Source organism: Erinaceus europaeus, chromosome 14, assembly GCF_950295315.1.
Source record: "Erinaceus europaeus chromosome 14, mEriEur2.1, whole genome shotgun sequence".
Classification (NCBI taxonomy): domain Eukaryota; kingdom Metazoa; phylum Chordata; class Mammalia; order Eulipotyphla; family Erinaceidae; genus Erinaceus; species Erinaceus europaeus.
The window spans coordinates 29084844-29156932 of record NC_080175.1 but is presented as its reverse complement, the minus strand read 5'-3'; the positions used below and the strand labels follow the sequence as shown (position 1 = coordinate 29156932).

Below are 72089 nucleotides of genomic sequence, written 5' to 3'. Positions count from 1 at the left end.
TACTCCCAAAGGGATAAAGAATAGGAAAGCTATCAGGGGAGGGGACGGGTACGGAGATCTGGTGGTGGGAATTGTGTGGAGTTGTATCCCTCTTATCCTATGGTTTTTGTCAATGTTTCCTTTTTATAAATAAAAAAATGAAATAAAGAAAAACAATGAGAAAATTAAAAAAAGAAATACATTTCAGGAAATTTGAATAAATGCGAAGCTCTCAATTCAATATAGAGAAATCCATGGTCTCAAAGACTCATTTTTTGGGAAAATGGGAGACATGAAAACAGTTACGGAGTGTGACAGACACTTTAAATGCATTCCAGTCTCAAGCAGCAGCTCAAGGAAGTAGGCCCAACCCTGCAGGAGAGAGAACATGAGGAACAGAAAGCATGAAAAGCACACTGACCTTTAAGTAGAAGGAGCAAAATAAGTTTAGTGAAGCAATTCTCTAAGAGATGGGATCCATTAGAAAGGCAAATATCACCATTTTAGTGGTCTCAAGAGGAGAGGAAAGAAGGAAGGGAGGAGACACTGTATTCAAAGAAATAATGGTGGAAATTTCTCCAAATCTGGGAGATGTTCAGGGTGTCGATTTCATGAAGCAGAGACAACGCCCACATTTCTAGACTCAAACAGGCCCACACCAAGATGTAGTATTGTGAATTTATCAAGAGGAATCACATCATTGCAAGACTGGCCAGCTCCTCATGGGGCGCGAGCGCTTCCACACTACGATCATCATCTCTGGCATTATGCTATTCTACTGCAGAATACTGTGCCCCAGTATGGTTCCGCAGCCCCCATGTCCACTTGGTCGATTCCAAATTATATTCCTCCATGAGGATCATTTCTGGAACCATCCGTTCCACCCTGGTTCCATGGCTGCCAGTTCTTAGCAACATCGCCCCGCCAGATATTCGTCGGGATGCGGCATCATCTAAGTTCATTTCCCACGTCTACGCTCGACTGGACCTGCCAATATACGCAGATATCTTCGCCCACCCTGTCCAACGCTTGACGTCTTGTCACCCAATCTGGTCCCCTACACCTACACTGAACTTCTCTGTTCCAGACTCTTGGAAACAGAGTTGGCAGTCAGCTGAGGTAAAGAACAAACACCTCATCACAGACCCCTGCAAGCGTCAACCCGGCTTTGACCTAGCACGTTATGATTGGGCCCTCCTCAATCGGTATCGAACAGGCCATGGCTGGTGCGCCACTATGTTCCATCGCTGGGGAGCCAGAGACGACCCGAACTGCCCCTGTGGCTACAGACAGACTATGACCCACATAGTCAACGACTGCCACCTCTCCAGATTCAAAGGAGGTCTAGAAACTTTACATCAGGCTCAACCTGACGCTGTTGACTGGCTACGGAAGAAGGGCAAACGCTAGAAGAAGAAATCAAAAGTCAAAGACAATGAAAAAAATTTGCAAGCTGCCAGGGGAAAGTAGAAGGTGCCTTACAAAGGCTGTATAGATCAGATTTACATTAGACTTCTCTGCAGGAACCATGGAGGCTAGGAGACAGTAGTATGGTATATTTAAGGTTTTAAAACACAACCTTCTGCCATACACACTTTACCCTGCAAAACTACCATCCAAATAGCAAGGAACTATCAAAACAGTAGCAGATACAAAAGCTAGAGAAGTTTGCTATCACCAGACCTGTCTTGCAAGACTTACTGAAAGGAGTGTCACTGAGAAAGAAACGAGAAACACTGAACTCTCAACAAGGTGATACACAGTAAAAACAGACCCAGAAACATAACACATAGAAATATGAGACAACTGGTGACCGGGTGGTAGCCTACCTGTTTGAGCGCACATGTTACAGTGCAGAAGGACCCGGGTTGGAGCCCCACCCCCACCTGCAGAAGGAAAGCTTCGCAAGTGGTGAAGCAGGGCTGCAGGTGTCTCTCTTTCTCTCTCCCTCTCTATCTCCCCTACCCTCTCAATTTCTGTCTCTATCCAATAAATAAAGATAATAAAATTTTTTTTAAAAACTTAAAAAAATAAATATGAGACAACTTTAAAGTATGAAAGGGCAGTAAAAAAGATGCTGTTTAAGCAAAGAATGGTGAAACAAGAACAGTTTGAAAAGGACTCTTAGGTGTATTTATATACAATATGCTTATATATAAATTATATATACTACTCTTATAAATAACACACTTGCACGCATACAAACTTTTCTTTCTTTCTTTCTTTCTTTTTCTTTCTTTCTTTCTTTCTTTCTTTGTCTCTAGGGTTATCACTAGGGCTCGGTGCCTGCACTACGAATCCACTGCTCCTGGAAGTTATTTTTTCCCTTTTGTTCCCTTGTTTTATCATTGTTGCGGTTATTGTTGCTGTTGTTACTGCTGTCGTTATTGAACAGGACAGAGAGAAATGGAGATGGGGGGAGATGAGAGAGGGAGAGAAGGACATCTGCAGACATGCTTCACCACCTGTGAAGTGACTCCCCTGCAGGTGCGGAGTGGGGGCTCGAACCCAGATCCTTACGCAGGTCCTTGTTCCTTGCACCATGTGCGCTTAACCCGCTGCGCTACCACCTAAGCCCCCAACCTCTGTCTTTTTAAATGATTTAATTTTATCCCTAGTACTTTTTAATCTTTCCTACATCTTTTTTCTCTGCTTATTTTTTTCATTCTCCTTATCATAACCTGAGTTTCACTAAACTGATGTTTATTTCTGAGATTATTGTGTTTTCTCTTTCTCTTGTTATTCCTTCATAGAGTTCTACCAGTACCAGTTCATATTTGCCCCTTCATTTTGACTAGAAAGCACCTCCAGATATCTGCTTGTCTCTTCCTTTAGCATACATCTTTTTGTCATGTCTTCTCTTACATGAGTTAAAATTTATTTTGCTATATTGTATGTTGTATTTCATCTACTTTCCAATGACTTTTTTCTAGTTTATTTTGGTCACATATGGGGGCAACTGCTAGTTTTCTTATAATAAATACATACTATCATGCTTAAGCGTTAGGTATTCAACTCTTGTATTATTTACATTTGAATGAAATGGTTTTTTAAGGTACAAAATATTGTTTTCTTTTTTTTTTTTACTTTTAAAAAATATTTATTTATTTATTCCCTTTTGGTGCCCTTGTTGTAGTTATTATTGTTGTTATAGATGTCGTCGTTGTTGGATAGGACACAGAGAGAAATGGAGAGAGGAGGGGAAGACAGAGGGGGAGAGAAAGATAGACACCTGCAGACCTACTTCACCGCTTGTGAAGCGACCCCCCTGCAGTTGGGGAGTGAGGGCTCGAACCGGTATCCTTCCACCGGTCCTTGAGCTTTGCGCTACGGGCGCTTAAGCCGCTTCGCTACCACCCAACTCCCCAAGATATTGTTAAGAATGACCTGGGGTGGTGGTGGTGGGGAGACAGTTTACTCAGTACAGCACTTTTTTTTTTTCTTTTCTTTTTTTTTTTTTTTTTTATTGTTGTAGTCATTGTTGGATAGGACAGAGAGAAATGGAGAGAGGAGAGGAAGACAGAGAGGGGAAGAGAAAGATAGACACCTGCAGACCTGATTCACCATCTGTAAAGGGACTCCCCTGCAGGTGGGGAGCCTCGACCAGGATCCTTATGCCGGACCTTGTGCTTTGCGCTACGAGCGCTTAATCGGCTGCGCTACCGCCGGATTCCCCACTACAGCACTTTTTTTTTTTTTTTACCATGTGTGAAGGCCTAGGTTTGAGCCCTGACACTACATGGGAACACCAAGGAAGACACCAGGGGAGCTCCATGGATGGCAGAACAGTGTAGAGTTAGCTCTGCTGTCTGTCCCACCCCTACCTTCACCTTCAATCACTAAATTTTAAAAAAAAGAAAGAAAAAACTGAGTTCATGAGGAAGCTTACTTGTATCTGTAGGAGGCCTTGAGTTCATCCCTTAACCTTTTTCTCTCTCTCCTCGACAGAGCTATTTTTAGCTCTGGGTTATGGTACTGCCTGGGATTGAACCTGAAATCCTGGAGTCTCAAGCATGAAAGTCATTTGGACATTTAATGTGCTACCTCCCACCTCCTGGTTCTGTATTTTAAAATAGACCAATAATAGAACTCATCAAATAGACCAATATTAATTTTTCTATTTGTAAAAACTACATCAAGTCAGTGTATTCCCAAAGCCACAGGAAGAGTGAAGGCCCCACTGTTTTCTGGGAAAAGGCCTTCTGTGGATCTGGTCTTGCTTCAGCTGGAGCACGGCTTACAAAATACAGCAGGTCTTTGTTTTCCCATCTTGAAAATGAATCAGACTCCCCAAAAAGGAATGTTGGCTCTTACAGAGTTTAAAGTTCAAGGATGAAATTATAGGAATTTGGTTTCTTCAATCATATTCTCAGAGCATAGGCCCTAGGAGGGCAGTGCTTATTTTACTCAAGAATATGCCATTTTCCTGTGGTCCGGGAGGTGGCGCAGTGATAAAGCTTCGGTGAGGTCCAGAGTTAGATCCCCAGCAGCACATGAGCCAGAGTGATGTCTTGTTCTTTCTCTCGCCTATCTTTCTCATTAATAAATAAATAAAATCTTTTAAAAAGAGAAAGAAAAAAAGAGAGAGAGAGAGAAAGGAAGAAAGGAAGGAAGGAAGGAAGGAAGGAAGGAAGAAAGAAAGAAAGAAAGAAAGAAAGAAAGAAAGAAAGAGCGGGCCATTTTCCACTCCTAAAAAATGCATAGGGGAGCTGATGGATCTGATGGGAGATGCTCCCAGTGCAATGAGGATTTAAGATCCCCTCTCCAGCTGCTTTGTCAGGAAGCATAGCATAAGCATTTGTCAGATCCTACCACACAGGCCCTCTCCTCTCCTGCACATGAGAACAAAGCTATTAAGGCAGGAGGCTGAAGACGTAACAGACAAATATAAGAAAATTACCCAAAGCATCATTACAAAAATAGATTTATAGTTTGGGCACAATTTATTACTTTTTTGGAAATCAATTATAACCTATATAAAATAAAACTTCAGAAATGTAATGAAAAAAGTTATCTTTAATAAAAGAAGGGTAAAATATTTTGGAGTAAACTAAGTAATAAGCACTTTACAAGGGACTGGAGGGGTAGGTAGGTGTGTGCCTTGCCATGTGTGTGCTCCAGGTTTAAGCCCTGGCATCACATGAGGTACCGTGGCATCAGGGGCATCTCTGATGTTGTGCTCCCTCTCTCTTTGAATGAAAAAAAAAATGCATATGTGAGGACCCAGCTGCACACATACACAGAAAAGAATGGGGCCGGGGCAGATAGCATAATGGTTATACAAAGAGACTCTCATGCCTGAGGCTCCAAACCCCAGATTCAAACCCTCCTTGCCCCCACCACCACTATAAACCAGAGCTGAGTAGTGCTCTGGTAAAAATAAAATAAAATAAAATAAAAATTCTTTAGCGTATTCATTTATTTATTAAGATTTTATATGAGAAAGATAGGAAGAGATTGTGCTACGGGGTATTGAACTTAGGACCTCATGCTTGAGAGTCCAATGCTTTATCCACTGAGCCACCTCCCGGACCACTAGAGTATTGATGACTGTTTTGATGATCTTAGCACTAAACTATAAGCTCCATTAAGTGAAGGACTACTTTCTAATTAATAATTTACTATTTACTTACTAACTAATAATTTACTATTTACTAATTAAAAAGTAAATTTATTCAGTAAATTTTGTATACCTATTTATTGCATACCTATACTACTCTAGATATTTTGGTGATTGCTAGCAATACAAAGAGTGGAAAATCACCACTGCCCCCAGTAAAAGTAAATTAAACAAATATTTCCTTAAACTGTGGTGTCTGCTATGAGATGCTATAGCAGGGTATTATCCGATTCTTCACTTAAACTCTTTACCAGACATCATATCTACATAGTTGGTGCTAAATAAAAACTTTGAATGATCATGTTAATAACTATGCTTGCTTTACTTTTCTCTTTCCCACACAAAAATCTGGTCCTCTGAATCAAAACCGAAGTTTTTGATTTTTGAAGTTTTCAAAAATTAAAGAGAGAGACCAGAAGACACCTGCAGCATTGCTTCACCGCTCGTGAAGCTTTCCCCCTGCAGGCGGGGACCAGGGGCTTGAACCTTCATCCTTGTCCACTGTAACATGAGCGCTTACCCAGGAGCACCACCGCCTGGCCCCATCTTCTTGTTTTTCTACTGATGTGGTTGTACATAGTCATGCTGGCTCTGAGTGCTCAGTGGCATTTTAAGGATGGCATTTAAGTGTGACTATTCGTTATTCAATATATTTAATACCGCCCATAGTTAAGAGGTAGTGTATTTGCTTTGGGATCCTCTATCCATCACCAATTTCAAATAAGAAAATCACTTCTCTGGGAAAAAAACTGTTTTTTACAATGCATCGGTCAGTGGCGTGCTATCTGGAAAACTTTATACAAAAAATGACTATGGGAAGTTCAGCAGTAGCGCAGTGGGTTAAGTGCACGTGGCGCGAAGCAAGGACCCGCATAAAGATCCCAGTTCGAGGCCCCAGCTCACTACCTACAGGGGCGTCGCTTCACAAGCAGTGAAACAAGTCTGCAGGTGTCTTTCTCTCCCCCTCTCTGTCTTCCCCTCCTCTCTTCATTTCTCTCTGTCCTATCCAACAATGACTATATCGAGAACAACAACTATAGAAAAAAAAAAAAAAAGGGCAACAAAAGGGAAAATAAATGTTAAAATTTTTTAATAACTATGTATGTGCAAATAGTGTGTAGGGGAAATGTATGTATGTTTCATCCATCCTGGGACATACAAATACATGTTCATACACATGTGTTTATCATACATGAAATGTATGTGTTACATGTATGTATGAGATCAAAATATACTCTATAATGTCATATATGCCTATATACATGTATGTATAAAGTGGCTCATCTTTCCTTTGTGTTGGGGACACTTAAATTCTAGTGTTCATGGTCAGTGAATTAGTTCACTTAGATAGTGTGTTGCTTTGTCATGTGTGCAACCCTGGTTTGAGTCCAGTCACTGAAAGAAGTTGCAGTCCTTTGGACTCCTTTACACACAGCTCTCTGTCTCTGTCTAAAATAAGTAAGTACATGCTAATGTCCAAGTGTAGGGAAGTAAATAGAAATACAAAGGAAAGGGCATTGTGAACTTTTTTTGGTTTTCTGTTATTAATAACAAAATTGTATCCCAATGCCATATTATGTCAAAGTAGCAAGAATTACCTTCATGGTGTGATTATGCTTTCATACAGATGCATCGAGTCTCATAAAATATTACATTGGGGAAAGCATCATGTACAATACCTGCTCCATCTTGCAGAGGAAGCAATTGATGTAGTCTTGAGGGCTACTATAATTCAGGGACTCAATGCACTTTCACTTTTTGTAGATTAAAATGTTTGCTAGTGTGATGCCTTTCTGAAAAATGCACTGGGCTCTCCAGGGAGATGCCTTATGAGTTTTGGCCATAGACTATAAACCAAAGATATGGAGAAAGACATATTCAGTTTGTGAAAAGACCAGAAATTCTGGGTGGAATGCTTAACAGTTCATGTGACCTGGCCAGGCACCCTTCTTCCAGCTCCTAGCCAGTGGAGAAAGGAGAATTATCATCACAGACAATAGGCAGAGGTCCCTTCCCATCTCATTGCTTATCCCACTTCTAGTCAAACCTGGAGTCATATAGGAGAAGGCATACCTAAAAGGCAGCTGGGAATGTCCTACATCTACTGTGAGAAAACCCACAGAGCCAAGCAGAGGGCAACCTTTCACAGATACTAGATAAGTGGCACAGTAGTCAGTCTCTCAGCACACATGGAAGGAAGCTAACAGCATTCAGGGAGGCGCCTAGCTCTTGGAGTAGGTCAGGAAGGAATATGTAGCCTTCCCCCTGGCTGTAGGCTGTCAGTGGGCCAAAGAGATTGACCTTGAATTCAGGTATAACCTTGGCCTTACCTGGTTCCAGGGAGAATTGACTCGCCTAATGTTTTCAGTTAACAAACTCATCAGGAAGAGAAACGTCTCATTCTTATACTAGAAATGCTCATTAAAGATGATGGGGCAGGTGACTCTGCAGGGCACATGGGTGAAGATGAAGGAAGGGTCAGAGGGCTGAGCTGATTTGAGAAAAGAACAGCTCTAACACTTAGATTGTCATTGGCCTGTTAAGATTTCCAGACCAAGGGAGTCGGGCTGTAGTGCAGCGGGTTAAGCGCAGGTGGCGCAAAGCACAAGGACCGGCATAAGGATCCCGGTTCGAACCCCGGCTCCCCACCTGCAGGGGAGTCGCTTCACAGGCGGTGAAGCAGGTCTGCAGGTGTCTATCTTTCTCTCCCCCTCTCTGTCTTCCCCTCCCTCTCTCCATTTCTCTCTGTCCTATCCAACAACAACAACAACAATAATAACTACAACAATAAAACAACAAGGGCAACAAAAGGGAATAAATAAACAAAATAAATATATATATATTTAAAAAAAAGATTTCCAGACCAGGATCTCCCTCCTGCTAGGATCAACACATAGAATTCATTTCCTCTATTCTCCCCACACCCCACAAATTAGTGTATGAAAATCATGGAATAATGTTGATACTATATTTTATTCAGTATTATACTAAGCTATAATAATATATATTATTCGGTTCAAGCCCCCAGCTCCCCACCTTCAGGGGAGTCGCTTCACAAGTGGTGAAGCAGGTCTGCAAGTATCTTTCCCTCCCTCTCTCTGTCTTACCCTCTTCTCTCCATTTCTCTCTGTCCTATCTAACAGTGACAACATCAATAACAACAACAATAATAACTACAACAACGATAAAAAACAATGGCAACAAAAGGGAAAATAAATTTAAAAATAGGTAAAAAAATAATATATATTATTTTACTGCATGAACACTGCAACAACAATAATAAGTAATATCAAGTAGGATTTACTACATGCTGGATACTATGTATCATTTTACCTTCATGCTGAGGTCTGAATTTTATAGCCCATTTTCAGATGAAGAAATGTGAAGAAGTAATGTGTCCGAATTACATACCCAGTAATTACTGGAGGTGGGCTATTAATAGAGACAAATCAATGTGGGAATACTAAGTAGTAGCTTTGGACCATTTTCTTCCCATTCCCCTTTTTTTAGCCAGCTCACCAGACCATAAAGAGATCCACCAACAGAGGAACTTAGATTACAGCCTGGATGTGTGGGAAGTCCCCTTGCCCTCAAAGGGGTGGTGAGAGGAACTCACCCGTGGTGTTTCTGAGCTCCTCCACAAGGCACTGGGCCTCCTGAGTTCTCCTCCACGCTTCTCTTCCCCATTCTGAAATTCCTCAGGGTCATGAGAAACTTCCACCTCTCTCCATGACTGAAAAGGATTCCTAGGAGTAATACAAAAAGCACTAAAGAATTGTTATCATGGAGTCAGATTCTCCCTGAAGCAGATCTCTGAACCTCTAGTCTTAGTCTGCACTGTTCCCAGTGCGCCTTATCAGGGACTCAGCAAGGAGTGATTTTAAAGCATCACCTATTCTGTGGTTTAGGGGAAATATTTGTCCAAAAGAACATAAAACCCAGCACGCCTCCACAGCTAACCTTATCAAAGGAAAGACTGCAAAAAGCAGAATAAGAGCAAGAGACTGGCATACTTTAACGATAGCTCTTCAGTCACTATCAGGCCACCCCATCAGCTGGGGCCCTAGTTGAGGAGTCCTGAGATTCCCAAACAGACATGATGGGCCTAGACCTCAAATAAGTCCCTCTCTTCATTGTTACTGGTCATCTCTATCAAGAACAACACAATAGACCCCTTTGTGGACCCCCACAGGATCTTGCCCTCAACTTGGATCAACAATGGTAGAGAATGTTCCATCCTCTGAAGGGAGGCTGGACAACATACTCAGTGCTACACCTGAGGAAGATGGGTCCTGATATTAGGGCAGCTTATAATGTCTGGGACATATATGGAAGCTGGCATGGCAAGATAGCTCACTAGAATAGGGGGTTTCTTTGGTACAGAAGTGACCCAGATTCAAGCCTGGCCCCCACTACATGACAGGAAGTTTCAGTGCTGTCCTCTCTTGCATTTCCTTCTGTCTGCCTCTCTCACTCTTCCTCTCTCTCTTTCTGAGTGTATTTAAACAGCATATTAGTGGTTATGGACTCCAGAACTAAGCAAACAGTTCAAATCTCAACTTCAACACTTTCTACTTTTGGTCAATAGGACTTCTGCTGCCTTCAAGCATTTATTTTTCTGAGATTTATTTACTTGGGTTTTTTTTTAACTTTTTTTTTTTAAGTTGAAAAACAAGATCAGAAGAGAAAACACAAGTAGAACCTGAACTGGAGTTGGTGTATTGCAACAAAGTAAAAGACTCTGGGGTGGGTGATGGGGAGAGCACAGGCCCTAGAAAAGGATGGCAGAGGACCTAGTGGGGCTTGTGTTGTTATGTGGAAAACTGAGAAATGTTATGCATGTGCAAACTACTGTATTTGCTGTTGACTATAAAACATTAATCCCCCAATAAAGAAATTAAAAAAGAAAGATCAGAAGAGAAAACACTAAGCAGAACTTGGACTGGAGCTGGTGTATTACATCAAAGTAAAAACTCTAGGATGGGGGGGGGTTAGAATACAGGTCCTGGAAAAGGGTAACAGAGGACCTAGTGGGGGTTGTATTGTTTTGTGGAAAACTGAGAAATGCTATACATGTACAAACTATTGTATTTACTGTCAAATATAAAACATTAATCCCCAATAAAGGAGAAAATATTTATCCTTTTTTAAAAACATTTTTTCTTTATTAGGGGATTAATGCTTTACAGTTTACAGCATAAATAAAAAATATTTGTGATTGGATCTATATACAGAGAGAGAAATTGAGAGGGGAGGGGCTAGAGAGAAAAAGGGATGGAGACACTTACAGCCCTGCTTTACCACTTGTGAAGCTTTCCCCCTGCAGGTGGGAACTGGGGGCTTGAACTCAGGGCCTTTCGCACTATACTGTGTGTTTACTTAACCAAGGGAGCCATCACCTGGCCCCTTTATTTATTTTCATAAGAGAGAAAAAAATGAGGTCAAAACACTGCTTAGCTCTGGCATATGACAGAACAAGGTTAAACCCGGGACCTCTGGGGCCTCGGGCATGTGAGTCCTAATATTGAGATATCACTGTGGTTTACATTCAGATTTTTCACCTGTAGAATGAAAATAAAAACTATTTTCCTTTTGAAACCTCTACACGTCTTAGAAGGTGACTGCTGGAGAATGGATTTATAGCAAGAAGTAATTTGTACCTGCTTAGGCCTTTTCCTTTTTTTTTTTTTTTTAATTGCTCCAGTCTCAGTACCTACACAACAACAAATTCAGGGCTCCCAGAGGCCTTTTTTTTTTCTATTTATATTCAATAGGACAGAGCAAAATTGAGAGAAATGGGGAAATAGGGAGAAAGACAGCTGCAGACCTGCTTTACCTGAAGCTCGTGAAGCATTCCCCCTGCAAATGGGGAGCAGGGGCTCAAACTCAGGTCCTTAAGCATGGCGATGTGTGCGTTTGATGGGATGCACCAGTGCCCAACCCCGCCTTGGGTTTCTCCTCTTTCACCTATTTCCAGTGACCTGCAAGCCAAGCCTTTACCAGTTTCCATTACCTAATTAAACAGCCAATTTTAAATACCCCATACTGCCGAAGAGTCTTATTTTTCTGTAGTGAACATTTTTGTTTATAATTTTTCACATCTTGTTATATTTCTCAATAATACAATTAGAAATTACCCAGTTGCTATGAATGTCTTTTTAAAAGATGTTGATTGTTGGGGAAGGGCAGGGGGGGAGATGTTGATTGTTAATGGGGTGGGGGGAGAAACCTGGGCCAATAACTGGAGGGAGACACCATGGAATGAAAGCATGTTCCCAGGAATGAGCTGGAAGAGTTCAATCAGGAAAACAGAGACATTTCTAAATAATTAAAAGAGAGGAAATGTAATCCAGGGAATTGAATATAAGGTAATGGAAATGCTGAGAGGCATGGAGACATGGAAAAGCCTATTAATAATCATCAAAAGCATCAAACTGCTATCAACTCTCAATGAAGCGGGCAAAGGAAGGAGTGGGTATCACTGAAGGCCAGGAGCTGGGGTTACCTGGCCAGAGCTGGAACCCCAGGCAACCTGTTCTGAAGGAACCAGAGTCACAGAAACCTATCTTGTGGGAGAGATGCCATCTGAGACAGTTTGGGGCTTGGGTAGGGGGACCTCTGGCTTCCCCTCTCCTTCCATGCTCTAACCTAGTACGTTCCCCTCTCTCTCTCTCTCTTCATATATATATTATAAAAAGATATAGTAGGAGGGGAGGGGATGTGATATGGAGTCCTGGTGGTGGGAATTGTGTGGAGTTATACCCCTCTTGTCCTATGGTTTTGTCCGTGTTTCCTTCTTATAAATTAAAAAAAAAGAAAGAGCTTAAAGAATGAATAGTTAACTATTATTATAAATATTATATTTAGGAACTGTTTTCTTTTTTTTTTTTTACTCCAATGGTTAGGATTTACCATAATATACTTAACTATGCTTTATAACATTTAAAGATTTCTACTAATAATAGCATCTTAGATACTGACAGTGACAAATGGTTTTGATCTACCTGACCTAAGGTTGTAGGTAACTTGGGATATATATATATATATATATATTTTTTTTTCCCCCCTAAGGGAGAACTAGCCTGTACTTTCATTTGAAGCATACCATATCCTTTTTGACTATCTTCAGAAACTGGGAAAGTTCCTCTGCCAAGGAATTGGTCACCATGATCAATCAGAGCATCCATCACCGCATCATATGGAAGACCACAATAAGCGAGGTTCCTAGGTACTAAATATAAATAGGACTGTACTCCTTGGCTAACTGGAAAGAAACACAAATGGTTGTGTCAATGCTATTGTGAAATCTTTCCATTAGAAACTTCTGTGAATATTAACTAATAATTTACACATGGGTTAGCCTTTGCTCCATCAAGTCTATTTTAGGAATTTAACCTGGGGTATAGCTATGAATTCATTCTTCATTTAATATGCAACCACTGAGCAAATATTTACTGAGCAGCAACACTGTGTCAGATTCCATACAATCCAGGAACTCTTATGATCTCAGTATAGTGGATATGGCAGGGAGCAGACAGTCAAGCAAACTACATTTGCAACACAAATTTAATTATATGAATGCAATAGTATGTTCAATAAAAAATGGAAGAAATTAAGATAAAAAGGTCCAGAATTTTGAGGAGATAAAAGTAAAGATACAAAAGAAAGAGCCAGGATAAGGAGTTGTGTACAAAAAGCAGGTAGATAAAAAGACTGAGGGCTGAGGAGACAGCATAATGGTTATGTAAACGCCTTTCAGGCTTGAGGTTTGAGGTTCCAGGATCAATTCCCAATACCACCAAAGCCAGCATTGCTCTAATCTCTTTCTCTCTCTCTCTCTCTCTCTACATATATATATATATAGATAGATAGATAGATAGATAGATAGATATACCCTTATAACATTTAATCCCAGATCAGAATTTGATCATTTTACAAATCTGAGACACTAAATACTTAGGCTAAAGAAAACATGTATACTCACAGAGCTCTGATCCAGGCAGTTAGAGGACTGGAAATATTAAATCGATTTTTCACCCCTGACATATTGAATCAATAGTATTGATTTATAATATTATTCCTGCCACCAAAGTTCTGTGACCCTCCAGCCTCCACTAAGTATCCACTATAGTTTGCCACAGTCTTGGCTGTGCCTCTTTGTTGTTGTCATTTTCCCATTCCTGCGTTCAATTATCTATATTCCACATATGTGTGAAACCACCTTGTAGTTGTCTTTTACCTCTTACTTCCTCCACTAAGTATAATCATTTTATCCCAAAGGACACAATGTCATCTTTTTGTTGCTGAGTAGTACTCCACTGAGTATATATCCCATAACATTTTTATCCAGTCATACGTTAAGGGACATTTTGGTTGCTTCCATATTTTGGCTATTTTGAATAATGCAGCTATGAACATAGAGGTGAATATATATCCCTTAGAATTAGGGTTCCAGGACTGGGGGGAGTAGAGGCTCTATAGTGGAGATGTGAGGTTCCTGCTGTCTTAGGGTTCAAAAAGACAATCGATAGTTAATGTTATCATCACATTAATTGGTAATTGGGTTAACTTTGAAAAGTCCTTTTGTTAGGGTTTGCTGTACAGTACCCAGTATCTTGTATATAGCTGTGCTATTGGTTGCTTCTGATCTACTTGGTCTAGGCTTTTGAGAGAGTCCGCATTATCAAATACACAGCCTATATATTAAAAAGATTCAGTTTGTGTTTTGAAAAACTTCGAGACATACAATTAATTTTCCCCCTCATATTAATTAACTAGTGATTTATATGACTACATTTTACTAGGAGTGTACATAAACACCATTCCCACCACCAAAAGACTGTGACCCATCCCTCCCACCCACTCCCACCCCCCACTGGCCCAGGAAGCTGCATGTCTACCCCTCACCACAGGGTTTTTACTTTGGTGCCCTACTTACAATTTGGTCAGGTCCTGCTTTTAGTTTCCCTTTCAGATCTTCTTACTCAACTTCTGTTGATGAGTGGGATCATCCCATACTCATCTTTATCTTTCTGACTTAGCTCACTTAACATAATTCCTTCTAGCTCTGTCCAAGATGGATCAGAGAAGGTGGGTCCATTGTTCTTGATAGCTGTATAATATTCCACTGTGTATATATACCACAGCTTTCTCAGCCACTCATCTGTTGTTGGGCACCTGGGTTGCTTCCAGGTTTTAGCTATTATGAATTGTGCTGCTATGAACATAGGAGTACACACCTCTTTTTTTGGGGGGTGTTATGGAGTCCTTGGGGTATAAGCCCAGGAGAGGAATTACTGGATCATATGGAAGGTCCATGTCTAGCCTTCTGAGAGTTTTCCAGACTGCTCTCCTCAGAGGCTGTACCAATTTACATTCCCACCAGCAATGTAAACGGGTTCCTCTGTCCCCACAGCCTCTCCAGCATTTGTTGCTGATATCCTTTTTGATGTATGCCATTCTTACAGGAGGGAGGTGGTGTCTGAGTGTTGTCTTAATTTGGATAGGGCCCACTTTCCCGTATGCCTCTCCCAATCCATATCAAATAATATTGCATCTGCCTATCACAACCTAACCAACACAATGATTGCCACCTCAACATGCTTCACTTCAGACTGTGTCCAGAGACTTCAGGTGTGGAATGACAACTCTTCAGCTTCATTACTCGGGTGAGACCTTTCCTTTCATAGTATACTCTAATTCCATCTCAGGTGGTTCACTTTCTAACGAAGTCCCAAAACCTAGATATACACCAGTTTCTGTGAGAGAGAGCATATGTTCACACGTATCCATAAACTACTGCAAAATATATACCTGAAAGCAGAAGTACACTAGAGTTTGCAGTGAGTGTCCCCCTAACACTTCCTCTCCACTATTCCAAGCTTTGGGTCCATGATTGCTCAACAATTTGTTTGGCTTCATATGTTAACTCTCTTTTCAGTCATCAGGTTCCAGATGTCATCAGGATGCCGACCAGGCTTCCCTGGACTGAAGACCCCACCAATGTGTCCTGGAGCTCAGCTTCCCCAGAGACCCACCCTACTAGGGAAAGAGAGAGGCAGACTGGGAGTATGGACCGACCAGTCAACGCCCATGTTCAGCGGGGAAGCAATTACAGAAGCCAGACCTTCCACCTTCTGCAACCCACTATGACCCTGGGTCCATGCTCCCAGAGGGATAGAGAATGGGAAAGCTATCAGGGGAGGGGGTGGGATATGGAGATTAGGTGGTGGGAATTGTGTGGAGTTGTACCCCTCCTACCCTATGGTTTTGTTAATTAATCCTTTCTTAAATAAAAAAGAAAAAAAAAGGAATTAGGGTTACTATCTCTTTTGTGTACGTGCTTAGGAGTGGAATTGCTTCTCCTTACTGTTCTCCATAGTGGTTGTACCAGCTTGCATTCCCACCAGCAGTGTACTAGAGTTCTTCTCTTTCAAAATCTTCCCCAGTATTTATGCTCCTGTTTCTTTAAGGCCATTCTCACAGGTGTGGGGTACTATCTCACTTAGGCTTTAATTTGCATTTCTCTGGTAATGAGTGTACTGGAGTATTTCCACATATTTCTTTGGGACATCTGTAACTCTTCTTTATTGAACTGTCTATTCATATCTTCTGTCTACTTTTTAGTTGGGTTTTTCTCCCCTTTTCTTGAGCTATCTGATTTCCTTATAGATGGTTGACATCAACTACTTGTCTGAAGTGTAGTGTTCAAACATTTTCTGCCAGTTGTTATGTTTCCTGATTATTCCTATGGAATTTATTTTTGATGGATAGAGGCTTTTTAATTTCATATACTCCCATTTCTTCAACTTTGGTTTTGTTTCCCTTTCCCATAGGGTGAAGTCTCCAAATAAATCTTTTGATGTTAATATTAAAAAAAAGATATAGTAGGAAGAGATGTTCCATATGCTTCTACTGTCGTATGTATTCACTATGTACAAATGTACAGTTGCCCATTTTGGGCACTGAATTCTATTTCCTTCCAACTACTATGATGTGACATTACTCTTTTATAATTTTATTTTACTACTTTATTTTCTGAGAGATAAATACAGAGAGAAAGACTAAAACACTGCTCATCTCTGGCTTAGGGTGGTATGGGAGATTGAACCTGGGGCCTGGGAGCCTCAGGTATAAGAGCTGTTTACATAGCCATTATGCTGTTTCCCCCACCCATGACATGTCATTACTCTTAGGAGCAAAATTAACCAGAATCACCTCAGTTCTTTTACTAGTCCTTGGCAACCAGCATTCAACTCTCTACTTCTATAACTGATGCTTTTAGATTCCATATATGAACTTTGTCCAGTATTTGTATTTCTGTATCTGGCTAAATGTCTTTCAGGCTCATCCATTTCATTCTAAGTCACAGGACTATTTTCTTTTTGTTTTAAGGTTAAGTATAATCCAGTGAGTGTGTGTGTGTGTGTGTGTGTGTGTGTGTGTGTGTGTGTGTGTGTGTGTGTGACAGAGGTGCTATATTATCATAATTTCTTTATCCATTGATGAACATTTATTCTAGAGAATTCTTTTCCTCTGGGGGTCTGGTGGTGGTGCACGTGGTTAAGCTCACACATTATAGTGCTCAAGAACCCAGATTCAATAAAATTGCTTATCTTCCCCCTCCCCCATAATAGGTGTCTCCAAGACACTCTCACCCCTACCTCAGCCCTCCATCATTCATTATAGGCTGCTTTTTCACTCAGACAGAACTCAAGATGACAGCACCAGAGCTGCTCCTCATGCCAGAGTACCTCCTGAGGCACTGGACTTAAATGCTGGGTTGCACCTATGGCAAAATACCCATTCCACCCAAAGAGCTACTCTTTGCCTTATAGTCTGCCTTTTATTCTTTTAAGATTTATTAGAGAGACGGAGTGAGAATCAAAAGCATCACTTTGAAACATGATTATATGATGCCGGGGATCCGACACAGGACCTCATGCTTGAGAGTCCAACACTTTATCCACTGTACCACCTCTGGGCCAGCCATAGCCTGCCTTCAGCTGTGAGGTCTGGAGCCACAGGCAATGAATGATGAGCTTGTTCAGGGAGAACCCAGGCAAAGATAATCAGTTTGGGGACCTCATAGGCATCTGTTTATTCCTTCTAGCATCTTCTGTGGAACCAATATTCACTGGTCCCTCATGTACTGGTGATTGTTTGAAAGTGCTCATTTGCAGACATTTCATAGTGATAGAAAGTTTTAAAAAATACTTTATGGGGCCAGGTGGTGGCGCACCTGGTTGAGTGCATGTTATAATGCGCAAGGACCTAGGTTCAAGCCCCTAGTCCCCACCTGCAGAGGGAAAGCTTCACAAGTGGTGAAGCAGTGCTGCAGGTGTGTCTCTCTGTCTCTCACCCTCTCTATCCCTCCCTTCCCTCTCGATTTCTGTCTCTATCCAATCAATAAAGATAATAAAATAAATTTTTTAATACTTTAAAATATTTTTGTTTTAATGAGAGACATAAAGAGATAAACAGAAAGCAGAGCACTGCCTAGCTGTCTTATTGTAGTATTAAACCTAGGACTTTGGAGTCTCAGGCATCAGTCTTTTTGTATTACCAGTATGCTATCTCTTCTGTCCTATTTATTTATGAGATAGAGAACAGAGGCCTGAACACTGCATTCAGGGCCGAGGATCAAACCTGGGACCTCACACATGCAAATTATACACTCTGTCTTCTAAGCCACTTCTCAGGTCATAGGAGAATTACTGACTTTGCAATGCTTGAAAAGTTCAACTTTGATGTTGTTATGAATGTTGAAGCCACGAGAACAGAGTGGACATGTTGGAAACAGGCAAGTTTTATAACAACCTAAGCGTATCCTACTGCTTAAAAATCTAGGTTTGTTCATTTGTTTTTGCATCTATCTGTCACTGGGGACTGGTGCACGAGTGATTTCACACAAACAACTTTCTCGGACAGAGAGGTGGGCAAGGCACCATAGCATATAGACACTATAGTGCTGCCATGCAGTGCTGGGGCTCAAATCTGAATGGGCAGGCACCTTCCTATCAGGGGAGCAAAGCTGTCAGTCCCTGAGTCTTTTCCTTCCTTCCTTCCTCTTACTATCTTTATTTATTGGATAGACAGTCAGCAATCTAGAGGGAAGGGGGAGAGAGCGAGGAAGAGAGACAGAGAGATACCGGCAGCACTGCTTTACCACTAGCAAAGCTCTCCCCATATGTTGGGCTAGTGTGCGGGGTGCTTCTTCCCCGGGTGTGAGCTCTCTGGGTTGGAGAGAACTCAACCGGACTCAGTCTGGGCTGCTACTCATTCAGCAATGTGGGAGACAGATGACTCAGGAACTCATGGCAGCGTAGTAATGCAAAAAGGATCTATTGATCAGAGAGCCAATGCTTTTATAGGATAAAACCAGAAGTGGCAAGTCAGAAACGGAAATGGCTAGGAAAGGAGGTGGAGAAAGGCAAAAGCATGCTGGGAAGGTAGAAGCTTCCTTAGCAACTGTTGAGAAGGTTTTAACTTGTGGGATTAATGTTACCCTGCAGGCAGGGTGGGTCTCCAGGTAGAAAGAAGATAGATCAATGGGATGGGTGGGGATCTTTCAAGCAAAACAATGATTCAGCAATGCAGGATGGAGCAGGGGGGCTGGCTTAATGCCCGACACCCATACAGGTTGGGGCCGGGAGCTTGAACCCAGGTCCTTGCACATTTTAACATGTGCATTCAACCAGGTGTGCCACCACCTGGCATCAAGTCTTTTCTTTAGTCGTGTCTTTTATGTAGCATTGAGAAAGAAATGGTGAGCAGCCTCCCCACCAATTGCTCTTTGTGTGGTTTTGATTGGCCATGTATTTCTCTGTTGACAATGAACATCTTTCATGTTTCTATTGTGTATCATCTTCAGAGAAATGTCTATTGATTCTTTAGCCATTTAAAATAAAATTTTTATTACCTTTATTTGTTGGATAGAGACTGTCAGAAATCTAGAGGAAAGGGGGGGATAGAGAGGGAGAGACAGACACCTTCCAACACTGCTTCACCACTCATAAAGCTTTCCCCCTGCAGGTAGGGACTGGGAGGTTGAACCCAGGTCCTTGCGCATTGTTACATGTGCGCTCAACCAGGTGTGCCACCACCTGGTCCCGACTCTTCAGCCATTTTTAAATTGGGCCGTCTGATTACTGTAATCCTCTCATCTTGAACGAATTTAGCCCTTTTTCATCTTTTAAGATTTATTTTGGATAGACAGAAAAATTAAGAGTAAAGGGAAGAGAGAGGGAGAGAGACATCGTAGCACTGCTTCACCACTTGTGAAGCCTTGCCCCCTGCAGGTGGGGACCAGGGACTTGAACCTGGTTTCTATTGTAACATGTGCTCTCAATCAGGTGCACCACCACACAGGTCCTTCACTTTCTCTCTTTCCCCTATGCCCTTCTTCCTCTTCTTTAAAACACTCTTAATTATATAGTTTGATCAGTCAGAATCCTTTCATTAACATGTCTTCCCAAGGGGGGGGCCAGGTGGTGGCACACCTGGTTAAGCACACACATTTCAGCACACAAACACCCAGGTTCAAGCCCTTGGTCCCCCACCTGCAGGGGGGAACGGCTGCAGGTGTCTGCCTCCCTATTTCCCTCTTCCCTCTCAATTTGTCTCTAATAAAAGATAAAAATCTATCTTCCCAAGAGAAGAGACTCTATGCATCTTAGCTGTTGATCACGGTTTCATACTACACATTTTAGGCTTCCTGGCATGTATCAGGCATTAAAGAAAGATTTTTTTGTTTGAACCGTATGTAACTTGTTCAAATTGCCTCCAGTTGTGTCAGAGTTGCTGCTTTGTTAGCTTTTCTTTTTTGGGGGGGGGGGATCATTTCTCCAACATTTGTGCTCCTGCCTCCCTGTCTGAGGTCTGTTCCCAAGGATATTCTTGTAGAGTATCTGAGTTGAGAACATGTGCAGAATGACTCCCACAGAGAGAAATTCTGCAGTGCTAGGATGGATGGTCTGCATGTGAGGCATTGTTGGAAGCAAAAGCCAGGGAAATGATTTAAAACACAAAACAAAAAAACCACCTCTACACTGTTGGTGGGATTGTAAATTGGTTCAATACCGTGTGGAAAATAGTCAGGAGATTCTTCAGAACACTAGGAGGAATGGACCAACTGTAATTCAGCAGTTCCTCTCCTAGGGATCTATCAAAAATAAACAAAACAAAAACACCTATCCAAGGAGATCAATATACACCTATGTTCATAGGAGCACTGTCTGTAATAGTGCAAACCTGGAGGCAACCCAGCTGCCTGATCAATGAGTAGACCAGGAAACGGCAACATATATGCACAATGGAATACTACTCAGCTATTAAAGATGAGGAGCTCGTCTCCTTCACCTCATCTTGGATGGAATTGGAAGGAATCATGTTAAGTGAGATAGGCCAGGAAGAAAAGGTTAAGTACGGGAGTCAGGCAGTAGTGCAGTGGGTTAAGCACACGTAGTGCAAAGCACAAGGTCCAGGGTAACTATCCCAGTTCACGTGGCGCAAGGTGCAAGGACTGGAGTAAGGATCCCAGTTCGAGCCCCCGGCTCCCCTCCTGCAGGGGAGTTGCTCCACAGGCGGTGAAGCAGGTCTGCAGGTGTCTATCTTTCACTCCCTCTCTCTTCCCCTCCTCTCTCCATCTCTCTGTCCTATCCAACAATGACATCAGTAACAATAATAACAACTACAACAATAAAACAAGGGCAACAATAGGGAGTATTTAAAAAAGGGTAAATACTGGATGATCCCACTTAAACGTGGAACTTAAGAAACAAGGACAGAAAGAAAAACACAAAGTGAAACTCAGACTAAGTGTGGTATATTGCAGCCAAGCACAGGACCTTGGGGAAGGAGGGGAAGGGCGGGAAGGGCAGGGGTGGATAGGGAATTGAGGTCCTGGTGTATGACACCAGGAAAGGATGCAAATCAGGGGTGACAGACTTCGCAGACACCTATCACAAGGAGTTGAGAAATGTATTCCTGTGTCAACGAATGTGCTGTAAACCACTGTCTCCAATAAAACAACTATGTTCTTCTGCTGAACCTCCTCCCCAGGTCCAGAAACCATTTAATTCTAAATCATTCCATTTCACACATATATATATCCAACAATGACAACAACAATAATAACTACAACAATAAAACAATAAAACAACAAGGGCAACAAAAGGGAATAAATAAAATAAATAAAAAATAAAAACAAACATACAATTGCTGACATGAGTACAATTTCTTATCTCCCCATGGTATGTTGTCTGATAAATACTCTCACTCTCAATCTTTTTTCCCTCCAGGGCTATTGCTGGGGCTCAGTGCCTGCACCATGAATCCACTGCTCCTGGAGGACATTTTTCCCCCTTTTGTTGCCCTTGTTGTGGCTATTATTGTTATTGTTGATGTTGTTCATTGTTGGACAGGACAGAGAGAAATGGAGAGAGGAGGGGAAGACAGAGAGGGGAGAGAAAGACACCTGCAGACCTGCTTCACCGCTTGTGAAGCAAGTCCCCTGCAAGTGGGGAGCCGGGGGCTTGAACCGGGATCCTTACGCCAGTCCTTGAGCTTTGCGCTGTGTGCTTAACCTGCTGTACTACTGTCCAACCCCCAATCTAGGTTATTTTTATAAGCCTTTTAAAGAACAGGACGAGAGGGTAAGTTGACTCTTCTTCAGTCTTGTGAAAAGGAATCAGTGATGAATTCTGAAATGTGCTTCTATTCATCTAAGTTCTTGTCTGGCCTTATTTGTAGGTCTAGTTGCAATGCAGTTCTTGGAAAACTAATAGTCACCACCAATGTTGGTATAACCATTCCATTTCAATACCTACCTAGTACCTAGAGGATAAGTGGTTCAAATCATAGTAGGGCCCGGGACAGTATTGTTTCACTGTCATTCCATTCAAATGTCCCTGTAAGATGTTAACAGAAACATTCCAGGACTTGCTTTCAGCATACTACTTAGTTTAACACTGTAGGTTTTTTGTTTTTTTTTTTTAGTATTTTATATATTCCTTTTGTTGCCCTTGTTGTTTTATTGTTGTAGTTATTATTGATGTCATCATTGTTGGATAGGACAGAGAGAAATGGAGAGAGGAGGGGAAGACAGAGGTGGCGAGATAGACAAGACACCTGCAGACCTGCTTCACCACTTGTGAAGCCACTCCCCTGCAGGTGGTGAGCTGGGGGCTGGAACTGAGATCCTTACACTGTTCCTTGCGCTTTGCGCCACGCGCGCTTAACCCGCTGCGTTACCACCCGACTCCCTACACTGTAGTTTCTTAGAACCTGTTGACAACAATGCTAATGGGGACTTGACCTAGGTTAGATTTGCCTGGCCTGCATAGCTGGTGTAGGATACTAAGGAGCTGGATCCCAGAGGAGCCTGAGAAAGAAAGAGCTACTTTCTCCTAAATCTTGTTACCAACCCCTGGGGGCCTAACAGCACTATGAAACTATCCTCAGGTTAACATCTAAATTAGTGAAGACAGTTATATATACTGCTGCCGGTTGTGATTTATATTTCCTTCACCTTGGGCTACCAGCCACCTCAGTTCCTTCGTGTATTCCAGTCTTCACGGAGTCCCTCAGAGGCACAACACTCCACCCCAGCTTCCTCTGCTGCTGATCACACACAATCTGCACAGTCACAACGTCCCCTGTTAAATTTCCCAAGTCAGGAAAAGGAGGAAACTCTGATTTTAAAGTTCTTCTATCAGAAAGGCAGTAATCCAGGAAGGGTGTAATGAAAGCCTTTCCAGTCAGTTCATTCTGGTAAATAGACTGATGACTTGGAAGCCTTGAGAGCAGCTCAAAACAACAGAACAGACACGTGGAAAAACACAACACATTACTGATAGCAAAATAATTTTATTTAGTTTCTTTTTTAAAAAAGGCAGCATTTCACATATAAATTTAGACTTGAAGATTACAGTATACATTTGCCAAAAGGAGCATCCCCAAAGGAGGGGCAGGAGTAATCCTTGAGTGAGCACAGGGAAGCACACTCCAGGGAGGGTTTAAGTGGAAGTCCTTTCTTTAAAACTTCACAGGACTATAGTTTTCCCTGTTCCTCAACTTTGCCACCAGGGGTTGTGACTTGTAAGATAACCCACATCCATCACTTTGGGGAACAGCTTTTAACTCATGTGAATAGAAAACATCTCTAAGAATGAAAGCGCAAAGGTCAATGATCCAGACTTTGCACAACAATCATTATTTACCTGCAGCAACAGTATGACAATCAAACAGTTTGAGTTTATCATTCAGAAAATCTCTCTGAAGTTGGGCTAGAGAACACAATTGTTTTTCATAAAGAAAATGTATATAATTAAATGAATAAAGATGAAAAATGATTCTTTCCATATTATAAGTGCCTCTACAGGATAAGGCCCAGGGAAGAGACCCATTCAGACCTGGAGTTTCTTTTCCCACACATAGTTTGGCACAAGGTATCATGAGAGCAACAGGACAGAGTTAGGTAAAAGGTTTCTGGAAGTGGTTCCATGTTTTCTGTCTTGTTTAGACATAGAACACACGAGTGGTATCTTCACTAGATGCACAAACTTAGGCCTAACAATGGAGCACACTCTTCTAGGACAGCTAATCTTAAAGGAAAATAGGAGCCAGACGAAACTGGACTCCCACTGCCACATGCTAACCCTGTCATTCTCTCGTGGAAGACTGAATTCCTGATTTCTGAGGGAAAATGAAAACTGGAAGAAACAGCTTTGATTTCATCATTTCAAGGCCCAGAGGAAAAGAGACAAAGATGATCAAGGATGCTTCCTAAGTTACTCCTTGTTCTACATTATATAGGTGTCTGATAAAAAGTATCAAGGAGAGTCAAGTGTGCCAGTAATCATGGCAGCCCTGGGATTTGGCCTTTAGGCAGAAGTGCTAGGGTAAATGAATGTACCCTAAATCCAGTTTTAAAAATAGAAACATCCTGTAATTACAATGAATACTGTACAAGGAACAGTTAGGAATTGTATGCTCCTAGTTCTGGCTAAAGCTCTGTCCTGCTCTTGGCTAGTCAGAGCTGAGAGTTGACATAAAGTGTTGTCTGCAGCCTCCCCTCACCTAAAAAAAACAAAAAAACAAAAAACCCCAGGCACCTTAGCCAGACATGACCTGGGGCAGTGAGGCAGACAGTCACCCAATAGAGGAGAACACAGAACCCCAGAGCATTAGGTCAAAGTAATGGTTTTTCTATCACCCCAAAATTCAAACACTCTCTCTGAGCCTAATAATGCAATAAACTAGTGATTGGGAATCTCTATGAGGAGTCTCTGGTTAGCTGGAAAAGCGTATGTCCCAATAGCCACCAATCTGATTGTAGGAAAACAAACAGGTGCAAATAATCATGTCAGGTAAATGATGGTTCAGTGGAAGATCACTTCTTGGGGAGCTGCGGTAGACTAGACGTTTGTCATGTGGATGAACCCCGGGGATGGGCCCCAAAGAAAAGAGCCTGGGTCCAGAGACATACTCTTCTTTACACTTACCAGATCCTGGCCCTCTTCTCTCTGACGTCTCTTGAATGGCTGAGCGAGCACACATTTCCCCGGGGACCAATGTAAACATTATTCAATAGATCTCAGCTTAGGAAAGCTCAGCTTATTACATAGTTAGTGTTTAACATTCCAGTGCAGGCAGCATCTTAGCATCAGACTTTCCCTCATTCATGAGTACCAGTTTAGAAAGGAACATATACAGGACACTTGATCGAAACTCTAGCTGAAAAGACCATTAGGGTACCAGGCAGCTGGCTCTCTCCTGAGATCAGCTGATAAACCAGACTGCAACAGGAAAGGCAGAACAGACATGGAGTTCTTTGTAAATCCGAAGAGTCTATAACCATTGTTCCCACTTAACCCCTTGGGCCACATCTTGGTATGGTGGAGCATTTCTACCTCTTGCATCAACCTGTGTTCTCCTTGTTTTGGATGGGACTCTCCCCAGAGGACTCAAGTGTCTCCTTAGAGGGGAGAGAGTTTTTTCCTCCAGTCCTGTGATCTGAATATTTTAAAGCACAAGAGGAGTCCACTAACATGCTAGGTATGTTGTTGCCAAAGTAGATCTTACTGTTGGAAGCAATGGCCTCATACTTTTTGAGCTCCAGATATTCCGGGGTCAATTTGTGCTGTGAGGGGGCAAACAAGAGCAAAGGCATCAGGACACTTCGGTGCAACAGTCAAGTCTCTTTTTTCACATGTATTTTTCTCACTCCTCTCTTGAGTATCCTTACTTAACTCTGAATCATTGGCAACGACCCTCTCAGGCTTTTAACTGCAGTTGTCACATTAGCATCTGCGTTCCCAATTTTAAGTTCTTCCAACAAGCTCCTAATGCAAAATAAACTTTTTTTGTTTTTGTTCATTGTGGGAACTTTACTGCTCTTGGCCAATTTTTTCAGATAGAGAAAGAAAGAGAAGGAATCATACACAGGTTTCCCCTGGTGCTGTGAAGACTGAGCTTGAACCTAGGCTGCACACACGGCAAAGCAGGTATTACCTCACCAGCCTTACTATTCTCTTTTTAATGATAAAATTAAAGGGTTGGGGAGAATAATAACTAACATTTCTATAGTGTCTTGGTTCTATAAAGTCCCTTCATATTAATTTCTCACTTCACCTAGTTAATTCTACCTGGAATTTCTGCTAGTTCTTCTGAGAGCTGAATGGGTCAATAACAAATGAGTATGGAAAAGCTGCAAAAGATGAAGTAGGCTCATAACTTCTTAAAAATACGTAATATATATATGGTTGTTGGAGAAGTCATGCTGCATTTTTGCAAACAGACATCATGACTTTTCTGACAACTCAAAGTCTATTTACGAATTAACGAGAGAGTGAAGCAGAGCACACTCTGGCATATGTGATACCAGGGAAATCTGGAACCTTATGCTTGAGGGGCTAACACTGCAGCCCTCCCAGACTCATAATGAACTCCGTGATTTTTTTTTCCTTCACCCACATTCTAGATATGGGAAATATCTCAAGAAATCACCTGTTCTGGCCTCTACCCAGAAGGGGAACTTCCTAAACTGTTTGGGCTGGATAGATGTCAATCACTAGATAGATGTCAATCACTAGATCTCTCTCCCTGTCATGTAGTATTTTTTTTTTTAATCACGGTGCCAAGATAAAGTCAACCAAAATCTTTCTGGTTCTGATAATTTATTCCACTGCTACTTCTTCCTCGTCTTCATTTGTTTACTTGTTCATTCATTCATTTTGATTTCTTCCTTAATTTATTCATTCATTTATTTTTATAGAGAGAGAGGGAAGGGGAGGGTGGCACAGAAAGAGAGACACCTATAGAAGTGTCCCACTGCTCATGCAGTTTTCCTGAAGGAGGGGAACCCGGGCTTGAACTCAGGTTCTTATATATGTGTGCTCACCTGTGTACACCACTGCCTGCTTTCTCACTCTCTGGGCTGATTAGAACTATAATGTTCCCTCGATGGCATGTAGTTTTTCCAAGGGGCTAAAGCTAACTCGGTCTATTAGAACATCAACTTGCATGCCCGAGGCTCAATGGTTCAATGCCAGGCATCAACTTATGCCAGAGATCATTAATGCTCTGATTCTCTCTTAAAAATAAAAAAAAAATGAACAAATATTCAAATAAAATAAAAAGAAAAGAAAGAAAATTCCCCGTTCAATGTTTCCAAAGCACCTAAGAACTTTCCTTTTTGATGGCTCCTCATCTCCAGTCTTGTTATGTCTTGCTAAATGTAACTTGCCTAACTGAAGCAAAGCGAGTGATGGTAACTATCCTTCCTTGGTGTAGGATAAAAGCCGCTCTTATCACACAAGGATTCCCTTGCTCACCACCCCAACCCCAAGCAAAACCCAAAGTAGCACAGAGAGCAAGTCACCTTATTGGAGGTGGCATATTTGTGTGCAGCGTAATATTCAGCATCTGCTTTTGCCTTCTCTCGGGCCAGGAATGCAGCATCTAGAAAGGGAAACAGAATCAGGATGTCAGAGACAAAGGTAAGTATCCAGTCCACTTCCTTAGCTGAGTAAGAGTTTAGACTTAATGTAAGAGTCCTTTCCACTGTGATAGCATCACTTGCTTTATTTTAAAGATAGATAACATTAGTGGTTTTTAAATCTAGGGGAAACTCTCAGCTTATTTGACTCCAGATATTTTCCACATTGTTTCTCTTTTCCTTTGCCTCTATCATCCAAAGTCTCACATTCTATCAGTGTTCTGGGTTTCAAGTGAAATACTAAGCCCAGACATGTAAATGCTGCTCTACTTACTGTGTTGTCCTCATTTCCTCTACATCTTATCAAGAACCAATTTCATGCAGAATGATAGGAGACATATAAACAAAAGAGGATGCTGAACATTTGGTCTTCAAACTGGAAGTAAGAATACCAACGTCACACAAATCTGAAATCTGAAAATCTCTGTGAAGACTGGGTCCCCCCCACCCCACCCCAGATAATGCTACTTTTTTTTTTTTTTTTTGCTGTGTTTGCTATTTGTTCTTCTTACATTTTGGTTGACAGGTAGAAAAGAACCTGGTGGTAGTGGGGTTTCTTATCTTGTGAATTATTTACTACAGATTATAGGTAGTTGTCATATGCTGTGTGTCTGAGAAGAAAGTGATAATAAGCCCCAATTTAAGGAAGGAAAGGTTCAAGTTATTCAGAATTACAAATTATACAAAGAACTAGGCACTTAGTAGTAATTTAAAATATATATAAAAGCCATCGAGCCAGTTATTACTTCCAGAGCAGATTATTCTTTCTCTAGCCTCCCCACCCACCACAATTATGAGATCAGACAGGCAGTTGAGAAGAGCTGGAGTTTCTCTTCTCCCTGATGTACCTTCAATTTCAGAAATACGTTTTTCAGTTTCTTTCTCCATCACCTTTTGCTGAAATCGAATTTTTGCCACTTGTGCAATCTTCTCTGCTTCTATAGTTATACAAAAGAAGAAGAAATATTTAAACAAAAAAAATCCCATTCTGGACATATTTAGAATCAGCAGCACACACTCTAGCATTTAATTAAATAAAGGTTTTTTTTGTTTGTTTTTGTTTTGCCTCCAGGGTTATTGCTGGGGCTTGTTGCCTGCACTACGAATCCACTGCTCCCAGAGGCTTTTTTTTTCTCCTTTTGTTGCCCTTATTGTCGTTATTATTATTATTGTTGTTGTTATTGCTGTCGTTGTTGAATAGGACAGAGAGAAATCGAGAGGACAGGAAGACACAGAGAGAGAGCAGACCTGCTTCAACGCCTGTGAATCGACCCCCTGCAAGTGGGGTAAATAAAGTTTTATGGGCTGTTTCACTAAGCTTTTTTTAAGAGGATAAATGTTGGAAAGGATGTGGATAGAAAGGAACCCTATTACTCTGCTCATGGGAATGCAAATTAGTACAACCACTATGCAAAGCAGTATGGAGAATCATTAAGCGAATATCTGATTCTCTCTTAAAAATAAAAATGGGGAGTCGGGTTGAGCGGGTTAAGCGCAGGTGGCGCAAAGCACAAGGACCGGCATAAGGATCCCGGTTCGAACCCCGGCTCCCCACCTGCAGGGGAGTTGCTTCACAGTCGGTAAAGCAGGTCTGCAGGTGTCTGTCTTTCTCTCCTCCTCTCTGTCTTCCCCTCCTCTCTCCATTTCTCTCTGTCCTATCCAACAACGACAACAACAATAATAACTACAACAATAAAACAACAAGGGCAACAAAAGGGAATAAATAAATAAAATAAAATAAAATAAAAATGAACAAATATTAAAATAAAAGAAAAAGAAAAGAAAGAAAATTCCATGTTCAGCGTTCCCCAAACACTCTGAGACCTTTCCTTTTTGATGACTCATCACCAGTCTCCTTATGTCTTCCAGGCACATATTTGCCAAAATTTGGAGGCCATCAAAATACCCTTCGGTAGATGACTGGATAAAAAGTTATAGGACATATACTCAATGGAGTACTACTGAGCAATAAAAAAAGATGGTTTTACATCCTTTGGGACAAAATGAATGGAACTCAAGAACATTATGCTTAGTGAAGTAAGCAAAGAGGGAAAGGAAAGTCACAGGATGCTCTCACTCATATGTGGAATTTAGAGAACTGAACACACACACTTAAAATAACCCACCACACACAACACAATCCATATTTAGATTGGAAAAATATAATGGTTACCTGGAGGGAGGGCGAAGGGCTCTTGGTGGTGGGAAAGGGGTGAAATTTCAATCCTATTGATTTATATTCTCACAAATCACTATTAATATGGCATGTTAGGGGGAAATACATTTAATATTTCAAGCTCTCTAACTGCCTAGACCATAGTCCTAAGCACAAGTATTTAACCTAAAAAAAAAAAAATCAACGTATTAGATCTTCAAGATGATCAAACTCTCATAATAGAATTAAATTGTTCAAGCAGCTCTAAAGATGTATCTGCAAATATAAGTCTACTACAACTTTAGGCCGGACAGATCAAGACCATTTGGCCCTGTATCTACAATACAAAGGTTCAGATACCACTTAAAAGGCACAAAGCACAGTGAAGTCAAGTATATTAACAGAGATACCAACCATTAGATTATCATAGAACATACCCCCCCCCCCAACTAACCTGGTTATAATAATAATTAATGACTGTGGAGGGGAAGAGAGGACTAGATCAGCAAGAGAAATGGGGCAACTACGTATAAACATGGACAGCTGTAGAGCTGATGGCTAACCTATGTGGTGGCCTGAAGCTGGGCGAATGAAGATCCAAAACCCTGGTGGAGGGAATGGAGTGGATTTATACCCCGGGTAACATGTGATTTTGTAAATCAGTATTAAATCATTAATAAAGTTATTTAAAAAAAAAATCCAATTTTGGACATAACTAGAATCAACAGCATACAATGTGACATTTAATTAAATAAGGTTTTACAGGCTGTTTCACTAAGCTTTATTTACCTATATTGTAAAAAATGCTATTTAATAAAGAAACATCCTAGTATACACACACACACGTGTAACTATACTCTTTTTTTTTTAATCTTTGTTTATTGGATAGAGACAGCCAGAAATCAAGAGGAAAGGGGGTGATAGAGAGGGAAAGAGACAGAGAGACACCTGCAGCCCTGCTTCGCCACTTCCAAAGCTTTCCCCCTGCAGGTGGGGGGACCTGCAACTCAAACCCAAGTCCTTGAGATTCATAACATGTGCACTCAACCAGGTGTGCTACCACCTGGCCCCCCTTTGGAATCTTACAATTTTTGTAAACAACTGTTAAGTCATTGATAACAAAAATAATCATATAATAAAAAGGGAATTTCCTACCAACTGTTCTATTTTGACTGTGCTAGTTTTGTGGGGAAGGGTATACAAATGATAACAATTCTACTCTTTCATGGGATTAAACAGCAATGACCCACAAGGTAATGGGGGTGGGGGGATGGTTACTTCATGGGTGAGCACAGAACAAAAACAGGTAACATTATGCATGACAAAACAGAGAAATTAGATTTCATGTCACAGGAGGAAGAATACAGAAAAGAAGTTAGACCAAGGAAAACCTTCTGAAAGAAATCTTTACAGAAATGATGAATATGACCCAGGATGTGACAGAAAGTGTAAACAAAGACAAGCTGGTACAGCTAAGCAAGTCACAATGGAAAAGTGGATGGATCAAGAGCCAGCTGAGAAAAGACGACAACAGTAGTAAGAATATAGTAGAATGTGCACCAGAAAACCCCGGCCTAAACTGGCACGCTAAGGAACTTCAGCTTTATTATACTCAAAAGTATAATAAAAAAAGTAATCTTCAAGTAAATGACACAATGAAAACAGTGTCAAAGGAGGAGATAAAAGTGAAAGCAAGGTAATTCGTCTGAGAAGGCGAGAATGAGGGATGGGAGTGAACAAGTTAGCTGTGGAAAGCAAGAAGCGGAAGGAAAAAAAACAGAAAATCAAACGTCCAGCGAGTCTAATCAAAGGACCTCAAGACCAGAAAGTGTGAAGTCTACTAACTACAGTTTAAAATTTAATCGCTACAACAGTTAGAGCATCTTCAGTTCTCCTTTTGAAAAGTGACGATTTTAATTTACCTGTATCTTTGGCCCCTGAAGGAAGTGCCTAATGGGAAGGAAATACCCCAATTTTTTTTTTCCCCTTCCTCACATCCTTCATCAGTTTACTCCAGGGCACACTTTCCTATTTCCCCATCAGAATAAAATCAAGCTCTATCAGACCAATCTAAAGACTACTGTGTTCCACTGGTTAGACATTTAGCAAGCGGCAAAAACTTAGGGCAAAACATAAATAAAATGTGAGGGATCTGGAGTCTGCAGCGGGAAAGCAAAGAATGTTATTCCAACATTGGAGAACGAACTGATGTAGTAATCTCATCTAACACCGCTCTCTGATATGTGAAAATAAACTACTGAAGATCATGATCAGGGCCAGGCAGTGGTGCACCTGGTTAAGCGCATGTGTTGCAGTGTGCAAGGACCTGGGTTCAAACCCTTGCTCCCTGGCAAAAGAAGGAAAGCTATGTTGAGTGGTGAAGCTGGGCTGCGGGTGTCTCTGGCTCACGAGTTCTCTCTCTCTCTCTCTCTCCTCCCCTCTCAATTTATGTCTCTATCCAATAATAAATAAATAAAAATATTTTAAAAAATAATAAAGATCATGGCCAGACTTCTGTGTTCTGATGAGAAAGCTCATGAGAAAACTCATCTAGTAACACTTTAAAGGAACAGTTAAAATGTAATAACTTGAGGCCAAGAGGTAGCTCACTCAGTAGAACATGTGCCTTAAGGCCCTGGCTGTGAGTCCTGCTATCATGTGAGGGTGCCATGGCAGCTGGCCAATTCCATGGATCGTGTTGCAGTGCTGTGATGTATCACTTCCCCTCTTTGCATCAGAACTATAGAGTGGGGGAGCTTTTCTCCAATGCTTAAATTTCAAATTGTAAGACATTCCCAACACTGGAATAAATAATAATATGAAACAAATGTGTTTTAAGACATGGCTGAGAACATGAGAGAATGGGAGGCCTTAAGAGACACAAGCAAAGGGTGAGCCAAGAGCCTAGAAGTAGAAGCAGCGCTAGAGGTAGTTATTAGACAAGTACGGGAGAGGAAGCCTGGTTTACTGACCATGCAAGGGTAGAAAATACACCCTTGAAATGTGGAAACTGAGACTAAATAAAATTGAGACCTCTAAAGGTTGTCATTTAGTCACACTAAAACACGCTACAAACCAGTCCAGTGAAGTGTTTTCTCTACCTATAGTTACATCAGAGTGAAACTGGAGAATACAGACAGAAAAATCTTCAAAGTCAAACAAGAATTAAATAATATTGCAATGTGAACCAGAAAAATAAATATAGTTTGGTTTTGATTTGTAGGTTAAGTTACTGTTCAAGAATGAAGGAAAGCAGGGACCAGGTTGTGGTACATTCATCTGAGCACACATGTCATCTTATTTGAGGACCCAGGTTCAAGGCCCTGGTCCCCACCTGCAGGGGAGAAGTTTCATAAGCAGTGAAATAGTGCTACAGTTACCCCCCCCATTATCTTTGTTTATTGGATAGAGATAGTAAGGCAGAGGGAGATAGTGAGGAAAAAACAGACACACCTGCAGGCCTCCTTCACATTGGCAATATTATTTAATTCTTGTTTGACAATGAAGATTTTTCTATCTATGTGTATTCTCCAGTTTCACTCTGATGTAACTATAGCACTCATGAAGCTTCCCTGCTGCAGATGGGAACTAGGGGCTCGAACCCGGGTCCTTGTGCAGTGTAACACATGTACTCAACCAGGTACGCCACCTGGCCCCCCTTCCCCTTCCATCTTTTTTTTTTTCCCCCTCTCTCCAATCATTGAAGGGGAGGCGGGGAGAAGAAAAAGCATTTCAGACCTAGGAAGATTGGAGTTGCTTTCCACTTCTTAGTCTTCACTGAAAAACACTAGCAGAAAAAAGGAATTGCCAGATACAGTAGAAAAGAAAAAAACTTAAGACATGCAAATCAAAATAAATGTTTAAGACTCAATAATGATAATCAGTGGAGGGATAAAAACAATATGAAGTTAAAATACTAGGATACAATGAGATACAATTAAGGGGTAGTCACAGGGGTGGGGAGACAGCAGAATGGTGATGCAGAAGACTTTCATGGATGAGGCTCTGAGATCCCTGGCATTCTGGCATACCTAGAGTCAGAGCTGGCTGACAAGTGTTCTGGGGGGCCAGGGGGTGGGGAAGAGACAAAAAAGAGAGGGAGAGATGGGAAGAGGAAATGAAGGAAAAGAAAAAAGGCAGTGATAAAAATGAAAGTATTTTAAAGCATTGTTCAAGAATAGAGTGGAAAGAAAATTTTTTAATATATTTATTTATTCCCTTTTGTTGCCCTTGATTGTTGCAGTTATTATTTTTGTTGTTACTGATATTGTCGTTGTTGGATAGGACAGAGAGAAATGGAGAGAGAAGGAGAAGACAGAGAGGGGGAGAGAAAGAGAGACACCTGCAGACCTGCTTCATCACCTGTGAAGCAACTCCCCTGCAGGTGGGGAGCCAGGGGCTCGAACCGGGATCCTTATACCGGTCCTTGCACTTTGCAACTTGTACGCTTAACCCGCTTAACCTGCTGTACTACCGCCCAACTCCCCTGGAGAGAAATTATTAACCTTGGGCTTTGTTGAATCACTTACACTTGTTAATAAGTTACAAATATGGCTAGTTACACATTGTAGAAACAGGATGTAAAACTTCCCATCAAGTAAAAAGAAGAAAGGAATGAAAACAATTCAATCAATTCAGTACCAACCAGAAATAAAAGGAAAAAAGAGGAACAATGCATGGTAAGCAGCACAAAATTAAATGACAGCAAAATCAAATTAATAGAAGCCTCAGAAAAATACAAAAAGACTAAACTCCCAGTTAAAAGACAGATTCTCACACTGGATAACAAAATCCAACTATATGCTATTTATAAGAGACACACCTAAAACACAACAGCATAAAAAAGCTGAAAGTAGGAAAAGATATAGCAAGAAAATAACTAAGAGAAATATGACATAGCTATATGATTATGAGGCAAAATAGGCCTAAAAGTCTATTTAGGAATAACGTATTATTACATAATAGAAGCGATTCTCCTGAACCTGAATGCTCTTAATAATATAACCCCAAAATACATAAAGAAAAAACTCAAGTCAGGGCTGGCATAGCAGCTCACTTGCATAGTGAGCCTGGATTTGTCACATGTGCCCAGGTTCAAGTTTGGCCTACACCACACTGAAGGAAGGAAGCTTCAGTGCTGTGGTTATCTTACCCTCTATGTTTGTCTTCTCTCTCTCTCTCTCCCCATTTATATGTGAAAAAAAAATGAAATAAAGCTACAGGTCAGTAAACCCATGCTCATGGTGGGAGATCTTGATGATTCAAGAAGGCAAAACTTAGAAGAAACAAAAAGATGTGAACAGCACAATTCATTAAATCTGACTCAATGAGTATATAGAGAAACTTTAAAAATATATATTTATTCCCTTTTGTTGCCCTTGTTTTTATTGTAGTTATTATTATTGTCATTGTTGTTGGATAGGACAGAGAAAAATGGAGAGAGGAGGGGAAGACAGAGAGGGGGAGAGAAAGGCAGACACCTGCAGACCTGCTACACTGCCTGTGAAGCGACTCCGCTGCAGGTGGGGAGCTGGGGCTGGAACCGGGATCCTTACTCCAGTCCTTGCACCTTGCGCCACGTGTGTTTAACCTGCTGTGCTACCGCCCAACTCCCGTGAAACTTCTATACAACAGAGAATATTCATTCTTTCCAAGCACACACTGAACATTTTGCATGAGTCAAGAAAAAAAAAAAAAAGAAATGTCCTGGGGGGGAATGGATTTCATCAAAAAAATGAAACTGAAATCAGCAAAGTGTACTTCAAAATCTGTGAGATGTACCAAAAGCAGAAAAATTAGAAAAAATATATAATCTTAACACGCTTCCATTAAAAAGACTGAACAATAAGGGCCAAGTAAACTTCTCAAGTTAGAGCCAGTGAACAAAATGTGACAACGGGTGCAGCGTGCCAGAAACTATCTCACTGAGTACAGTGTGCCTTGGCCTGGGCACAGCACAGATTCAATAACTGCTGCCACGTGCAACTGCCACACCACTGAGGGAAAGTTCTGGCACTGTGCTCTCCTGCTGTATGGACCACACAGTCAGCTTGGTAGCAGAAAGAACATGCATCACAGGACCCTGGCTACCCCTGACCCCAGCCAAGAAAAAAGGAAGAATAAAAGTATATATAAATAATGAAGAAGAAATGAATGACAGAATCAACAAATTAAGATTCAATTATCTGAAAACATGTTTAAAGACAACTCTGGCCAAAAGAAGGCACAAATGGAAAACATTAGGAATAAGATGGCATAAAGATTTGATAGTTTCAAAAAACGTAAGAGAATTCATTAAACTTATATTCACAACATTTGAACTATGAGACAAACTACTATTTTCTTGAAAATATAACTAAAATGGACTTAAAAAATAATAATAAATGTCTGAACCAACATTTTCCCAACAGAACCTAAAATGTTACCACCAATGAAAATAGAAAGAGGAAATACAAGCCACATTAGATCAAGATGGTTCTTACAAACGAAATCTCATCAAACCTATAGAGAATAGACTACAGATTTAAATAGAATATTCTAGAACAAAGGCCAGACGGTGGCTTACCCAGTAGAGTGTACCTATTACCATGCATGAGGACCTGAGTTCAAGTCCCAGGCCCCCACCTGAGGCGGGGGGAGTGGGGGAACTTCGCAATCAGCAGAGCAGATTCAGGTGTCTCTCGTTCTCTTTATCTCTTTGTCAACTCTAACAAAAAAGGAAAAAGAAAAGCAGCGCCAGGAACAGTAGAGATAATCCTGGGACAAAGTGGTAATTCCAGGACAAAGAAAAGGGTGAAACTCTAACTTTGAAGCTAGTATAACCATCATAAAAAAAAAAAGATAAAAGCAATCTAATTTATGAAAATAAGAATTCTCAGAAATTAATGGCAAGTCATAGAACACTGGAATGAACCCCTTTCATCATGGCCAAAGAATTTAGTCCCACAAGCACAAAATATTTTTTTTATTTATTTTTTATTTTTTTTATTAAAGAAAGGATTAATTAACAAAACCATAGGGTAGGAGGGGTACAACTCCACACAATTCCCACCGCCCAATCTCCATATCCCACCCCCTCCCCCGATAGCTTTCCCACTCTCTATCCCTCTGGGAGCATGGACCCAGGGTCACTGAGGGTTGCAGAAGGTAGAAGGTCTGGCTTCTGTAATTGCTTCCTCGCTGAACATGGGCGTTGACTGGTTGGTCCATACTCCCAGTCTGCCTCTCTCTTTCCCTAGTAGGATGGGTCTCTGGGGAAGCTGAGCTCCAGGACACATTGGTGGTGTCTTCAATCCAGGGAAGTCTGGCCGGCATCCTGATGACACCTGGAACCTGGTGACTGAAAAGAGAGTTAACATACAAAGCCAAACAGATTGTTGAGCAATCATGGACCCAAAGCTTGGAAAAGTGGAGAGGAAGTATTAGGGAGGTACTCACTGCAAACTCTAGTATACTTCTGCTTTCTTACTTTGGTGCCATACTCCAAACTCAGTCAATTTCTGCTTTGCGTTTCTACTTCTTTTTTTTTTTTTTTTTTTACATGCATAACATTCCCCAGATTCCCATTTAGCAATACAACCCCCACTATTTCATTCATCATTTTTCATGGACCTGTATTCTCCCCACCCACCCACCCACCCCAGAGTCTTTTACTTTGGTGTAATACTCCAATTCCATTTCAGGTTCGACTTGTGTTTTCTTTTCTAATCTTGTTTTTCAACTTCGGCCTGAGAGTGAGATCATCCCATATTCATCCTTCTGTTTCTGACTTATTTCACTCAATATGATTTTTTCAAGGTCCATCCAAGATCGGCTGAAAACGGTGAAGTCACCATTTTTAACAGCTGAGTAGTATTCCATTGTGTATATATACCACAACTTGCTCAGCCACTCATCTGTTGTTGGACACCTGGGTTGCTTCCAGGTTTTGGCTATTACAAATTGTGCTGCCAAGAACATATGTGTACACAGATCTATTTGGATGGATGTGTTGGGTTCCTTAGGATATATCCCCAGGAGGGGAATTGCAAGGTCATAGGGTAGGTCCATTTCTAGCCTTCTGAGAGTTCTCCAGACTGTTCTCCACAGAGGTTGGACCAATTGACATTCCCACCAGCAGTGCAGGAGGGTTCCTTTGACCCCACACAAGCACAAAATATTTTAACAAAAAAATTAACATGATGGGAGTCGGGCAGTAGCACAGCGGGTTAAGCGCACGTGGCACAAAGCTCAAGGACCGGAGTAAGGATTCCAGATCAAGCCCCCGGCTCCCCACCTGCAGGGGAGTCGCTTCACAGGCGATGAAGCAGTTCTGTAGATGTCTACCTTTCACTCCCCTTCTGTCTTCCCCTCCTCTCTCCATTTCTCTCTGTCCTATCTGACAACGATGACAACAAGAATAACTACAACAATAAAACAACAAGGGCAACAAAAAGGAATAAATAAATATCTAAAAACAAGTTAACATGATTTATCAGATTTTTGAAAGTTATAGGGTTATCTCAACAGATACTGAAAAAAATAAGTTTTAATATCCAATTATGACAAAAACTCTTGGTAGATAAGAAACAAAAGGAAATGTATTAACCTGATTTTGAGTTCAATACAACAAATTTCATTGAGATTATTGACATCAGAAATGAGACAATGGACACTTCTCTTAAATGAAATGTTTTTTAAAAAATATTTTAAAAAGAAAATTAAAAAAATGAAATGTTTTATATATGTCTCAATATCTAATTATTGTAATTCTCTCCAAATTTATGTATAAAAGCAATGTATTTCCAATCAAAAAGGACAACATATTTTCAAGAACTCGAGGAAGTGGTTCTAAAATTTATGCAGAGAAATGACCTAGAACAGTCTGAGATAATTTTAGGAATAGTAACTATCAAGAAAACCAGCCGAGGGTAGGGCGGTAGCGCAGCAGGTTAAGTGCATGTGGTGCAAAGTGCAAGGACCGGCTCAAGGATCCCGGTTCGAGCCCCCAGTTCCCCACTTGCAGGGGAGTCGCTTCACAGGCAGTGAAGCAGGTCTGCAGGTGTCTGCCTTTCTCTCCCCCCTCTATTTTTCTCTGTCCTATCCAACAACGAAAGACATGAACAATAATAATAATAACCACAACGAGGCTACAACAAGGGCAACAAAAGGGGGGGGGGGGAAATGGCCTCCAGGAGCGGTGGATTCATGGTGCAGGCACTGAGCCCCAGGAATAACCCTGGAGGCAAAAAAAAGAAAAAAAAAAAAAATAAGAAAACCAGCCCCACTCTCTCTATATCTATCCCTATCATTAAAATAAAATCTTAAAAAAGAAGAAGAAGAAAAGAAGAGAAAGAAAGCCCCACCTGCAGGAGGGAAGCTTCACAAATGGTGAAGCACGCCTGCAGGTTTCTCTCTGTCTCTCTCCTCTACCTTCCCTCCTGTCTCAGTTTCTCTATCCACTTAAAAAAAAAAAAAGAAAGAAAAATGGCTGCCAGGAACAGTGGATTCATGGTACTGGCACTGAGCTCCAGAGATAATCCTGGAGGCAAAAGGAGAAACTTGCTCTCCCTAATAACAAGATTTAACATAAAGGTCACACTAATTAAAATAAGGCAATACTGGAGTAGAATAGGCCAGGAAATTCAAACAAAATACAGACCACAGGAAAAGGGTCTTGTTATATGACAGATGTAGCATTAGAAATGGGCAGAGGCCCACACATCTATGGACATCTAATTTGTGATAAGGGGAGCCCAAACTAATAAATGGAGAAAGGAGAGTCTCTCCAACAAATGGCTGGGAAAACTGAGTTCAAACTGAACCGCTACATTTCACCACACACAAAAGTAAACTCCAACTGAATCAGGGCTTGGATGTTAGACCAGAAACTATCATTCTTAGAGGAAAACATTGGCAGTACTCTTTTCCATCTAAATTTTATAGACATCTTTAATGACACAAGTCCAATGGCAAGGAAGACAAAAACAAAAATAAACCAATGGGACTACACAAAACTGAAAAGCTTCTGCACAAGAAAAGAAACCACCACCCAAACAGAGACCCCTTATAGAATGGGAGATCTTCACATAACACACACCAAATAAAAGGTTAATATAGGGGGGTCGGGCTTTGGCGCAGTGGGTTAGGCGCATGTGGTGCAGAGTGCAAGGACCAGCATAAGGATCCCGGTTCGAGCCCCCGGCTCCCCACCTGCAGGGGAGTCGCTTCACAAGCGGTGAAGCAGGTCTGCAGGTGTCTATCTTTCTCTCCCCCTCTGTCTTCCTCTCCTCTCTCCATTTCTCTCTGTCCTGTCCAAAAACGAACAGCGTCAACAATGGTAGTGATAATAACCACAACGAGGCTACAACAACAAGGGCAACAAAAGGGGGAAAAATGGCCTCCAGGAGCGGTGGATTTATGGTGCAGGCACTGAGCCCAGCAATAACCCTGGATGAGAAAGAAAAAAAAAAAAAGGTTAATATAGGGGCTAGGAGGTAGCTCAATGGGTTAAGCGCATGTGATGTGAAGCGCAAAGACCAGTGTAAGGATCTCAGGCTCCCCACCTGCAGGGGAGTCGCTTCACAGGTGGTGAAGTAGGTCTGTAGGTGTCTCTTTCTTTCCCCCTCAACAACAATAATAACTACAACAATAAGGGCAACAAAAGGGAAAATAAATAATAAAAAATTAAAAAAAAGGTTAATATAACCAAAATATATAGAGCTCAACAAACTCAGAAACAAAAAGACAAGTGATCCCATCCAAAAATGGAGAGAGGTTATCAACAGAATATTCACCAAGGAAGAAATCCAAAGGCTAGCAGACATGAAAAAAATGCTCCAAGCCACTGATTGTCAGAGAAATTCAAATAAAGAATAAATAAGAATAAATAACACTAAGCAAGCACTTCAGCCCTGTGAGAATGTCATACATCAGAAAGGAGAGTAACAACAAATGTTGGAGAGGTTGTGGGAGCAAAGGCACCCTCTTGCACTGCTGGTGGGAATGTAAACTGGTCAACCCCTGTGGAGAGCAGTCTGGAAAACTCTCAGAAGGCTAGAAATAGACCTACCCTATGACTCTGTAATTCCTCTCTTGGGGATATATCCCATAGAACCAAACACAACCATCCAAAAGATCTGTGTATAGTAACTATGTTCATAGCAGCACAATTTGTAATAGCCAAAACCTGGAAGCAACCTAGGTGTCCAACAATGATGTGTGGCTAATAAAGTTGTATATATACACACAATGGAATACTATTCAGCTTTTAAAAATTATGAATTCACCTTCTTTACCTCATCCTGAATGAAGCTTGAAGGAATCATGTTAACTGACATAAGCCAGAAAGAGAAGAATGAATATGGGATGATCTCACTCATGGACAGAAGAGAAATAAGAACAGGAAGGGGAAAAACAAAGCAGATCTTGGACTGGGTTTGGTGTATTCTACCAGAGAAAGTACTGGGGGGTGGGAGGTGGGGAGTGGGAAGAAGGATGCTTTCAGGTCCTGGTGCATGATGATGGAGGAGGACCTAGGCAGGAGTTAGTGTTTTGCAGAAAACTAAGAAACTTTACAAATGTATCAACAACTATATTTGCTGTAAACCATTACTCTCCCCAATAACAAAATTAAATTAAATTAAATTAAAAGGCAGAGTAAATAATGATTTTTTTCCAGTGAACTCTTTCTTTTTTTAAATTTATTTATTCCCTTTTGTTGCCCTTGTTGTTTTATTGTTGTAGTTATTATTGTTGTTGTCGTTGTTGGATAGGACAGAGAGAAATGGAGAGAGGAGGGGAAGACAGAGAGGAGGAGAGAAAGATAGACACCTGCAGACCTGCTTCACCGCCTGTGAAGCGACTCCCCTGCAGGTGGGGAGCCGGGGTTCGAACCAGGAACCTTAGGCCGGTCCTTGTGCTTTGCGCCACCTGCGCTTAACCCGCTGCGCTACAGCCCGACTCCCCAGTGAACTCTTTCTAAGACAACTAGTTTGCCATTAGGGAAAGATAAACTTGAATTTCTGTCATATTGAACATAAAAATAAATTCTACTAAATGGACTGAAATCTACATATTATGTGAAAAGCAAAACTTTTAGAATACAATGATTACTTGGGATTGGTAAAAGAGTTCTTAAAACAGATAAGAAAAGTAACTTCATCTCAGGTGGTTCACTTACTAACAAAGTCCCAAAACTTAGATATACACCAGTTTCTGTGAGAGAGAGCATATGTTCACACGTATCCATAAACTACTGCAAAATATATACCTGAAAGCAGAAGTACACTAGAGTTTGCAGTGAGTACCTCCCTAATACTTCCTCTCCACTATTCCAAGCTTTGGGTCCATGATTGCTCAACAATTTGTTTGGCTTCGTATGTTAACTCTCTTTTCAGTCACCAGGTTCCAGATGCCATCAGGATGCTGACCAGGCTTCCCTGGATTGAAGACCCCACCAATGTGTCCTGGAGCTCAGCTTCCCCAGAGACCCATCCTACTAGGGAAAGAGAGAGGCAGACTGGGAGTGTGGACCGACCAGTCAACGCCCATGTTCAGAGGGGAAGCAATTACAGAAGCCAGACCTTCTACCTTCTGCAACCCACAATGACCCTGGGTCCATGCTCCCAGAGGGATAGAGAATGGGAAAGCTATCAGGGGAGGGGGCGGGATATGGAGATTAGGTGGTGGGAATTGTGTGGAATTGTACCCCTCCTATCCTATGGTTTTGTTAATTAATCCTTTCTTAAATAAAAAAAAAAAAAAGAAAGAAAAGTTAGAAATTATTAGGAAGATGAATTGGAAATGTAAAGACTGATTAGCGTGATAACATGAAACTGAACATATGTGTGCCAAAGACACCATAAAATTCACAGATACAAGGAAGATGAAGAAGCTTAGCAAGTAGAGTTCATAAAGTTAAAGGATCTGTACAAAAACCAGTTCCCAAACCCTATCTGCTATCCCTGTCTGAGAAAAAAGGCAACAGTGGTAGTCAAGTACATGGCTGGAGATTCAAAGCTTTTCATTAAGTACTGGCCTTACCTATTTCTAATGTCTTTAGGCTGTATGATTATATCAAGAATTTCCCAGAATTCCCCATTCTGTATGATGCAATCGTATTTATTTTGCCATTAGAGTTATCACAGAGACTTGGTGTCTATACAATGACTCCACCATTTTCAGTAGCCCTTTCTTTCTCTCCATCTTCCTCCCCCTCTCTGATAAAAATAGAGAGGTAGAGAGAAAGAGAAATCTGTAGCACTGTTCAATTGTAATGTGAGCACTTAACCAGGTGTGCCATTGCCTGGCCCCCCAACACTGTTCAATTGTTTATGAAGGAGGGGACTAGGGGCCTGGACTCAGGTCCTCCGACATGGTAACATGTACTCTACGAGTGCATCACCTCCCAGCCCCAATGCAACCTTATTGGAGTCCCATCAACATCCAGTATGAGACTGACAGAGAACAGGACAAACTTTGTAACACATGTACTCAGAGGTATCCATTTCAGAAAGAAGTCCAAATACCTATAACAGCTTTTTTCCTCTCTGTCTCAGCTTCTTTCTCCACAACCTTTTGTTTCTGTGCAGCTATAAGAAGTTTTGTCTTCTCAGCTTCCCTGTGGAGCAAAATATTATAAAAATTAGGCATGATTCTCCTGTGTGCAGTCACAAGCAGTAATGATAACTCTATAATACACCAGAGAACCATTTCAACTACAACTTTCTTATTAATGCATTCAAGAGAAGTATTACCCTGTTTTGCTTAAAATGAACCTGAAGTTGAAAGTTGTTCAATGCCACCCAGAGATAAGAATCACACTTGAGTTTTAATCTAACCATTTCCTCTAAGTGGATCACAAAAAGGCCCTGATCTGGAAGTATCCGGAGCATGAACCCTTTGTGGGGAGGCTTCCTGCTGGCCCATACGGCACCACTGTGCTGACTGACAAAAGGATTGAAATCCATCTCTGCTATTACACCAAAGTAAAAGACTCTGGGGTAGAGGGCTGGGGGGGGGGGTATCAAGTCCTGAACATGATGGCAGAGAAGGACCTAGTGGGGGTTGTACTGTTATGTGGAAATGTTACCCATGTACAAATCATTGCATTTTACTGTTGACTGTAAAACATTAATCCCCCAATAAAGAATTTTTTTTTTTTTTAAATCAGTCTCTTGGCAGATTCAGTCACTCTAGCACAGGGCTTGTGGAGCTGGATTTAGCCTCTCCTTGTGTACAGTGACCCTATTTGTTGTATGGAAGATATAACTGGGGGCAATTAAGTAGAGAACTTGAGCTTAATATAAGAAAGAATATTCTAAGATTTTAATTTTCTAATAATGGAAATGGTTGTACTATCATTAAGCATATGGACCACCACATGACAGAGATGGTATTTAAAAATCACTATTAGAAAGTGAGACTGGATAACCTCAAGGTGACTTTTAATTCTGGAGTGCCAGTAGTCTGTGAGATTCCGAATTATCTGAAAAGTAATAATAACAACTTAAGTTCCCCCCAAAGCTCCTCCCTTCCTTTTTTTTTGCCTCCACGGTTATCACAGGAGGCTCAGTGCCTGCACTACAAATCCACTGGTCCTGGAGGCCTTTTTTTCCCCATTTTTGTTGCCCATGTTGTTTCTATTATTGTTGTTGTTGGATAGGACAGAGAGAAATCGAGAGAGGGGAAGACAGAGAGGGGGAGAGAAAAATAAGACACCTGCAGCACTACTGCCCGGCCTCCTCTCCTTCCTCCCTTTAATACTAATAATGACACAAAAGAATATTCTGGGCAGTATAAGCTTTTTGAGGGCAAAGAACACATATTATTCACTTTCCCATCACTAGAAGCCATCGTATTTAAAGACTAAGATATCCCGAGTAGTTTTTGCTCCTACTGTGAAGCATACCAATGTTCTACCAAGCTAGCACTTTATGCCGTAGTATTAAAAAAAAGTTATTTTCAGGGAGTCGGGTGGTAGTGCAGCAGGTTAAGCACACACGGCGCAAAGCGCAAGGACTGGCATAAGGATACCAGTTCGAGCCCCCTAGCTCCCCACCTGCAGGGGCGTCGCTTCACAAGTGGTGAAGCAGGTCTGCATGTGTCTATCTTTCTCTCCCCCTGTCTTCCCCTCCTCTCTCCACTTATCTCTGTCCTCTCCAACAATGACAACATCAATAACTATAACAATAAAAAATTATTTTCTTCAATAGAAAAAGGGAAAGTAAAACTGCATAATAAATTACATAATCAGGAAAACAAAAAGAACTCCAAAGTATATTACTCCATAAAGAAGTATTTTTTATGGGTGGGGGTAGATAGCATAATAGTTATGCAAAAATACTCTTATGATTGAGGCTCCAAAGTCCCAGGTTCAATCTCCAGCCAGAGTTGAACAGTGCTCTGTTAAAAAAAAAAAAAAAAAAAAGGAAAGAAAAAGTATTACTGCTCCTTAAACCCCCAGTGTTTATGTACCTATTGTACTCTCAACTTAGGCAAAGTTATTTCCTCTTAACATCTAATATTTCCTAAAGATTTCTGTTTCATCTCTTTAGCAGCTGTCATATGAAAATAATATTGCTGGGCTGGCAAGATAGCTCACTCGAATGCCATACTGCTTTGCTTTGTGCTCTACTAAGGTTTGAACCTGGTCCCCTTCACATTGAAGGAAACTTCAGTGGGATGTGCTGTGATATCTTTTTATTTTTTAAGGTTTTTAAAATTTTTTTAACTTTATTTATTTGTTATTGGATAGAGACAGAGAGAAATTGAGAGAGGGGAAATAGAGAGGAAGAGAGACAGAGAGACACCTGCAGACCTGCTTCACCACCTGTGAAGCGACTCCCCTGCAGATGGGGAGCCGGGGTCTTCAACCGGGATCCTAACTAGTCCTTGCGCTTTGCGCCATGTGTGCTTAACCTGCTGTGCTACTGCCTGACTCCTGTGCTGTGATATCTATATCTACCTGAAAAAGAAGTTACAGTGGAGTTGGGAGGCCCCAGAAATGACAGAGGAAAAAAAATATATATGTATATATGTATATAGATATTTTAATCCTAAAAGAAATCCTCTAAAAGCATGTAGACACTAATTTCATGCCACATAAGTAATTTCTTCCTGGTCAGCCCTAAATAAATAGAAGAGAAGACTACGAGGAGTCAACTCAGGCAAGGCTTTCCCAGAGGTAAATTATAACAATCTAGGTCTAATTTTAGATACAAAATCCCATACAATAGAGATACAAACTTTATACCAGTACAGTGTCTAATTCTTACCATTACAACACAGTAACAGAATACAGGTACTCTCTTCAACCCTAACAGCTAGGACTCTTTCTTGCCTCTATTAATACATAATTTAAGGTACTATTCATATCCAAATTATTGCTCCTTAGGTTTCCAGCAATAGATCTACAGCAAACTGCATCCTGAGCCACTGAAACTGCTCTTGAAATGTTCATATGTAAAGAGAAAACTATTAAGAATCTAGTGCAAAGTAACATAAGAACATGTTTGATTAGAATAAAAATAATGGAGGACAGACAGCCCACCCCAGAGTGACCTCACATATAAGTTACCTCTAGACTGGTATATCAGTATGTAGATATCCCTAAGTAAAAACATTTGGATCCCATGCATATTACTCACATTAACTCAAAATTTCTTCTTATGGCTTCTGGGATTTTGGGTTTTGTAACACGTACAGCCTAAAAAATGAAAGTGAAAAAAAAAAAGTATATCTGAAAAATAAAATTTCAAACTATATCTACATAGGAGCTCAAATGAAATAACAAAAAGCTATGACACAGCCGACTATTAACGCCTGTGGGATCCTCACTAGAAAAATCTAATTTTTGAAAAATAAGTTATTTCTTGTTTCTTTAAAAAAAAAAAAAAAAAGTGCTTAGCTGTAGGCAAGCACTCTACCCACTAAGGAAATAAATCCAATAAGCTTCTGCAAACCAAAGAAACAGAAGAAACATACAAACTCTTTTAAGATTTAAATTATAGGGGCCAAGTGCCTTACACTGCACCAGGACCCAGATGTAAGGCCTTGATCCCCACCTCCTCCCCAGGGGGAGCTTCCTGAGTGGTGAAGCAGTGCAGAAGTTGTCTTTCTCTCCCTATTACCCCTTCCCTATCAATTTCTGTCTCTATTCAAAATACATACATGCATAAATAGATAAGTATAAATATTTGATGTATAAAGTATGAAATAGGTAAAATACACACACAAGCCCAGCACAAATAATCAGTAAATTAATTTATCAATACTTAAATCTACAATCACTAAGTCTTAGCTATAAATGAACAGTTCAAGCACTAAGGAAAACAAATTCTAATTAGTTTACATTCTTTCCCCCTAGAATCTCCTTTAAAACAAAATTTTGAGCCTGGGAGGTGGTGTAGTAGATAAAGTATCAGACTCTCAAGCATGATATCTTTAGTTTAATTCCTGATACTGTATTGTCAGAGTGATATTCTAATTCTCACTCAAAGGAACAATATTTTAAAAAGAAAATCGTGTTACCTTTGTAGGCACTGTTTATTAGCTGTCCTCACTATAGTATACTTTGACATAACAGAATTATTTACTTTGAAAGCTGACTTCTTATCCATCAATGACCTGATCTCTCAAAAGCTTTTTATCAGTTAAACAACCTCATTTACCAACTACTACCTACACACACACACACACACACACACACCCCTTTGCTGATCTCAAATAAATTTTAATTTCTCTTTTAAAACTGGCTAAACTTGTTCTCAAAAAAGTGTTTAAGGAGGGTTAGGGAGATAGAGCAGAGGCAGTGTACCAGAGTTATGAGGTCCCAGGCATGGTTCAGTCCCTGGCATCACCATATATCAAAGCTTAGCACTATTCTGCTCACTGTCTCTCATGAAATTAGTTTTTTAAAAAATAAAAGTACGTAGGGAGTTGGCGGTAATGCAGCGGGTTAAGCTCAGGTGGTGCAAAGTGCAAGGACCAGCATAAGGATCCCGGTTCGAGTCCCCGGCTCCCCACCTGCAGGGGAGTCGCTTCACAGGCAGTGAAGCAGGTCGGCAGGTGTCTTTCTCTCCCCCTCTCTGTCTTCCTCTCCTCTCTCCATTTCTCTCTGTCCTACCTAACTACGACGACATCAATAATAACAACAACAATAACTACAGCAATAAAACAAGGGCAACAAAAGAGAAAGTAAATAAATATTTAAAAATTAATTAATTAAAAAATAAAAGTATGTAAAGTCTTTTTTAAAGTCTTTACAATTTCATCAGAGAAATGCAAACAAAGACAATAAAAAGATACCACTTAACACCTGTGAGAACGTCATACATTAGAAAGGATAGTAATGCCAAGCGTATTCAAGCCTCCAGCTCCAATACTGGGGTGAGACCTTTCCTAGCTAATAGGACTCCTTAGTTCCATTTTGGGTAGCACACTTCTTAACAAAGTTACAGAACCTAGATATAGACCAGGGCCCATGAGATAGGGCACATGTACACATGTATCCCTAGGTTGAGGGAAAAATATGTATCTTTTTTATTTATTTAATTTTACTTACTTTTTAAATTTTCTTCCCTTTTGTTGCCCTTGTTTATCGTTGTTGTTATTGCTGTCATTGTTGTTGCATAGGACAGACAGAAGTGGAGAGAGGAGGGAAAGACGGGGAGAGAAAGATAAGACACCTGCAGACCTGCTTCGCCGCCTGTGAAGTGACTCCCCTGCAGGTGGGGAGTTGGGGGCTCAAACCAGGATCCTTACACTGGTCCTTGCGCTTTGCACCACGTGTGCTTAGCCCACTGCGCCACCAACTGGCTCCCAGAAAAAATAACTTAAAGTAAAAGTGTACAATACTCCACAGTGACTCAATAAGTGCAGCAAGTAGAAAGACCTAAAAAAGACACTATAAGGTACTTAATAGAATATTTTTCTGGGAGCCGGGCAGTAGTACAGCGGGTTAAGTGCAGGTGGCGCAAAGAGCAAGGACCGGTATAAGGATTCCGGTTCGAGCCCCCGGCTCCCCACCTGCAGGGGAGTCGCTTCACAAGCAGTGAAGCAGATCTTCAGGTGTCTATCTTTCTCTTCCCCCGTCTTCCCCATCTCTCTCCATTTCTCTCTGTCCTAACAATGATGACATCAATTACAACAACAATAATTACAACAACAAAACAACAAGGGCAACAAAAGGGAAGAAGTATTAAAAAAATAAATTAAAAAAAAGAATATTTTTCTACTTAGACCTAGATACTCTCCTCACCTACTCCCTATTTCACTGCCCTCAAACAAAGTCCAACTGTCCCAGTGGGGGTTGTACTGTTATGTGGAAAACTGAGAAATGTTATTCACATACAAACTATTTTATTCACTGGCAACTATAAAACATTAATCCGCCAATAAAGGGGGGGGGGAGTCCAACTGTATTAGATAAAGTAAGGACTACAAAAGCTGGATACAGGCAAGAGACTGGCATACTTTAATGATGGACCTTTTGGTCGCTACCAGGCCACCCCATCACCCAAAGCCCTAGAGTACAGGAATCCTGGGATTCCCATATAGATATCATGGGCCTAGATGTCTAATAGATCCCTCTCTCCATCATCACTGGTCATCTCCAACAGGAAAAACATCATAAACCCTCTTGTGGGCCTCTATAGGGCCTTGCCCTCAGTGTAGAACAACAGTGGTAGAAACTGCCCCACTCTCTGGAGGGAGGCTGGGTCAACATAGTCTGCCACTACAGAAGGCTGGTCCTGAAATGAGTGCAGCCTAGAGTGTTCACACACAAACACTCATACACACCATGTGAAACAGCCATATGAGGGCTTTTGTGGAAAAAAAAAAATCTTATAAAAAAATTACCTGAAGATTTAATAACAAATGTGACAAAGAAAGAGCTTGAAGACCATTTGGATTTTTCAAATGAAACAATACACTGTTTTGTTTTTCCTTTGTCAGAGTAGAATTCTAATACTCTGGTTTTTCTTCACATCATACAAATCTTTTACCTTTTACAGGGTAGAGACATAATAAATAGGGACAGGGAGGGAGAACAAAAAATGAAATATGGACTGTGCATGGTGTGTTACATCAAAGCAAAGGACTCTGGGGAAGGAGAGGGAGGGAGTGAGGGAGGGGTAGATTCTGCCCAGATTATTATGCTACTAGGATACTAGCTCACTTCACATCATCCCAAACTATTTAGTGAATTTTTAATGCTGTTGGATATGTAGGGGTTTTTTTTCAGGGGGTCAATGTTTTACAGTGCAGTCAGTGGCATATGAATACAATTTCATTATGTACCAGGACCCCACAGTTCTCTTCTACCCCTCCCTCCCTCTTTTTTTTTTTAAGCCTGAGGAATTTAGATGACTAAGATTATTGTCTATCTGCAAATTTGCTGAATTAACTGTCTCTAAAAATAGTTATTAGTGATTTAATAATAATGATTTGCAAGATTATAAGATTATAGGGGTATAGTTTCTCACTGAACCTATCACTGAATTTGTCCACCTTCCCCATTCCCCACCTACCTGACCCAAAACAGTTGTCACCAAGACTTAAAATACAGTTTGACTACTTTTTTTGATTTTTTTTTTTTTTTTGCCTCCAGGGTTACTGCTGGGGCCCAGTGCCTACACCATGAATCCACTGCTCCTAGGGGCCTCCCCCTTTTGCTGCCCTTGTCGTTGTAGCCTTGTTGTGGTTATTATTGTTGTTGATGTCATTCATTGTTGGATAGGATAGAGAGAAATGGAGAGAGGAGGGAGACAGAGGGAGAGAGAAAGACACCTGCAGACCTGCTTCACTGCCTGTAAAGCAACTCCCCTGCAGGTGGGGCTTGATACCATATGCTTGACAACATTAAGAAATCTAATTTCAAATATATAAAAATAAAAACATCTGTTATAACAGATACCAGCAAGTTGCATCTAAAAAATTTAATAAAAATAACTTTTTTTTTGCCTCCAGGGTTATTGCTGGGGCTCGGTGCCTGCACTACGAATCCACTGCTCCTGGAGGCTAATTTTTTCCATTTTGTTGCCCTTGTTGTTGTGCTTGTTGTAGTTGTTACTGTTGTCATAGGTGTTGTTGTTGTTGGATAGGACAGAGAGAAATGGAGAGAGGAGGGGAAGACAGAGAGGAGGAGAAAAAGATAGACACCTGCAGACCTGCTTCACCGCTTGTGAAGTGACCTCCTGCAGGTGGAGAGCCGGGGGCTTGAACCGGGATCCTTACGCCAGCCCTGTGCGCTTAACCCGCAGCACTACCACCTGACTCCCAAAAATAACTTTTCTAAAAATAAGGGACAGAACACACAGACACAGAGAAAAGACAAAGTGGTGAGGAAAGTTGTTGGAATTGAACCTGAGTTATAAGCATATACTTTAAAAACCAAATGATGGGAGTCGGGCAGTAGCGCAGCAGGTTAAGCACATGTGGCACAAAGCACAAGGACCCTTATAAGGATCCTGGTTGGAGCCCTGGCTCCCCACCTGCAGGGAGGTCACTTCACAAGCAGGGAAGCAGGTCTGCAGGTGTCTTTCTCTCCCCCTCTCTTCTTCCATTCTTCTCTCCATTTCCCTCTGTCCTATCCAACAATGATGACATCAATAATAACAACAATAATAACTACAACAATAAAAAACAAGGGCAATAAAAGGGAATAAGTATAAAAAATATATATATATATAAACCAACATGATATTCAGTTACATTTCTTAAACTTTTTTCAAACAGAAATGTCTATTTTCACCTATTTTGCTATAATAGTTGCTCAAGAACAAAAAGGGGATATAAATATATGGAAGGGGAAATTTAAAATATTGTTTATTAGAGATCTCGTTTCAATAAATATTTGCTGAATACCTAACTTGTGCAAAATGTTTATTCTAAGCACTGAGGATAAAGAAATGAACAAAGCAAGACTACTTTCATGAAATTAAACATTTTAAAGGTGAAAACAGACAATACCAAAAAGTAGTTTGTAGGAGGCCAGGTGGTGGCACACCAGGTTAAGTGCACATAGTACAAAGTGCAAGGACTCACACGAGGATCCCAGTTTGAGCCCCTGGCTCCCAACCACGGGGTGAGGGTGGGGTCACTTCACAAGTAGTAGAAGCAGGTCTGCAGTTATCTGTCTGTCTCTCTATCTTCTCCTTCCCTCTCAATTCCTCTGTCCTATCAAAAATAATAAATAAATAAATAAATAAATAAATAAATAAAATGGCCACAAGAGCAGTGGATTTGTAGTGCCCAGCACTGAGCCCCAGTGATAACCCTGGAGGCAAGCTTTCTGGTCCTTTTTCCAGCCATGACGTCATCTTCCCAGACAATAACTTGGATCCACCTGCATATCAGATGTCAGGCTCAGAAAAAAAAAAACAAAGAAAAAAAAAAACTAGTATAGTAATGGGCCCTTTGGAATATAAACTAGGCCTACTACTATCTACAAAACAGAGAACCCCCAACCTTCATCTGCAATATTTAGCTTCATAATTAGTCAACAATTTGTTTGGCTTTGTATGTTAACTCTCTTTTCAGCCACCAGGTTCCAGATGCTACCATGATGCCCACCAGACTTCCCTGGGTGGATGATCCCACCAATGTGTCCTGGAGCTCCGCCTCCCCAGAGCCCTGCCCTACTACGGAAAGTGAGAGACAGGCTGGGAGTATGGATCCACCTGTCAACGCTCATGTTCACCGGGGAAGCAATTACAGAAGCCAGACCTTCCACCTTCTGTACCCCACAGTGATCCTGGGTCCATGCTCCCAGAGGGTTAAAGAATAGGAAAGCTATCAGGGGAGAGGATGGGATATGGAGTTCTGGTGGTGGGAATTGTGTGTAATTGTATCCCTCTTATCCTATTGTTTTTGTCAGTTTCTTTTTACAAATAAAATTAAAATTTTTTTTTAAAGTTTGTCACTCTGCAAATTTGCAGATAGACAATAATCTTAGTCATCTGAATTCCTCTGGCTTAAAAAAAAAAAGCCTACATATCCAACAGCATTAAAAATTCACTAAATAGTTTGGGATGAGGCAGTTGTGAAGTAAGCTAGTATCCTAGTAGCAAAATAATCTGGGCAGACTCTACCAATCTGTGACTGTCTCATTTGTTAACTTTAAAATTAAAAGTCCCATTAGTTCAGAAGGCTCAGGGACTAAGCGCAGGTATTACCAAGCCACCTCTACCATGTACTCAAATGATGGTCTGGTTCTTGCTCATAAAAAACCTTTTTTTTTTTTTTGTTCCTTCTTTAAGCTACTCTAGCTACAACAGAATGGTCAAATAATATCTGGAAATATAAAATGAGTTTTTCATTCTGGCAGCTGGCCCTCAGCTTGAATAAGGACAAAGGAAAACTCTCATCATCATTGTAGTCATTTTTTTAAAATTTTTTTTAATTTTATTTATTTATTCCCTTTTGTTGCCCTTGTTGTTTTATTGTTGTAGTTATTATTGTTGTTGTCGTCGTTGTTGGATAGGACAGAGAGAAATGGAGAGAGGAGGGGATAACAGAGAAGGGGAGAGAAAGATAGACACCTGCAGACCTGCTTCACCGCCTGTGAAGCGACTCCCCTGCAGGTGGGGAGCCGGGGTTTGAACCGGGATCCTTATGCCAGTCCTTGTGCTTTGCGCCACCTGCGCTTAACCCGCTGCGCTACAGCCCGACTCCCTGTAGTCGTTTTGAGATCATGATCGCTCAGTGAATGCACACTCTCAGTAGCACAGGAGACACATGGACAGCAAAGAAAGCTTTATCTTTATAGTAATGTTCACTAAAACAATTAATTGATGAACTAAAAACTCTCTGATAATCCAGACTTAGGACCATACTTTTGACATGTTATTCCCCACAAACACATAAGAAAAGCATTTTACACTGACACCTGCTCTGCACCCCTAGGTAAAATAAAATTAAGTTCTAGCTTGGTGGTGGTGTACCTGATAGAGTGTCTGTGTTACAATGTTCATGGATCCAGGCTCAAACCCTTAGTCCCCACCCACCGGGGAAAAACTTCACAAGCAGTGAAGCAGTGCTGCAGACATCTTTCTTTCTCTCCCATATCTCTCAATTTCACTGTCTCTATTCTGTAAATATATATTTTTTAATATTAAAGGAAAAAGGGGGCCAGGTGGTGGTGCACCTGGTTGAGCACACTTGTTACAATGCACAAGGACCAAGGTTTGAGCCCCCAGTCCCCACCTGCAGGGGGAAACCTTCATAAGTAGTGAAGCAATACAGCTGCTATTGTTTTTCTCTCTCTTTCTTTCTCACTCCCTCTCCCTCCATCCCTCCCCTTCCCTCTTCACTTTTGGCTGTCTCTATCCAATAAATAAATAGGGGGCCAGACGGCGGCGCACCTGGTTAAGCACACACACTGTGGTGCACAAGGCCTCAGGTTCAAGCCCCTGGTCCCTATCTGCAGGGGGAAGGCTTCATGAGTGGTGAAGCAGGGCTGCAGATGTCTCTCTGTCTCTCTCCCTCTCTATATCTCTCTCCCCTCTCAATGTCTCTCTGTCTCTCTATCCAATAATAAATAAAAAAGTATTTAAAAAAAACTTCCAATAAATAAATAAGGATAATTCAAAATTAAAAAGAAAAAAAGTTTAAGTTCTGCAGAATGATACCTATACTTACTACATGCCCTGTACTCTAACTTCTTATTCAACTCCATTTCATGTAAATGGTGGTCATGACTCACGAAAATTGGTTTTAGAACCCACTGATAGAATTCAACCCAATCTGAAAATACTATAACCCCCAGAAGCAGGCTACAACCTTCGACCATTCTGTCTTCCAAAGTCACTATTACCACAAGCACCAAATGCATCTGCTACCTTGCTTTTACTCAGGCCATCCCACCCACACCTTCTTTATTCCTTCCTCCATATCAATGCCATTCGTTCTTCCAGACCTCCCTAAAATTCTAATTCAATCGGTTATTTCCAGAAAGGCCCCACAGGCACATGCTCTAAAAATAGCTTCAGCAAAAATCATTCAGTTAATTCATTTGCCAAGCATTATCTTGTGATGTTTATTTTTCTTAGAGTGATTATTCAAGTTTGAAACTGAAGAGTCTTTCTAAATTTTACTGAGGGCAAAAACTACCCTTACACTGACTGATAACATTACTGCATCTTAATAATCCCTGAAACATGTCAGGTATGGATTGTACTTCCTCGTAGGAGCCACAGCTTATCTGTACCCAAGGGTTCACAAGAAAACACCACCCATGATAAACTATAAAAGTACTTTATTTTGGCAGAGAATTAATGGCAGACCTAGAAAAGTATTCTATAAATCACCACAGCAATCCAAATAAATAACTGCTGAACAAACAGTTCAGTGAAAGGATGATGAATTCAAAGCTCTCACAATTCCCTGAGAATGGTCGCTGGAGGTGGCACAAGGGGTAGAGTGCTGGATTTGCATATACCAGGTCTTCTCGCCAATCTTCAGAGCCACATAAGCCAGAGTGTTGCTCTGGTTCTCTCCAAACTCCCCTGTTTTCATTTTAACAATTTTTTTTTTCTTTTTTAAATTCTGAGTCAGGAAAATATCATGAAAAAGACTTTCATGCCTATGGGTCTCAGATTCAGGTTCAATCCCTGGCACCACCAGCTGATCAGTGCTCTGATTTAAAAAAATAACAATAATAAGGGCTGGGGAGACAGCATAATGGTAATGCAAAAGCCTTTCAAGCCTGCGACTCTGCGGTCCTAGGTTCAATCCCCGGCACAATCATAAGCCAAAACTGAGCAGCGTTCTGGTCTCTCATTAAAATAAAATAAAAATAAAATAACAATAATAATTTCAGGACCAGAGAGTGGCGCACCTGGTTAAGCATTCACATCACAGTGCGCAAGGATGCTGGTTCAAGCCCCTGGTCCCCACCTGCATGAGGAAAGCTTCACGAGTGGTGAAACAGGGCTGCAGGTGTGTCTCCCTGACTCCCTCTCTATCCCTCCTTCTCTCTCAATTTCTCTCTCTGTCTATCCAATAATAAATAAAACATTTAAAAAAAGATTAAAAACCTCTCCAGGAACTTTCCAAAGGGGCTGGCTTACCTGGATAGTGAGGCCTGGGGCCATAATGTTTAGATCTTTTTGCAGAGCTTGCTTCAGGTTTTCATCTATTTGATCTGTATTTAAAGCCAAAACAACAATTCAAGATACTTGAAAATGTTTTTACATTGTACTAATCTTGAAACAAAGCCAATTATTAGACCAAGTTTTCACAACACTATTCTTTTCTAGAATTTAAACCATGCCAACATACTTATATTACATATATATATACATATATATATACAGATATATATACGTGCATATATACATATATGTGTGTGTGTGTCCTGATTCACATAAGAATATTTCTATCTTTAGTTAAGCTTTACCTGAATTTCCACTAAATTTCACTTGTGTGAGCCATAGATCATTTTGGATTTTATTTATTTATTTACTTATTAATTTATTGCCTTCAGGGTTACTGCTGGGGCTCGGTGTCTGCACTAGTAATTCACTGCTCCTGAAAGCCAGTTTTTCCCATATTGTTGCCCTAGTTGTTTACCTTGTTGTTGTTGTTGTTGGATAGAACAGACAGAAAGCGAGAGAGATGAGGAAGACAGATAGGGAGAAAGACAGACCTGTTTCACTGCTTGCAAAGCAACCCCACTGCGGGTGGGGAGCCGGGGGCTTGGACCACACGCTTTGCGACATGTGGGTTTAACCCACTGCACTACCGCCCCAGCCCCCTTATTTTGGATTTTAAAAAATGGATTAATATAAGCTCTTTGAAGCACATACAGACGAAAAATAAAGATGCCGCTTTATTTAGCCTTACAAAAGGTCCCCTGCAGGGAAAAGGCATATTGCTTTGAGGAATAAACCCCCATTATCATAGTATACAATAAAGCTTTCGCCCTCAACTCAAAAGACTGTAGTGTACAAAGTGGCTTCTGTGTAGAAAAGGACTGTTTTTGTCTCATATTTTATCATACATTATCCTAGTAGTTGCCAATCTTTAAAGAGGAATCAAATTGGTAGATCTGTGATTAGCCATCTCTATCCCAGCCTATTCACTAAGATTAAAGGAGGGAGAAATGAGAACCCAAATATTAACAATCCAATGCTTGGCCAGAGTTCTCACTATCACAAATGAAAACTAATTTGTGCAGAAGAAAATTAGCATGCAGGCATGAAACTGCAATGTTTAGAAAGGCCAATCTGTAAACTTGGATTTGGAGGATTACCACTTTCCTTAGAATAAAAAAGAGACACTATCACTGAGCTCTTTGAAGCACAAACAATTCGGTTTCCTTGAGGGGGTCTACAATTTTGGTATGTGCTAGGCAGAGGGTGCGCGCCCTATGTGCTCAGGACCCAATAAAAACTCTGAACACTTGAGTCTCTAATGAGCTTCCTTACTACACAGCATTTTACAATCAACGCTGGAGTAATTAAGTGCATTCAACATGGCTTTACAGAGAGAAGATTCTGGGAAGCATATACCTAGTTTTCTTTTGATTTTACTTGTATGCCTTTTTATTATGACTTTGCTTTGTAATTTTATGCTACATGTATCTTAGCTATGAATACAACTATCTACTAAGTCCTGTCAAACTGCCTAGCAAAATTTCATTGCAAACCAGAACATACTCATGCTCTAGGAAGTGATGTAGGAGATAAAGCACTGAGCTTACAAGCAGAAGGACCCAAGTTCAAGCCCTAGCAACACATGTATCAGAATGATGCTCTGGTTCACATTATCTCTCTCCTATCTCTCTCATAAATAAGTATAAGATAAATAAATATTCATATATATAAAAAAAAAACAGAATAATCTTTAAAAACATCTTCCTGGGACCCCACCAATGTGTCCTGGAGCTCAGCTTCCCCAGAGACCCACCCTACTAGGGAAAGACAGGCAGACTGGGAGTATGGACCGACCAGTCAACGCCCATGTTCAGCGGGGAAGCAATTACAGAAGCCAGACCTTCTACCTTCTGCAACCCATAATGACCTTGGGTCCATACTCCCAGAGGGATAAAAAAAAAAAATTGGAAAGCTATCAGGGGAAGGGATGGGATATAGAGATCTGGTGGTGGAAATTGTGTGGAGTTGTACCCCTCCTAGCCTACGGTTCTGTTAATGTCTCCCTTTTTAAATTAAAAAAAAAAAAAAATCTTCCTGGGGCAGGGTGGTAGCACACCTGGGGTTAAGCGCACACATTATAGTCCACAAGGATCTGGGTTCAAGCCCCTGGTCCCATCTGCAGGGGGGAAAGCTTCACAAGTGGTGAAGTAGGGCTGCAGGTGTCTCTCTGTCTCTCTCCCTTTCTATCTCTCCCTCCCTTCTCAATTTCTCTGCCTCTATCCAATAATAAATAAATAAAATATTAAAAAACACCTTCCTGATCTTGAATATGTCCTGCATTTTAGAAAATGATCATCGTTCTTTTCTAACAACTACCCACTTAATTTAATATTAAATCTTACAAAGTATTTTATAAAGACAACTATTCTATTGTAAATTTATTTTAGTTTTTGTAAATTTTAAAGAAATGTCCAAATAACATGTCTACTAATATTATCTACCACAGCATTCAGATAAGAGCTGAACAAAATTTCCAGTTATAATTTTCACATTTAAAACAAGCACTTACCAAACAATTCAATGTAAACTTCCTGCAGTGTATGGGCACTGCAAAACTGGTTCAATTCATGGTGGATTTTATTGAAGATTAAGGTCTTGTCATAATCTGCAGTATAGTTTCTCACTATATCAAACACTAAAAGAGAGGTACAATCCTTGGTCTTTTAGTACAACACTAACACAAGTCATCTCTAATTCAATCTAGGTAAAAGTTAAGAAGTATACATGAGTGGCCACACAATAGTGAAAACATGAAACACAGTTCACAAACCATGTGTTCCTTCTATGATCAGTTTTCTAGTTATTAATACAGTGGCCATACTACTAGAAAATGGCAAAATTCATACTCAGGAAAGCATATATAATCTTAGAAATAAAAAGAAACTATACCGGAGCCGGGTGGCGCAGTGGGTTAAGCGCACATGGCGCGAAGCACAAGGACAAGCTTAAGGAACCCGGTTTGAGCCCGCGGCTCCCACCTGCAGGGGAGTTGCTTCACATTTCATTCCCCTACTCTCTCATTTCTCTCTGTCCTATCCAACAATGATGGCATTAATAACAACAACAACAACAATAATAACTACAATAATAAAACAAGGGCAACAAAAGGAAAAAAATATATATATATTAATTAAAAAAAAAAAAACTATCCTGAGGTGGAGATGGCATAATGGTTATGCCAAGACTTTCATGCCTGAGGCTCCAGAGTCCCAGGCTCAAACCCCCAGCCCGGCCCCCTCCACCACCACCACAAGCCAGAGATGAGCAGTGCTCAAAACAAAACTGCCAATGTTTTCAAAGTACACGGTCAGATCTGTACTTTGGAAGCAATGTGAAGAGACAGAGATCAAAGGCAGGGAGAGTATAAGACACTTACTGCTGAGAAACAGAGAGAGAATGAACTAATTAAGGAGCAGTAGGAATAAGGAAGCAACTGCAGAACACCATGTTCAAAGGCTGTGAAAAAACACGAGGCTAAAAGGGAAAGATATTAACATATACAGTGACACTTCTGTGTGTGTTTTATTATTTTTTAATTTATTTTCCCCCCATTCTGCTACCAGGGTTATTGCTGTGGCTTGGTACTGGCACTACAAATCCACCACTCCCAGTGGCCATTTTTTCCTCTTATTTTTCCTTTCTATTTTTTAATCATATATGACAGAGAAAAATTGAGAGGGGAGGGGAGAGAGAGAGTAGAGAGGTAAAGATAGAGCAAGAGAGACATCTACAGACCTACTTCACCACTTATGAAGTGTACTCCTAAAGGTGGCAAGTGGGGGCTCAAACCAGGGTCCTTGCACCTGGTAGCGTGCCTATTTAACCAGGTGTGCCACTGCCTGTTAATAGTGCTGAAGGACCAGGGTTCAAGCCCCTGGTCCCCACCTGCAAGGGGAAAGCTTTGCAAATAGTGAAGCAGGGCTGCAGGGCTCTCTCCCTTCCTGTTATCCCCTTCCCTCTCAATTTCTGGCTGTCTCTATCCAATAAATAAAGATTAAAAAATTAAAAAAAAAAAAAAAAAAGGAAACTGAGAAACAGTTCCAGAAAAATGCCAAAGGGTCTGCACTAGTGTGTCAGAACTCTACCCTATTAAAACATGCTGCTCCCCCCATGTGTGGTCGTCATTTCCAAATAAATTGGTGACCTAATAGTTTCCTGTTTATCTCTAACTAGAGAACAAGGATTCTCTCTTCTTGTATTTTTCCGATCATAATTCCTTTCACTGACTTGTGGCCAGAAACAGAAGATGAAAAAAAGACAAAGATGATACTGAATCACAAAAAGTCAAAACTCACAGATACCAACCCATATTCATTCTGCTCTGAACCCTTTTGCTAACTGTGTGTACAACAGAGACATAAAGTTTAGCATGAACTCACATCTCTACATAGGTAACTTTTGGTAGGTACCACAGTCTCTCTGGTAAAGTAAAAACCCCTTAAGAGCACTTCCGTAACTTCATTATTTGTAAATTGTTCTTGCTGATGCTGGTACGTACCAGCCAAAATCTTAAAAATAATAATGAGTGGCTCAGAGATGGCTCAATGGATTAAGTGCTAGACTCACAAGCATGAGGTCCCAAACTCAGTCTCTGGCGTGGCATGTGCCAGAGTGTGTCTATCTCTTACTTTCTCCCTCTATCTCTCTTTCATAAATAAATCTTTATGTCATAATAATAAAGAAAAAGGGCCAGGGAGGTAACACAGCATAGAGATTATGCAAAGGACTTTCATGCCAGGGGCTGGGCAGCTCAGTGGGTTAAGCGCACCTAGCACAAAGTGTACGGATCCCGGTTCAAGCTCTCGGATCCCCACCTGCAGGGGAATCGCTTCACAAGCAGTGAAGCAGGTTTGCAGGTGTCTTATCTTTCTCTTCCCCTCTGTCTTCCCCTCCTTTCTCCATTTCTCTTTCCTATCCAACAACAATGACATCAATAACAATAATAACTACAACAGTAAAACAAGGGCAACAAAAGGGAAAACATATATATATATATATAATTTTTTTTAAAACATTAAAAAAAAACTTTCATGCCTAAGATTCCCAGGTCTCAGGTTTAACCCCAGGCACCACCATAAGCCAGGGATGAGTAGTACTCAGGCTAAAATGAAAATTAAAATAGCAATAATACCAATGGAAGGAAAATCTGCTTTACCAGATCTTTCTACAAAAAGCAGGATCTCAAGGAGATCAATCTACACTGTGTTAATAGCATTATTCATAGTAAAGAGAAAATAATAATTAAAACATTGATGAATGAATAAAAATGTGATGTTTATATACAATAGAGACACCTGCAGCCCTGCTTCACCACTTTTGAAGCTCTCCCCCCCCTGCAGGTGGGGACCAGGGGCTTGAACCTGGATACTTGCACACTGTAATGTGAACACTTAATCAGGTGTGCCACAGACTGGCCTTGGTTCCTGTTTATTAAACGTTTTGTCCTGTTTTCTATCTTACCACCTTTCAGCCACCAAGTTGCAGATGCTACTATGATTCCATCCTGACTTCCCTGGGCAGATGACCTCACCAATGTGTTCAGGAAACTCACCTCTCCAGAGCCCTACCCCACTAAGGAAAGATAGAAGTGGGCTAGAGGTACAGATCGAGCTGCCAACACCCCGTCCAGTGGAGAGGTAATAATTACAAAAGCTGGAACTCCCACCTTCTGCACCCCATAAGGAATTTTTGTCCATACTCCCAGAGGGGGAGAAATGTTGGGGGAAGATGACCAGAAGGCTCTGAACTCCAATTCCACCAGGACCCAGAAAGAGAAGAGGAAAAAAGAAAGGACACTCGAAAGTAGCAATAAGTGAAGGTGTGACTTAGAAGAGAAGGCAAATCCATAGAAAAAAATGGGCAAATATATATAAATATAGGCAGATAGTTATAGAAATAAAAGTCAACCCATATCTGTGACCTTGGGAGAATTACTAGTTTCCAATGGAAGGAATGGACACTCTAGTGATGGGAATGGTGTGGAATTATAGTAGTTATCTCATAATTCTGTAAATCAATATTAAATCACTAATAATAAAATTTTTTAAAAACCCTTCTAATCCACCTCTGAGTTTCCACTTTTTATCAAAACAAGAAGATACTTTCCCCAAACTGAGGATTCTCAGATCAATTTGTAAGTCATAGCACACCTCAACTGGTAGTGAATTTTTCTAAGGTCGTAAGTCACCACAACCCAAGGAATTGATTAACTATATGCATTTTCAGAACACAGAGATTACCTCTAACCATGACTGAAAGAAATGCTGCTTTCCCATCTGAGCACTAATCAATGACCATCTTGCTACTAGACACTCAACTCAGAGAATAACCACACAGCTGCAGAAAGCCAACTCTCTCAATTTGTAGCCGCCATTCCTTATCCACTAAGCCACCTCCCAGACTATGCCACCATTCCTTATAAATGAAAAATCCTCCGATATTTTTTTAATTTATCAGAAAAAGTAAGTTCATAAAACTCTGAAAGTATCTTTCTACTCTCAGGAAATCTCTGAGATTACAAATACTCTGATTTCAACCACAAAAACCACAGACTGGATGGATGTGTACTGTACCTGCATGAGGCGCCAGCATATTAACCACTTCTATACGGTCAATATAGATCATGACACCACCACTGAAAACAGAAATGGACAAACTGAGATCCAAATTCAAACCTATTATGCTCTCAGGTTAATCTCACCGCCAAATATATTCTACATGATGTAAAATTTGAAGTAAAATCCAGAGTATACACTACTGAAAACAACCTAAGACACACAGGATAGCATGAAGATGAAAATAAAATTTACCCAAGATCTTATCAGCTACCCATTTTGAGTTATTTTGAAAATGAATCTATAAATGGCCTATAGACAGATAGGGAAGACTTGATATTCACATATATTTACTTAAAATTGGGAGTTTTCAAGGGCTGGGTTGTGGCATACCCGATTGAGTGCATGTGTGACCACACACAAGGATGTGGGTTCATGCCCCTGGTCCTCAGCTCAAGGGGGGAAGCTTCATGAGCAGTGAAGCAGAGAAGCTACAGGCATCTCTTTTCTCTCCCGTTTTCCTTCTCCATTTCTGTCTCTTAAAAATATTTTTAAAGGGAGTTTCCTCTCTTTTTAAATGCATTTCTATCCTTTTATCAGTGTCAAAGCCTCTTTTATAGGCTTGTAATAGTTAATTTATTTAAAATAGAGCATTTACATTATTATTTTGCTATAACTTAAAATGCTACTTATACTCTAGAAATAATTTGGGTTTCTTTTCCTTTCATCTCTTAGGTGAATCAGTATCCAAAGTGAGATCCTCAGATCTGCTAACCTGGGAATTAAAGGGATAAATGCATATATGGAGGCCTCACTCCAGTTATATTGAGTCAGAAACTCTAAATTAGATGGCATTTGATACTACAGGTGACATGGCTATAGATGTCACTTTAACTTTTACTACTGAGAACTCTTACTCCAGATTAAATGGTGAGTTTAGTAGTACGTATACACCAATTCTAATTCTTATGATTAACTCTACAAGACAGGTCTTATCTCATTTATACAAATGAAAAATTTTACACATGTATCAACAACTGTATTTGCTGTAAACAAATGAGGAAAACAAAAGTGCTTTCAAAAAAAAAGTTTATTCTTTTAAGAAGTGAAGAAATAAACGCAATGATGCATTAAGCTAGGTGAAACACACTTTATTTTTTTATTTTTCAACTAATACCCTAATGGCATTAAGATGGAAAGCTCCTATTTATAAAGCACACCTTTGTTTAAATTATCATCAGAAGAGAAATCTCCCTGGGTTACGAACACATCTATTTGAAAGAGGTGATTGTCACAGCTTTATAAAATGATACTCCACCTGAACTATAGTGATCTTGGTAAGCAAGGAGAAAATTTACCTTGTTCCACAAGGTACATTTTTAACTTCATCAGTTTGTAGTGTTGTCTGGAGAGAGAAAAAAAATTTCATCAATACTCAGGACACATATTTTCAAATTACTGGTCCCAACGGAAAACCTCTATAGAATTGCTAAGGGTTAAGTTCAGAAGAGCTCCATTACTATTTCAGTCCCCAAAGATAAGCTATCAGCGCAATCATTTCTTTCTGTATTCTAGTAGACATAAAAGGTCTTTGAATCAAAATACAAAAAGTTAAGTTTCAATGTTTAATCTGAAGGTTTCAAAGTTCAATTTCTTAATCAGAGTCCCTTATTTGGATGAAACTGGTCTGGAATTACAAAATACATGGTGAAGTAGGGTGGTGGCAAACCTGGTAAATATTGCACATGTTACAGAGTACAAGGACCCATGTTCAAGGCCTTGGTCCCAACCTGTAAGGGAGGGCGCTTCAGGAAGGGTGAGACAGTGCTGCAGACGTCTCTCCCTGTGTGTTCCTTTCTATCTCCTCCTTCCCTCTCAATTGCTCTGTCTCGATCCAAAATCAACAACAACAACAACAAAAAGACAACCACCAGATGATTTTTCTCATAAAAAACACATAACAACAAAAGTACATGGGTTACTCATAAGGATACTACTATTACTAAGACAAGCTCTGGCCTTTGATTCAGCCACTAATACTGTTTACGCTAAATGTGAAAGTTAACTATTATATGCATACATGTAGCTTAAAACTCAACAGAAACATCCCCCACCCTTCTAAAGCTGTAGTCGATATTTTAGTTCACACCCTAGTAATCTCTCAAATGTTCTATTTAATGCCCTTTAAAACAAAAGTGTCACCACTACTGTGCCCTGCCAGTGAACAATCTACTATTTTATTACTCTGCTCCTAATACATCTTTGTTAGACCCAGAATGACTCTGTCCTTCATTCTAAAGCCCCTAACAAACAAGTTCCCAATGGCTGCCTCCTAGAGACATGCATCTTAGAAGGCACAAAGGATTGGAATACAGAGGGAAAATAAGGTCCCTCTTTCTAGAGTGCTCACAATCCAAGCAAGTGACAATGCCCTTACAAAACAATCTACAACAGGTATATAAAAAAACCAAAAAACAGTATAGGGAGTCGGGTGGTAGTGCAGCGGGATAAGCGCACCTGACGCAAAGCACAAAGGACCAGCATAAGGATCCCCGTTCAAATCCGCTCCCCGCCTGCAGGGGAGTCGCTTCACAGGCGGTGAAGCAGGTCTGCAGGTGTCTATCTTTCTCGCCCCTCTCTATCTTCCCCTCCTCTATTTCTCTCTGTCCTATCCAACAATAACTGCAACAATAAAAGGGTAACAAAAGGAATAAATAAATATTTTAAAAAAGTACAAACTAAACTGGTATTAGTGAGAGAGCAAAACAATAGCTTTAGAAGCACTCTATGGTGAAGTACTTATAAGGCAGGCCTATGGAGGAATAAGTAAGAAGAGATGAGCCAGAGGAAACCTTAAATTCAATAAATTTCCCCTTAAAAATACAAAGTGGAAGGCATACTGTTGAAGTGACAGGAAGCAGATTGTTTTGCCTGGAGTAAAAAAGATGATGTCAGTAAGACACATGACTCTGAGCCTGAGCCCTCCCCAGCTCCCCACCTGCAGGGGGGTTGCTTCGAAAATAGTGAAGCAGGTCTGCAGGTGTTTATCTTTCTCTCCCCTCCCCTCTCAATTTCTCTCAGTCCTATCCAAAAAGAGAGGAAGATGGTGATAGTAGGGAGAAGGCCCTACATGTTCACTGGAAGAGCCTGGGATTTCTCACTAGATCATTTTACATAAAGTCACGAAATGAAACTTTCAAAAATGTGTTTTCCTTAATTCCTTTGTTCATGTAATCTGGTACTCATTATTTATCATATCTACAGGTAAGAGGACCAGCTGGGATGCTTAATTATTAATTTATGCTAACTTAAGTAAAATCCAAGGAAATTTAAAGTTGGTACTCAAGGAAGCCTAGTAAAGGAAAGAGTATGGGGCGGATGGTGGCGCACCTGGTTGAGCTCACATATTACAATGCGCAAGAACCCAGGTTCGAACCCCCGGTCTCCATCTGCAGGGGGGAAAGCTTCATGAGAGTGGAAAGAAGTGATAACTGCATGAAAAATTCCAGGTGGAAGAGGGTCAGGCTGTAACGCAGCAGGTTAAACACACATGGCGTGAAACTCGAGGACCGGCGTAAGGATCCCGGTTGGAGCCCCCGGCTCCCACCTGCAGGGGGTCGCTTCACAAGCAGTGAAGCAGGTCTGCAGGTATCTTATCTTTCCCTCCCCTGTCTTCCTCTCCCTTCTCTATTTCTCTCTGTCCTATCCAACGATGATGACATTAATAACAACAATAAAAAAACAAAGGCAACAAAAGGGAAAATAAATAAATAAATAAATAAATATTTTTTAAAAAAATTCCAGGTGGGAAAAGAACAGAATATTAGGGAGTTGGGCAGTAGCACAGCAGGTTAAGCGCAGGTGGCATAAAGCGCAAGGACTAGCGTAAGGAACCCGGTTCGAGCTCCAGGCTCCTCACCTGCAGGGGAGTCACTTCACAGGCAGTGAAGCATATCTTCAGGTGTCTACCTGTCTCTCCCCGTCTCCGTCTTCCCCTCCACTCTCCATTTCTCTCTGTCCTATCCAACAACGCCGACATTAACAACAACAACTACAACAACAATAAAAAAAAACAAGAGCAACAAAAGGGGAAAAATATATATATATATATACATACAGAATATCAGTCTTAAGTTTGAAAGAGTATGGTAATGGTGTCCACAAGTGACAGATGCTAGGCAAAGTGAGATAAGATAGTAGAAAGATGAGTTCAATTTATTTTATTTCCCTCAAAACACTAATCAAGTTCAACTCTCGTATTCCACATCAACTTTAAGAAAATATACATTTACTTTTGAATTTAAAGGATATTCTCCTTCTTCCTTACCCTAGCCAAATTTGAAACAAGAAATAGGAAAGAGATCAAATGTTAAACCCTCAATTTAACAGCCTATCTTCATGTGTGGCTTTTTTTTTTTTTAAGTTGTGTTTATTTAATAAGAAAGAGAGACTAGAGTATAATTCTGGCCATATTCAGTGACTGGAATTACTTGCTGAGAGTCAACTCAGCATAAAAACCTTCACCACAGTAGAAATACAAGGACTACAGGATTACACAAGAAGTGTGGAGCATCAGAGAAATAACTCACCAAGCAGGGTACCTGCCTTGCCACATGTGGAGCCTAGGTTCAAGTCCCAACATCATGCAGGTGCCATGGCACTGGGGGAAAGCATCAGAGTATGTGACTCTGTCTCTTTCTGAATGAAAAGGTCACCCAAAGCAGTGAAATTATGTATGCAAAAGGTCCCAGCTTCACAGAAAGGGAAAAAAAAAAAAAAAAGGAGGAAAGGAGAGAAAAATCAATAGCTTGAAGACTTTCTGGAAAGAGAAACTTAAGAGAACACTTTAAGATTGATATTATTGAAGTAAACAAAGAGAGGCAGCCAGGTGGTAGCACACAGTACAAAGTGTAAGGATAAGAGCAAGTAATCCTGGTTCGAGTCCCTAGGTCCGTGGGGGGGGGGGGGGGGGGGAGGGGAGGGTGCTTCACCAGAGGTGAAGCAAGTCAACAGCTGTCTATCTTTCTCTCTAGGTCAATTTCTCTCAATTTCTCTCTGTCCTAGCCAATAAAATGGGGAAAAAATGGCTACCAGGAGCAGTGGATTCATAGTGCCCCAGTTTACATCAGACTTTAAAAGCTGTAGGTCAGAAGAGTCTGCACGAAGTCTTGAAAAGACTGTTCAAACATAATGAACTAACAGGGATGCAGAGGTCACATAAGCTCCTATGTTGAACATGAGACCCAGGTCAGATCAAATCGATGGGGTTTACAGTCAGCAATATCTATATACTTTTCCCGTATTTGGGAGCTACTCTCTTCCCTGATCCAGCTTTCTAGCCCTTTTTCCAGCCATGACATCATCTCCCCAGACAATAACCTGGGTCCACCTGCATATCAGAGGTCAGGCTCAGGCAAAAACCAATAAAGTCATGGGCCCTTTAAAATATACCTAAAATAGACCTACTATTTCCAAAATGGAGACCACAAATCTTCATCTGCAATATCCCAGCCTTTAGGTTCATGATTAATCAACATTGTTTGGCTTTATATGTTAACTCTTTTTCAGCCACCATGTTCCAGATGCTACCATGATGCCAACCAGACTTCCCTAGACAGACAACCCCACCAATGTGTCCTGGAGCTCCACCTCCTCAGAGCCCTGCCCTACTAGGGAAGGTGAGAGACAGGCTGGGAGTATGGGTCCACCTGTCAATGCCCATGTTCATCGGGGAAGCAATTACAGAAGCCAGACCTTCCACCTTCTGCATCCCATAATGACCCCAGAGAGTTAAAGAATAGGAAAGCCATCAGGGGACGGGATGGGACACGGAGCTCTGGTGGTGGGAACTGTACCCCTCTTCTCCTATGGTCTTGTCAGTGTTTCCATTTTATAAATAAATTAACAAAAAAAAAAAAAAACTGTTCAGATAAAAGGTAACATCTGGAACCAAGGCAAGAGTGAACAAAATAAATATGGGAAAACAATATGGAAGTCATTCTGATTAGATCACTCCATTTCACTTCAACAGACACACAATGTTTGTCTTAACTCATTCAAAAGGAAACTGAAAGAAAACATGGGAACCTGGGACCAGGCAGTGGTGCACCTGGTTAAATGCACACATTACAATGTACAAGGACCCGGGTTCAAGCCCCTGGGCTCCACTGGAGGGGGTAAGCTTCAGAAGTGTTCGTGAAGCAGGGCTGCGGGTGTCTGTCTCTCTCCCTCTCTTCTCAATTTCTGTCTCTATCCAATAATAAATTTTAGAAAAAGAAAACTTAAAAGCTTCATAAGAAAACTCTCACTTAGCAGAAAGTATAGACTAAAACTATGTAAATACATCTAATTAACCTGTGTCTTGAAATATTAGCAGCAAATAGAGAAAAGTCTGAATTCAAAGATTAATGATCATATAAACTTGCAAAAGCAGTCACAATCTAATCCTGTTTACTCATTTTGCTGTGTCAAAAGGTATTTACCGTTTCTGATAACCAAAACAAAGTTCATGACCAACTATTAATTTCAAATATTCTGGGATGCTGTTAAAATCCTCTATGGCTTCACATAAAAAAAATATGTATATGCTAAGTGATTCAGGCAAAAAAGTCAGGCAGAAAAGCTGTGTATAAAAATTTGATTCTCCATGTTAACAGTAGCCCTGGGGCTTGCTTCTATGGAAACCAAACACTGTACTAAACCAAGCAATCACTGGTTTGCATTTCTAGTTGTTTGGTTTCCAGACTCCTGCTTATGTTTTGATAGAAGCAAAAGACATCTGGTGCACACCACTATACAGGTGGGGAAAGTTAAGTATTTTCAGGTTGCCTACCTCATACTTCCACTGTACTTCAAAAAAAAAGTGAGGTTGTTCCATCACAACTTGTGCTGTGAAAACTTTATTCTGAAATCTAACTCCTACATTTAAGTAAATACAACTGTTTGCTTAAGCAATAAGGAAATCCACCTCCACCCATACGTGTGGTAACTGCTCCTGACACACCTGTCTGTCCAGTGTGGGGCTTCCCTAGCAGTCACTCACCTGCACAGATCTGAACGTTGTAATGAAAGGCAACATGATATGATAACCTGGTCCACTGGGGCTAGTTAGCAATGCTCCTCCCCTGCAAAAAGATGTTTCAATTTGACAACAGTATAAAAAAAGAAGTTCTCTATCCAAATCTAAGGTGCTATGATATGCATATATTTATATATTTATTCACTCTTACTAAAGCTACTGACCCACTAAAGTTTCACTGGCTTGAGATACTCATGATGAACAACTGCTGTTCCTTAAAATATCTGCCACACCTACGAGAGGTGAGAAGAGCAAAATTAAACTGCTGATGTTACACCTTGTTTCATAAGCTCAGCCATACCTCTGGGTATGACCTCTGGGTCACTAGCACAGCTTACAGATTCAAGGACCCTGCCTCAATCTTTAACCTCTAAGAAATAATTGTGAAAGAAACTTCTAATGGATCTCAGTTGTTGTAATTTAACTGTATATAATATGAGTTAGATCACAGCATAAATAAAGCATTTAACCACAAGACTGAAAAAAGCAACACAAATTTCCAAAGAGAAAAAAAAATTACAAAACTTAAAGATTCTATACCTACCTACAAGGAAAGATGACCGTAATGGGAAAGACTGCCAACAGCCTATTAGTGTGGATTTATTCTAAATTCTGAAAGTTAGAACTAAGAAAGCACAACTTGGAAATTAGTAAAAGAAGGTATTTTGAAGGTAATATAAAATGAAGTTCTATTTTACAAAGTGAATGGTAAATTCACAGATCTTAACATCTTACACTGAAGGTTAGTGCTGTAAATAACTGTAAAATGAAATAATTAAATGTGCATGGTTCATCCCTAATTCTTTGACAGACACCTTCAAATGTTCTTCCCTTGGTTTCACAGTCGGCTGAGCAATGCTGAAATATGAACACAACTGTCGTTTGTAACGTCCACTTGCTAAGACATGTCATTAAAATGGTACTCGAAACTAGCACTCACAATGAAGACTTTCCTAAAACTCAAGATGGATTTAAAAGTAGGAATGTGAGTTAAGAGGGAATGATAGGAACAAGGAAAAAGCTGAAACTCTGCCTCCAAACTGCCCCCGCTCTACGTTAAAAGGAACTGGTGACACAGAGGGCAAACCCAGTCCAGCTGAGCAGAGAACACTTCCTACACCGGCCTTTCCTCAACGGCATCGCAGGATGGTGGCCCATCAATGCTGTGGTCGTGTCTCTGGAGGAGAAATACAAGTGCCACGGCCATCGTGGCTAATTAATTAAGTCAAAAGCCAGACTCTCGGGGCTTTTAAAGGAAAAGAAAGACGCAACAAGCAATCATGTACCGGGCCAGAGTGACATCAATAGCTGCAAACGATAAGCCCGTGCAGGTGTATGGAATATAACAAACGACTTCACCTCCTCAGCTACGGGTGGGGACCCTCTGCTGTCTTCTGTCTACAAAAGGCTGAGGAGGAACCTGTAGGGAGTCTGAAGTTGTGCACAAAATGCAAAGCACCGAAACCGGAGGGTGCTCAGCAAGAGGCTGTCTCGGGTCCCATGGGCTGGGCCAAAAATCCTTTCCAAGACGGGGAGCGACAGAAGCGACAACTTCGCAGACTCCGCGGCCCCGGAAGTCCCCCTCGCGCCCGCACGCGCCTTCACCTGTAGTACACGGCCAGGTGCCCCTCCTCGATCTTGTGGATGGAGGCGTAGAGCAGCACAGCCACCAGTCCCACGGCTGCAGCCACCAGGACGCGGGCTTGAGTCATATTCATCCTCGTTCCTCCTGCAGCGGGCAGCAAAGGACCCCCAGCCCGGTGAGTGACAGGCCACCCGCAGTCCGAGACCCTCTCCGTCCCGGGGAGCCCGGCGCCCAGTCCCTCCTCGCGGAGCCGCCTTCCCGGTCCAGTCCGCCGCCCGAAATGGCCTGTGGGCCGCCCCGCTCCTTGAACTTCGCGACACCCCATGGCTGCGCCCCCTGCCCCAGCGAAAAGCACTAATTGGAAACGGGGGTTGCAGCCGCAGGCTCGCATTGGGGGAGGGTGTCCCCAGGCAAGAACCTCACCGGTTACGGCCCGTCGCCCCCGCCGCACGTGCAGCTGCCTCCGAGGCAGCGCCAACCGCCGCCAACAGCCGGCCCCGCCCACTCGCCCGGCACTGCGCCTGCGCAGGCACGCACGCCGCCGTAGCGCTCTCCCGGCGACTCGAGCGAGGGACGGGAAGCAGACAGGCCAAAATTCTCTAGCGCGATCTTCCACGTCGGTACAAAGGACAGCTGCTTTCCTGCTCTTTAGGAGAAAGGAAACCCGCAGTGTGGAGTAAGCCAGCGTGCAGAAGAAAGGAGAGTCTCTCCAACAGGACTGGGCAATTTGTTCTTCTCCCTCCCTCTACTTGCGGCGGGTGGCTCTTTTGTAGTTTCTACCTAACCCTACTTGTGCAGCAAGCACGTGCTTAAGGCATACTCTTGCACTGAATTCCTGAACAACGTATTTGTTGCAAGTACAGTGCTGTAGAAGTTTAGAAAAGGAAGATACCCGATCTGAGACTGCATCGCTTAAGTGTTTTTCTGAGCCCTTCCCATGTGCCATAAGGCTGGTGCGGTGAGGACTGTATGAAAGT

At 41.0% G+C, this 72089-nt stretch overlaps 1 protein-coding gene across 3 annotated transcripts; it reads right to left on the bottom strand.

Annotated features, from left to right (window-relative positions):
* Window positions 1-23447: 23447 nt before the first annotated feature.
* Window positions 23448-71616, bottom strand: ERLIN1 (ER lipid raft associated 1). Of its 3 annotated transcripts, XM_007530264.3 has the most exons (12): window positions 71536-71616; window positions 71133-71256; window positions 69492-69573; window positions 63808-63854; window positions 62468-62529; window positions 58405-58530; window positions 55809-55882; window positions 46383-46441; window positions 43263-43354; window positions 28448-28537; window positions 27483-27562; window positions 23448-25742 (listed from the first exon to the last, which is right to left on the bottom strand). In XM_007530264.3, the coding sequence occupies exons 2-12, from the start codon at window positions 71243-71245 to the stop codon at window positions 25521-25523; spliced, it is 1047 nt and encodes a 348-aa protein (XP_007530326.1). In that variant the 5' UTR covers window positions 71246-71256; window positions 71536-71616; the 3' UTR covers window positions 23448-25520. The 3 variants fall into 3 exon arrangements, with proteins under 3 accessions (XP_007530326.1, XP_060027474.1, XP_060027475.1); XM_060171491.1 differs by lacking the exon at window positions 71536-71616 and having other exon boundaries at window positions 71133-71440; XM_060171492.1 differs by lacking the exons at window positions 23448-25742; window positions 27483-27562; window positions 28448-28537; ... (1 more) ...; window positions 46383-46441; window positions 71536-71616 and adding an exon at window positions 54978-55374 and having other exon boundaries at window positions 71133-71440.
* Between the last annotated feature and the right edge of the window lie 473 nt (window positions 71617-72089).

Excerpts from the sequence above, each read along its gene's own strand:
- ERLIN1 (XM_060171491.1), bottom strand. The coding sequence starts at position 71,437 with ATGGGGTGTCGCGAAGTTCAAGGAGCGGGGCGGCCCACAGGCCATTTC. Across the intron at positions 63,855-69,491 it reads CAACGTTCAGATCTGTGCAG|ACAACACTACAAACTGATGA; the intron begins GTGAGTGACTGC and ends TTCTCTCTCCAG. Across the intron at positions 28,538-43,262 it reads GAGGAAAAAAGCTGTTATAG|AAGCAGAGAAGATTGCACAA; the intron begins GTATTTGGACTT and ends GTATAACTATAG.